Source organism: Hippopotamus amphibius, chromosome 8, assembly GCF_030028045.1.
Source record: "Hippopotamus amphibius kiboko isolate mHipAmp2 chromosome 8, mHipAmp2.hap2, whole genome shotgun sequence".
Taxonomy (NCBI): domain Eukaryota; kingdom Metazoa; phylum Chordata; class Mammalia; order Artiodactyla; family Hippopotamidae; genus Hippopotamus; species Hippopotamus amphibius.
Window position 1 is genome coordinate 136162245 of NC_080193.1, and position 72089 is coordinate 136234333.

The window sequence follows — 72089 nt, forward strand, 5'->3', positions numbered from 1 at the left end:
GGTCTTCACTGCCGCGTGGGCTTTCTCTAGTTGCGTTGCGCGGGCTTCTCAGTGCAGTGGGTTCTCTTGTTGTGGAACATGGGCTCTAGGCTCATGGGCTTCAGTAGTTGTGGCTCTCGAGCTTAGTTGTTCCGCGGCATGTGGGATCTTCCAGGGCCAGGGCTTGTCCCCTGAATTGGCAGGTAGATTCTTAACCACTGTACCACCAGGGAAGTCCCTAGGAGGCAACTTTTAATTCAGCATTAAAAGAAGTACTGAATTTCAACTGGGGGTGAAGATTGGAGGACATTTCTGATTTGAGCAAAGCATGAGCAAAGGCAAGAAAAGAGGAAAGTCCAAGTATACTTGGGGGATATTTAAGCACCTGAGTGATTGGAGTACGAGTACAAGATTGGGGCCTGTGGATTATGAAGTTGTGAGGCTAGAGCCAAGGATTTTAGAGCCTGTAGGAAATGGAGAGATCCTGAAATTAGTTTTCAAGGAGATAATGTACAGAAGATAAAAAACAATGCTCACACAGGTGATGTTGTGAGTGGTCAGCAGGATTTATTAATGAATAACTTGTCATCCAGGATCTTAACGGTCACAGAAAGCCTCTTGGTATGGAACTGGTCACTGTAGCAGGAGGAAGCATGGGATAGTTAAGAGAGAAAAAAAAAGATCTCAAACTTTGGCATCAGGCAGATCTGTGTTCAAATCCCGACTTGGCCATTTTCTAGCTGAGTGTCTTGGGCAGTTTACTTAGTTTCTCTAAGCCTGTGTTTTTTTACCTGTATAATGTGATTGATTATTCAGCTAGTTTATACTGGCATGACATAATGACTGGTTAAGTGTCCCTTAAATTAATTTGTCAGTGACAGTATTGGATTATGGTGAAGTGTTAGGAATGTCATCCCTACTCTCATGTTTGTGGTAAGGATTAAACAGTACAATGTTTGTAAAATGCTTAGCAAAGTTCCTGGCACATGGCAAATAGTCATTACACATTAGTTTTTTTTTTTTTATTTCGGTCCATTTTTCTTGGAAAATATCAAATCTCTAATATCATGAGAACTTGAATCAACAAGGAGTCTTTGAATCAGCTAATTATGTAATGACTATCTGAGGCACCGAAACAGCCCCCAACCCAGCACAGAGAGGTAGGAAGCTCCTTACTGTTCTATGAGGAGAATTAATCTTTTCAATAATGGCTCTTGCCCAAGATTTTGGATGTGAATACTGCAGGTGCCCAGTCACCCCTCCTGGACTCTTTAATGCCTCAACCAGGTGCTGATTTCTAGAACTCAGATGTGGTACCTCATTTCAGTGACTTTTTACTTTTGCAGTTGACAGAGGACAAACTCATGGCTAGACTTTGTATGGTTTACATCATTACGATACTTAACTGTTGGGAAAAAAAGTGATCACCTTCAGAAGTAACGAGTGTTCATTTCAGGCAAGAAAGAAAAAATTGAATCTGTGATAGGCCCAGGCTACAAAGAAAGCAAGAATTAGTCCTCTTAGAGCTCTTCAGTTTTACATATTAAAAGGAATCTAATAACTTTGGATTTCCAAGCATGAGGATACTTTCTGAAATATTTTTTAAAAACTGCACAGACTTCTGAATCTGTAGTATTGTAACCCTCACAGCTTTGGGTGAGAAGTGGTCCGCTGGGAATTCCAGTGGTTGGTTATGATAGGGGGATATTTATTAATATTACATAGAAAGTATCATGGCGTCCATTTTTATTAACTTGAGAGGTTTGACTATTCCTATTGCTGTGGCTTACAGAAGAATGCTACCTTCCGCAGCAGAATTTGGCAAGAACAAGATACAAATTTCGAAAGATACTGCAAAAGTGTAAGCCCCCTTTCTTGTCTCTTGCCACTCTCCCTACTCAAAACAGAGATGGAGTGAAGGACCAGGCTGTGTTACTATAAGTAGTAGAGCAGCAGCAGCCTTGGGGAGCACCATGAAATTAAGGGACAGCTCCTTTCCCTGTTTTGAGGCATTACATAAGCACCTTGGATTCTGTAATGCTGGAATGAGAGTCTCCTAAAATATGACACCTCATCCTGATGAGGGGAACTTGGTGCTAGTATTAATTTAATTTAAAGCCATATAAATTATTGGGATGCTTCTTGCTGCCAGGTACTATTGAGCAAATCCATACTCTCTACACAAGGTAAAATTTCTAGGCAATTGACACATACACTCTCTCTTTTTAGTCTCAGTATGGCTGGGCACTCCCTTCCTTTTAGCTGTAAAATTTGTGTTGAAGAGTTCTTTACAAAACATTCATTCTTTCACAGATATCTGTTTTGAGAATTCACAAACACACTTCCATTAATTCTTATTGTAGTGTTCTAACTTTGTTAGCTCTTTCTTTGGACTTCCCTTTTAAAGCCGGCTTTAAACAGCCCAAAGTTTTGTGTTAGTCTTTGTCTACTGTTCAGTAACTGGGATCATTAATTCAATAATAGCATTGGAGAGGTGCTAAAGTTTTTCAAAACTGCAGATTGACCTAATTAATGTCTTTTCTGAGTTGTGCTAATTCCCCCATTAACCACTCTGGGGCCTCTTAAAACTCCCCAGTCTCTGCCGCCATCTATTCAGAAGTGTTATGAGCTTAGAATAGGTTGTGATTGCTTTGATTATGTGTAAAAAGGCAGTTTTAAAAATGTTTGCAAAGTGTTTTCCTTCTTGACGTTTATTTCTTGGATTAATCATAACTCTCATGTATTACTTTGCCAACTTTTAATTATCCTGCATTCTGCTTTCCTATACTCACCAAAGTCTGCTCTACCACCGTCACCCAGGAGCTGCTATTTCTTGGTGATTGACAGTGAAGAGGATTAAGCATAGACCTGGGTCAGAAGTATTTTCTTAACCACACTGATTAAAGATAATTATTTCACAGTGAGGAGAGACTAGAGATTGGTGCCAGGATCATTGCATGGCCTTCATTGTTCATTACTTCAGACTGTGTACAGCAAACTGTATATAAAAATAAATTGCTGTGTCATCTCTCTGCTATATCTCATAGAGCAATAGTTACATGTGGATCCTGAGGTAGGGGGTGATGATCTGACCATGAGATTAATATTTGAGTGCAGAGTATGTAAACATTAAGTAAGCAGCTGTTCTGGCAGAATGATGACTTAAAACTTATGTCTGGCTGGATGGCTTCTATGTTACACAAGTACATAGATAATACAAGCTACCATCTCATTTTATTTTATAGTATTGGGCTTAATCACAAAGTGTGATTTAGTTTTCATATGCAAGACATTTTCTTCCTGTATGGGAGAGTTAATTCTGCACGGATGGCTAAGAACCAAAATAAAAAAAAAGCAAAAGGAAACATAAACTCAGTCCCACAAAAATTCAGATGTCCATTTCATGATTTTGCTTGGTAAATATTCTGAATTTGGTGATGGTTTTAGTTCCTCACCCTAATTTCCTATCCCCTGCCATCTTTGTTTTTCAGAGCAGTGTATTAACCATATGTTTCAGATGCTTTGACATCTGGTGCCTTGCTGACCTGGAGAGACTGTCCCTATCGGGACTAGCTGATTCCTAAATATAGGAACTGATTGGCCTGTGAAAGTACTTGTTACACGTAAGCCAACCAATCTAGAGTCCATATGCCCAACTGTCTGCTTTATACAGCTCTTACACTCTGGGACAATATTCCCACACCCTAATCATCCCAGGGCCAGGCATTTACATCTTCGGACCTGCTGAAATTATTCAAAGTAGTCAATCCTAAACTTGCTTAACCTGTCAAACCTGTTACTTCCTGCGGAAACCACGATAAGGACTCTTGCCCACATTTCCCCCTTGCTTCTCCCAATTAACCGTGGTGCTTCCCCTGTGTCCCCTCCCCACCCCCTGGTGTGGTGTGCCCCCTTCTCTTGGGACTTGTGAATATAACAATTGCCTTTTCAATGGCAATCATCCTCTGATCTGTTGACCTCACCATATATGAATAATTATAAAACCTACATTTTACAAGAAACTATTATCTTCAAAGATAATATATATTCTTTGATCATGTTCATTTTAACTGTCCAGTTCCTTCCCTCTCTGCCCTCTGTCTGCTAGAATAAATTGGAAGACAGAGATATTTTGTCTCTTTTGTTTACTGATGAAATTCCAAGGTGTTGAATGGTATCTGGAATGTAGTATGTGTTCAGTAAATATTTGTGGAAGTGAATTAATTACTTATTTAATTTATGTCATTATCTTCTTTTTAGAGCCACTTTGCAGAGACTGGCTGGGCTGCGGCTATAGGATCAGAGTGAAGGAGAAATTTCTGCCTTGTCTTGTACTCTTGACATACATGGACAAAGCAAACAAAATAACCCAAAGGGCGTCTTTTGTTCCTTTTCAGTTCACAATACATAGCTGCCCTTGCCTGTGAGTGCTATCCAATATAAGTCTAAATTCAGGGATCCCGAGAAGACACATCACCTTGTCACTTGCTTTGTTCATTTGTAAACTGAGGAGATGGACTAGATCGGCAAACATTTACTCTGCAAAATAATTTTCATGAATTTTCCCATTTAGTAATACAAAGCCAATAAACATTATCTTCATTTTAAAGATGAAGAAGCCAAGGCTCAGAGACATCACAGAAATTGCCCAAGGTCATAAAATTTGTCAATGAAAAATCAAGATTTCAACCATTTGGTGTCAGTCTATGTCTCTAAACCTGTGGTCTCACCCTCTTTTAGTTTTTTTAAAACATACGATGTGCTTAGAAAAGTACACAGTGAATTATCACAAAATGATTCCATGGGTGAAACTCATGCCAAGACTCTTGTCAAGAAACAGAAAAATCATAGAAACACTCCTCTCTTGAATGCCATCTCAACCGCTGTGCCTTCTATCTTTCCCCAAAATAATCAGTCTTAAATTCTAAAGTCACAGATTAGTTTAGCTTACTTTTGAAATTGATATAAATGGATTATGAGTTTTACTCTTTAGTGCCTGGCTCTTTTGTCCAACATAATGTTTGTGAAATTCACCAGTTTTTTGCATGCAAGTGTAGGTTGTCATTTGATATGCCATTGCATGAAATATACTCTCATATGCTTATCTGCTCTATGATTGACGAACGTTGGGGTTGTTTTCAGTTTGGGATCATTATGACTAATGCTACTGTGAATATTTTTGGTGCACAACCTTGGTGTACACGTGCAAGCAATTCATTGGAGTCCTTACCTAGAAATGAAATTGCTAGGTCCAAAGATATCTTCCGGTTTCCCGTGAGTAGTATGTGGCAGTTCTAGTTGCTTCACACATTTACAACGTTTGGTATTGTCAGCCTTTTTCCATTTTTGTCTTCTAGTGGATAGTGGTATTTAATTAGATCTGAATTTAATTTTGATGACTAATGAGATTAAGTATTTTTTCTATTTATTGGCTATTGAATATCTTCTTTTGAAGTGTGTCTTTAAGTATCTTCCCTGTTTTTCTACTGAGTTGGCTGTGTTTTTCTTACTGACTGGTAGAAATCTTGGTTAACTCTAGATACTTTTGGTTTTATGTATTGTAAATATCTTTTCCCACTGTAACAATGTTGCTCTGTCACTTGGTTGGTGACATCAGCACTGGAAATAATATCAGTGCTCCAATGTTGAGCAGACACAGATTGACAGTGTTCACCACTTTATCTTTTTGTGTGTGTCATCACTGGCATATTAAATTTCCCAGAACTCTGGGCTGATTTAATCAGGGTATTTTGGGGGGGGGGGGTGTAGCAGTTGGGAAGTAAAGATCTGTTTTCATGTTTATGGACTTTACAGAGACTGAAAATCAATTCCTGGAATTCAAATTTTGGTAAGAGGACTAAGAGAAAAGTAGGTAGGTTCAATGATCTTGAAATAAAATGTCCTTAGCTACAAATACCAATCCTTCCTCTTCCCTCACTTCACCCCTGAGCCTCATCTTCATCCTGACCCTCTCCCTGTCTCCCTTGGTTCTCACTTAATGATAGTTGGTCATATCCTTCGTCTAATGGTAAATTGAGGGTAAGGATTGTAGCATCAAGGATGAGGTGAGTGGCAGGGATAAGCATGAGGGTTTTAAAGAATGTTACATGATAATTTTAAAAACTGAAAGAGTATTTTAGGTATAATGTCAAATGTTTTGTTTTTGGGTTTCAAAATGGTGGAGGCAAGAACTCCACAGCATAGACCAGCACAGACACTATATGAAAATAGAAGGTGGTCAGTATAACACTGTCCTATTACATCCAGAGTCTGTGACATCACTCCATAAGCCTTTATTGAATGCAGCCTACCTGTACTTACATCCTCTGAAGTTCCGGTCTATTCATATAGGTGGGTGTGGCTTATTTCATGGTGGTACAGATTGGAATATATGTTAACTGAAAGCAAAATCTCTCTGTGCCCACACTGCATAAAGGCAGCTGACATAAAGAAAGGGGAAAATATCCATCTTGGTCAGTCAAGAATAGAGCTTGGGAATGTACCTAAGCCTAATATCTATAGGACATTATCTCCAGTACAAGCTGGTCAAAAACCCAAAGTTGTAGAAGGTTTTAACGTTCAAATTACCTTCGATTATCTGGTTCATGGGTTTCAAGATTCGAGAGTCTCGAAAAGGATGCTATTGCTTTATTCCTAATATTGTTTGCCCTGTGTCCTTTGCATGTGGATACATTTTTCTGGGGAGAGAATTCAGGTCTTTCATAAGATACTCATGGGGGTCTATGATTCCTCAACAGCTGCATTAACTGATCTTGTCCAACACCTTCCTTTGGGCAGATGAGGAAACTGTCTTATTTAAGATCCCGCATCTAATGTCTGGAGGAACCAGAACCATACATCACTGTTCCTGACTCCTAGAGAGACGCTTCAGCTAGAACTAAAGATGACAAGGTTAAAAGTGAGAAGCTGACCAGGGAGATATCTCACAGTCCCTGTTAAAGGGATTAGACATTTTTTAAAAATCAAAACTCACTTTCAATTATACTAAGAGGATTCAGTAGAAATCCAGGATTCAATATACCAAAAAAATTGCTTTATTGCCAAGGCATCCATTTATTTTGTAACTTGGGGGAAGCCTATAATTAGAGTTAACAGTAGTTCTGATTAATAAGTTCTATCTGCTCTCACACTGTGCTAGAGTTCCTTCGAGTGCTGGGACATGTTTTATTAACATGGAAGGGCTGTTGCAGCTCACCTCTTGTCACTTGAATCAGTTGCCTGCTGGCCCGGCACTCAGTTTCGTGTGGCAGGATCTTACTGCGTCTGCATGATAATGGGCCTTTTAAATCCTAAACAATAAACATTCATTTTACCACTCCACACAGCACAGAAATGCTCTCTAACCTCAAATCAGCCACAAATATGACTTGGAAATCAATGCATTGTATACCGGCTTCCTGCCTGATTCATGCTTTGCAGCAAAAAATTTTAGTAAAATATCCACAGAACATGTGTGTTTTAAATATGCCAAAGTTGAGATATTGCATGTAATGGGGTCTTCAACCTTCTTGTGGCATTTCTGTTTTTTATCCATAGAACACATTTTAGTGCCCAAAGCTGATTTGTATGCACTGGTAACTAGGATTAGGAAGCCCTGAGATGGGTTTCAGGGAGAAAAAAAAAAGTCCTCTGGTGATTTCCCCAAAGTTTGGGGAGAATTTTCAGCATCCCCAAATTCTCTAGTTGTTGGAAAAATTATGTTTCATGGAAAACCAATTTATTATATTTGTGCTTGTCAGATTCATTAGAAGATTCTCATGCATAAAGTATCAGTTGTTGAAGAAGCCAGGATGAGCGCCTTTGGCTCTGAAGAGAAATGTCTTGTCAGGTTGAGACAGAAGATCAAATAGTTATGTCTCAAATTCCCTTCTGCTGGGGTTTGAAGTTTGAGCCAGACCATCTTCCTCCCATCCCCTAGGCCAGAGTTCCATTATTTCATCACGCTCTGGTGCTCCTGGGAGCGTCCAATTTCTTAAAATTCATGAGAACTCAAGGCCAGGAGGGGCGAGTCTCAAATGTTTTCAGTTAAAGGACCACTCAGGGAGGTGAAGAGCCCTGTCCCAACTCTTGCTATTGTAATTGCTCCCCTTCTTCCTCCACCACCCCAGCAGTGCTGCAATTAGTGGCAAAACTGATGCTACTTTTGGGAATTTCAAGGAGCTGATGTGTGGTTTTCATTAGCATAAGAAAATTAGTAACTTATGCCAGAAACGGAAGCATTGGCTCTGTTAAACAGTAACAGAAACCTTAATATGCAGGAGACCAACCCTAAACAACATGGAGGTCCTCTTGGCCCCACTAGGATGGATGTTTTAAAACCACTGAAGAGCCACTAACCTTTTCGTGATATTCATCCCCTCGCTCTCTCTCTCTCTTTCCCGCTACACGTTTGCTTTCAGGCGAGGCTTTTTCCTAGTTCTAATCATACATTCTAATTAAAAATGGGGACCTCTCCACGTTTATTGTATGCTTTTTATTTTACGTTTCAAGAGCATCTTGGGAAAAAAAAGAGAGTGAGCGGGCACATACCAAAGCTATTGTGAGGTATGAATTCTATTTTAAAATCACTGCAGTGTGTTTGAGATAGAGGCATGATATGATGATTTTCCTTACTGCAGTTATGATTAAATATAATGAGTAGGATCAGTCTGCAAGCTTATCACTATTCTGTGTTGTAAAATTGCCCAAGAGTAAAATGCAAATACAAACAAGGAGTTTTAATGAGCCAATGTAATAAAAGATTCAGGCAACAGAAAGCTGGTGGCTGCGCCTTGGCCCCTGCCCAATGGGTGGTTTGAACCCGATTCTTTTAGAGCAAGTCTGAGTTGGGTCCAGTCAGTTTCCAAATATAAAAATGTTGCAGATTAGCTCTAAACAATGTTATTCATTAAGAAGGATTTTTTTTTTCATTTTCCTTCATGTGAGAAGGAACTTTGAACTAACCCGCAAGATATAAAAAGAAGGAAAGCCAATTTCCTTACTTTTCCCTTTGTGAGCTAGTATATATGTTTTGGGCATTTTCATTGACTGTAACTGATAATGCTGAGTTAGGAAAAAGGCTTTTTTGGACCATTAGAACTACAATAGGATTCTCTCTCTACCACCCAGACAATAAAGCTCTAATTGAGGTTTATACTAAGTTATCGTCATAAAGTTTTTGTGTGTGTGTAGTGAGAATACTTAAATCTACCTTCTCAGCAAATTTCAGTCTCTCACCCTGCTGTGCACTAGCTCTTCATCTTGCATAACTGATACTTTCTACCCGTTGACCAACATCTGCACGTTCCCACCCCTGCAACCACCCTGCCCCTGGCAACCACCATTCTGCTCTCTGCTTCTATGAAATTAAAGTTTTAATACAATACAAGTAGTATTTTAATGGTCGGACTGAAATGTATTTCAGTCATCTCTTCGCAGAACAGCAAAAGCCCTTTAGCTTCCTTCTCCTTGAATCTGCACACTTTTGCCTGCATATAAATGTTCTAAATGTGCCAAAGATGGACCACGATAAATGGAACATTCAGATTGATCCTCCATATGATGAGTTTTCCTTTCTCTTGTTTTTAATCATAAGAACTGGTTATGATTTTAGGCTTTGGCAAAATGGAAGGAGGTGGTGATGTAAGTCTGCTCACTGTAAGTTGTATCCTCAAAGGACCTTCACTGATTAAGTTTCTGTGATGGGTAAGGATGGACATTCAGTCACTGACATGGGAATGTGCTTTGCACGGCTCAAGGCCATTCTGGATATTTTGCACGGCTCAAGGCCATTCTGGATATTATGTGCTCGTAACGGCTTTGGAGGGCAGCGTTGAACATCCCCACTAGTGGGAGAGACATCCTATGGCTTTTTCTGGTGGGCTCATCAAAGAATGCTCTCATATTAGATATTTGAATTCCAGTGGGAAACTCTCAGGGAAGCTGGGACATAAGCTGTCTTCCTTCATCGTGACATTTTAACTTTTGGAAAAGAAAGTTGTTTTCTAATCTTGTTCACGATTTTTTTTTTTAACCTGGGTGCAAATCCTGGAACTTTGGGATATTAACTATATCCTGTCTTTTGTCTAAACTTTCTCTCGACAGAAACATTTAATTCAGTGATGATGCATTTCCCTCTGTGATTGCAGAGTCTCTGCCCAGGCTGACCAAGAACGCTTACCCAAAATAGATTCCAAAATGTGAAGGCAGTAAATCAAGTCACCATTTTAAGAGGTGCAACTCATCTTACTACCACACTTAGGGAACAAATATGCTGTTTAGGAGGATTTTCTACTTGTTTTGAAGCCAAGAATATAATTATCACTTGATAATTTATGGGGTGCCAGCTCTTTAATGGCATCTAGTAAGCACTAAATTGCTTTAAGGGACAGAGACATTGTGTCACCTGCAATTCATTAGAAGGTCACAGGCCTTTGTAAAAAAAACCCCAGCATGTTTGAGCTTCTGCAGTGATTTGATAATATTATGTTCTGTCTGTGAAGATGCCAGAGTTTGAGGTTTTTCTGGAGTTCCCATTTCCTGAGGGCATGATACTGGGGACCTGCTAGGAATTGGGATGTTTGAATGGAACCAAAGAGTGGCTTTTCTTTCAGAGAGATGCCCTTTAAAGCTCTGGAGGACCCAAACCAACTGGCTTTCAATATATGCTGATCTGACCTCACTGCTCACACAGTTTTGATGAACAGTCTCCTGTTTATAACTCTTGATTAAAAAAATTTCTTTTGTGTTATGAACTTTCAACCTTATGAATATGCCAGAAACTTCAAAAACATTAAAGGAATATTTTACCTGCTGCAAAAGTACATATTTTGGGGGAAGATAAAGGATTTCTAATACATCTGGAAAGAGAATAAAATCTTTGTATTACTAAAACCATCAAGTTTCTGCAAAAAAACAAACAGACAAAAACCCATTTAAATTTAGATTGGAATATATTTTCACCGGGCTTAGGTACAGATGTAAAAGTGTTGCCAGAGAAAATTTGATACACCGGTAAGGGTGGCTACTGTTACTCTTTTAGCTTCTTTCACCTTTTCTTTTGAGTCAGATTTCCCTGATGGCCCTTTTATTAGCCAAGAATCTCTCAGTTGTTCCCTCATATACACCACTGAAAGTTGTCAGGTACACACATACAGCATGCAAAGAATCACACGTTTCCTAAAATGTTGACAGGTGCTTGCAATACTCATCATTGAAGATACTGCTGAAGCTAAAGCACAATATTGAGATTGATAAAGATTGAAAGTGATGGGGGAAAAGAGACTGAGCTTAGTTCATGTAACAGCTGCAACCATTCCCAAATGTTTTTCTGCATAATCATGCAAGAAATTCATCATGCATTTCCTATTAAATATTTATGCAACTTGCTCCATAGGAGGGCTGTGGTATTTATTAATTCCCTGGTGTTGGTACGTTTTGGTACATCTACAGCCAGCAGTAAATGTGTCATGCCTAGCAAATTCAATTCTTGGCAGAAAATATTAGAAGATAATACTTACTTACCGGATATTGCAAACTTTAATTATGCCTAAATGATTTTCGAGGCTATTTTGAAATAAGCAGCAGATTCCCTTTGCTTTTAGATGAAAGGAAGGGTCAGTGGAATGGGAAGTGGATGGGTAGATAGAAGCACTTCACTTTAAGGGCCCGTCTTTGTGAGACGTGATCCACTCCTATCACATGCTAATAATTACCTCAAAAAGTAGTTCGGTCTAATGATTATCAGCAGTGGAGTCATCTGCTCCTCTACACGACTGAAAGCTCCTTATTCTAAGATTTTATTAACTGAAAGGATGAAATAGGAAAAGCTGATTATTGAAAATTGTCCCCTAAATTAGTCAACACAGAACATTAAAATCTCTAAGCTGAAATTTTACCAACATAGATTGCAAAAAAATCAAAATAAGGCTTGTTGCCTGCACTTCAGAATACTTCAACATGGGCAGACACAGGGTAAAGTGGCATTTTTTCAAAACAATGTTACTCTGTGAACACCCTAAACTGGAAACTGCAGGAAATAAAATGGAAGCAGAGGACATAGGTTTTGTCCTTGAAGTGTTAACAGTTTAGCTGGGGGAGAAAGACAGCCATCCAATGAACAGCTAGAGAAAAAAACAAATATTTGATCATGTAGAACAAACTGATTGTATTCCTAATGTACATCATGTTTACCTTTCCAAAACACTTAAATAAATACTTTTTCTCCTGACAACTGCATCAATAAGAAGAGCAGATAATATCCTCGTTTACTAGGTGGGGAAAGTTCAATGGCTGGTCTATGTTTATTCAGCAGGTTATTGAAGAGTCATGGTTACAACCAGTTATTCTGACTTGTGGATACATAAGTAAAACATCACCCAAGGAACCCCCAGTGGATCTATCTTCCAGCATCTCCTCTTCGGTTCCATAGTAAAACTTACCCAGAACCAATTTTAAAAACAATATGCATTTTTGCTTCTGTTTCTGATGAAGTGATTTGCAGCAGAGCACTCTCTAATTGGGAACAACTTAAAAAGCTAGATAAAACAAAACAAAATAAAACAATTAGTTTCAAGGTATAAGAGAACTGTTGAAACAACCAGGAATGGGGAGGGAAGGAATTTTCCAAAAATGGGGAAAACCTCAGAAATTTCAACCAGTACTCTGCATTCCCCACCCCACCCCCCGCCCCCCCGGGGTCATTTGCTGATCCTGGGTGTTTGGGAACTGACTGAGAATCAGGAATTTGCCTTTCATAAGAAGGGCTGTTGCAAGGGGACAGAAAAACCAGCAGAGATTTTTTTCAGAAGCAGGGGAGTGGCTAAGAAAAGAATGGAGTGGAAAACTGAGATTGACCTAAGGCCAGGTTTCTCCTCAATATATTTGTTAAAAATATAAACTTGTAGCTCAGAAGGCTAAGAAGGTAAGCAGAAAAACTGCAAAAAGTAGAGAAAAGTTCTCAGCAGTCTTACCATGCTGAAACATAAGGATTAGAATTTGGGACTCACCCAGAAGAGGACTCTGTCTTAGGAACTGAACTCAACCAGATATAGACTGAGGTGTACCAAAACTGTAGCCAGTCTCAGATCACTCCCTAATTGGATTAAGTTGATCAGTTCTCATTCTATCTGCTTAGCAGAAGAAAGTCAAACTCTCTCTCAGTGAAGTTAACATTATATGGAGTTCCTACTCTCTCTCTCTATGTACATATATATATATATATTCCTCATGTATATTTATTTATTTTTCTAGTATTCCATGAAAAATTACTGAGTATACACTAAGACAAAAATCATATAACTGAAACTAAGAGAAAAAATAGAAAACAGAAACAGACCTACAGATGGTGCAAGTATTGGTGATAGCACACAAGGATCTTAACAATTATTAAGATGTTAAAGAAAAAGAGAAAAGATAGAGAAAATAGAAAAGATGAAAAATTTTACCAAAGACTTGGAATCTATTTAAGAAAGAATTAAATGGGAAATTCCTGAATTGAAAAACAATTAACTCAATAGATGAGTTTCACAGCAGAAGAGATTCAGCAGAAGAGATGACCATGTTGGCTGGAAGATATGTCAACAGAAAAATATCTAAACTGTAGCACAGAGAGAAATAAGAAGGAAAAATAAAGGAAAGAGAATTATAGACATGTTCAAAACAGTAAAAAAAAAATTCTATCATATATGTCAATTGAATATATAAAGGTGAGAGCACTAGCAATATTTGAAAACACATTTGTCAAAAATTTTCCTAAACTGATAAACACACAGATTTAAAAAGTGCCTAAAATCCAAAAAGGATAAATAAGAGAAAAACAAACCAAGGCACAGACACAGTAAATACAGACCAAGGCACAAAGCAGTAAAACAAACCACAAACCAGTAAAACTGCTGAAAGTCAAAGATGATAAAAAAAAGTTTAAAGCACCAAAAAATAGGTTATCTTCAAAGAAACAACAAGAATATATCTGAGTTTTCATAGAAATGATGGAGGCCTGAAGACAACAGACTGACATCTTTAAGGTCATGAAAAATATATATCTGCAGACTTAGGATTCTATGTTCAACAAAAATACTCTTCAAAAATAAGCTGAAATAAATACATTTTTAGAGAAACACAACAAACGGAATTTTTTAGTAGTAGATATCCACTAAAAAATTAAAGGAATTTTTATGAATGAAATTTTAACTAAAAAAAGAAAACAAAACCCTCCAGATGGAAAAATAGAAATTCAAGGAGGAATGAAGAACACAGAAAGGTAAATACATGAGTAAAAATAAATAAATCCTGACTGTAAAAACCATTAATACTAATATCTACTAGGTTTATAATATATGTAAAAATAAAATGCATGATAACTATGCAAAAGGTGAGAGAGGCTGGGCTGTATAGACTTATTCTAAGTTCTTGTAAAGGGAAGTTGTAAAATTAATAATTTGATCTTATTGTACTAAGTCGATGCATGCTATAATCTCTAGGGTCACCACTGAAAGAATATTAAGAGAGGATAAATACAAGGTAACATACAGAAAAATGAAATAACAACAAATGGATTTGATTATTTTAAATGAAGACAGGAAAGGAGAGAAAAAGGAGAATAAAACAGGTAGGACAAATAGAAAACAAACAGAAAAATGGTAACTATAAACCCCAATTTATTATAATTACACTAAATAAAAAAGGGTTAAATATTACCACAAAAAGTTAAGAATTTCAGATGATAAAAAAAAATTCAGCAATATTTTTAAAAAATATTAATTTTAAAACACATGCCTTAAATGTAAGGACGCAGAAAGGTTAAAATTAAAAGGATGGAAAAAGATATATCAACACTAATCAAAAGAAAGGTATAAGTTTCAGACAAACTAGATTTTAATGCAAGGAATGTTCAAACAGATTGAAAGAAATAAATTCATAATGAAAAAGGGATAGATGCATCAGAAGATATCATAATTCTAAATCCATAGCCACCTAGTAACATAGTTTCAAAATGTATAAAGCAAAAATTGAAGTAAATAAAAGAAGAAACAGACAAATCCACAATCAGATCCATAACTCACTTCTCTTAATAGGTGATTGGGTAGACAAAATAATCAGTAGGTTATAGAAGTTCTGAACGATAAAATTAACCAACTTGGGTTAATTCATATTTATAGAACAATACACCAAACAATGTCAGAATACTCATTTTTTCAAGTGCAAATAAAACATTTGCCCAAAGTGTCCATTTGCCACATCATTAAGCAAGCTTCAATAGATTTTAAAGATTCAGTCATCTAGAATTGTTCTCTGACCATTGTGGAATTAACTTAGAAATCAATGAACTAGAAAATTCCCAACTACTTGAGAATTAAACAATGTATTTCTAAGTTGTCACACATAAAGATTAGAAAATACTGTGTACTGAATGACAAGGAATATATAACTTAACAAAACTGTATAATGCACCTAACTGTACTTACAGTCATGTATTAAGAAAGAAGATAGAAAAAAAAAAAGGTCTGTGCTTTGATTTCAAGAAACTACTGGAAAAAGAACAGTCATAAAATAAAGATAAAATAAGTGATCAGTGGAATAGAAAACAAACTTACAATAGACAACAATTTCAGCAAAGCTGGAAGTTGGTTCTTTGAAAAAAAAAAGATGAAATTGTTAAACCCTAGTAAGACTGTTCGTGAAAATAAGACACAAGTTATCAATATGAGGAATGAAAAGCAGGCATCATTAAAGTTCATGGACCTACAAAAAAATAAAACTAGGGTGGTATAGACAACTTTATGCCATAAGTTTGATAATTTAGAAGAAATCAATAAATTCCTCAAAAAATTTAACAATGAAATTTGTTATCAAGGACCTTTTTATTTTATTAAAGAAATCAGATCCATTATTAAAAGCCTCTCCACAAAGAAGATTCTATGCCCATATTATGTTGCTGATGAATTATTCTAAATATTTAAGGAAGAAATAATACCACTCTTTTCTAAACTCTTCCAGAATACAGAAAAAAAGAAAGCATTTTCCAACTTGTTTTATGAGGCCAGTATAAACCTGCTACTAAAACTTGAAAAGTTTATGATAATAAAAATTATAAGTTAATCTCTTCCATGAATTTGAAGCAAAAATTCTAAACAAAATAGCAAATCAAATCTAATAATATACAACCTGGAAAGTTCCATAAAACCAAGTAGGGTTTATTACAAGAATGTAGGTGTTCTTTAAGAAAAATGCAGGCAGCCTGAAAAAAATGGACAAAAGAATTGTACAGCCATTTCATAAAGGTAGATATTTGAATTTCCATAAATATATAGAAAGGTGCTCAACTTCATTGAACTTCAGGGAAATGCAAATTAGAACCATAATGATGTATACTATATACTCAGATGAAGTTTTGAGGTAATTGGTGGTGGGAGTGTAAATTGGTTTAATTATCTTGGAAAGTCATTTGGCAGCATCTACTAAAGATGGTCCAGCTATTCCACAGAAATACACATATATGTTCACCAAAAAATATGTATAAGATTGTTCAAAGCACACAATTCATAATAGCTCCAACCTAGAAATAAACCAAATGTCCGTCAACAGTGGACTAGATAAGTACATTGTGGTGTATTTGTAAAATGGTGTGACACAGGGCATTGGAAATGAACAAACTATTGCCACACAAACAACATGAATAAATCTCACAAACATAAAGAGCTAAAGAGACAGTCAGAGAAGAGTACACGGTACACGAATTCATCTGTATAAATTTCAGAAGTTTCATATATTAAGTTGGTGAAAATTAAGTTACCATGTCAGAAGTAAGAGAGTGGTTTTCTTTCAGAGTGAGTGACAAAAGCAGACACAACGGCTGATTCTAGTGTGGTGATGATATCCTATTTTCTTGATCTGGTGCCGGTTACACGGGTGCGTTTGCTCTGCACATTTACGGTTTCTTCAATTTTTGGCATTTGTTGTATTTTGACACAAAGTTTACTTTAAAAAACTACAGGGAAGCTCTTAGATAAATTGTTGAATGTCCTTCAACCCGAGAGCAATTCTCTCAATTGACTTAAGAGAATGTTTTCCAATAAAGGGAACAAGGGAAGATGGGTAGCGAAGCTTTTCTTCCTTTAACCACAGATACTATGCACGCACAGGTATGAGAGAATAATGTCAGTGGGAGGTGGGCGAGAAAGAACATTCCAGATAAATGGAAGGTTGGTGTTGTAGGGAAGAAAAGATTTGAGACAGAGGCCTACTGGGTGAGATGAGGGCTTTGCTTGAAGCAACTTATCTTGTTCACTGTTAGCTAGAACTATGTGACAGTAGATTATGATTCCCAGAATTGTGGCAGATGGAGACATTTCCTCAAAGCAGCCATGGAGTTGGCTGAAATCATCCACCAAGTTGGCTGAAATCATCCACCAAGTTGGCTGAAATCATCCACCAAGTTGGCTGAAATCATCCACCATAGGGCGGATGGAAGATGGGCAGATAATTCACGTCTGAACATAGATTATCTGTTCATCTCCCATCCACCTAAATCTAGGGAAATTGCACCTTCCCTAGGAAATGAAGAGCTAATTTACTTGTTATCTTGGTCTTCCAAGTACTCTTGTTTTAGCCGTAACAGAAAGTGTTAGACTGTGAAAGAAAGCCCAAATTCCACCTTGAAAAATAATAAGCTTTTGTAAATTTTAAACAGCAGTTGAGTTTTCATCAGTTGATCTTTCCCCCTAATTAGAGTTCTGATCTTTTTTTATGTGTGTGATTGTGTGTGTGTGTGTGTGTGTGTGTGTGGGAGTGTATATGTTGACATATACTCTGCTAACAGAGTAGGGTATTAATTTTCTCCTCCTTTCTTTGATCATAGAAAAAGTTCTTAGTGTATATAAGGTACAAAATCCAAGTTTCCTTGATCTCTTGGGCAATTTAAATCTTGTTTCTACTTGCATAAGTCCCCTGAAAGTCATTGTTAGCTTCTTAACAGAAACACAGAATGACGTGAATAAACTTGCTTTACTATAGGCTACAAATATAAGCTTATCTGGGTGTAAGACTAATGTTTTTATGTTGCTAATACACACTTAAATGACCTGAATGGTTATATTAGAGGAATCAATTTAAAAATATAACCAAAGATGAAAGGCAAACCCACTCAAGACAGTTTATAATTTTAGCTCTCAGAAAATTGTAAATGCTCAGCTGCATTAGATTTCAAAAAAAAAAAAAAAAAAAAAAAAATCCCTTCCATAACATTAGCTGAGAAAATAGTACATTGTAATAACGTATATACCAATTTACCACTCAGAAAGCTTATGTAAGTAAAACAATAAATTGGAGCTCAACAATAAAAAAGCCTTCCAGCAAGGTCCTCTGCGATAATAGTACAATATTTTCAGGAGCTATTAAACGCTGTACCAATGCCAGTTTGTTAATCCTTTCCTGAAAGGAAATAGGTAACAAAAGAAATAGGTAACAAATGAAATCCCCATGGATACCCATGACGGGAGAACCAGCAGGCAGCTGAACCAAGGCTTCTGGGCCCTGAGCACCTGGGGGCGGACAGTTAAAGCTGGAAGAGACCTCTAAGCATCGCCCAGGGTGCCGTACAACAAAACCACACGAACAGCAGAATCCTGGAACTCATGTGAGCAGGTTTGGGATATTGATCCAGAATCTCTGGGTGTGGGGTCTGGGAATCTGCGTTTTTGTCTGATTATTTCACCAAGCTTTCCCCGGTGACACTGAGGCTCGCTGAAGTTTGAGGCCTGCTCCCTTAGACACTATCTAGTGAACCTCCTCATTTTCAGATGAGGTGGTTGAGGCTGAGAGAGGGGAAATGACCTTCAGAAGGTCACCCAGCCATTTAGTGGCAGAGCCACATCCAGGTTTCTTACTCTTCCCAGGCCAACCTCCTTTCCACCATGCGTTGTTGCTTCTGAAGTATCAATAATTTGTTTCTTCCTTCAGTGATTGCATCCTAAGAACCGATGTTATATACTCAGAAATATAACTCTGGATAATTCTCAATTTCTCTAAACTTATACTTTTTAAATTTTTAAAAATACTGTTAAAGCCCAAAGAATATGGAATGATTAAAATTAACTCTTTCCTTTCTGCTCTTCAGAAAGTGGTAAAGCTAGGAAACCAGGACATTCTCCCTTCTACCACTCATGGACATGTGGTAGAGATGTAAATAATTTTCGCCCAGTGACAAAAGATAATTCCAAAGGTTACAGTTCATTAACCCATGTGACATTAACCAGTTTTGTATATAACCAAATAATCTTATCCTAAGATTCCATTATTACTTAAATTGCCTATAAGCACTTACACCCCCACTTCTTATTTGAGGCAGGTTTAACATCTGTGAATGAATGAACTGGTTCCTTCATTAACGAATGAGGTAAATACAGTCTTCGACATGCATTCACTATGCAGTTGGAGTGCTGTCTAAATTTTTAAAAATTGTGCTCTTCCATGAGAAATAAATCACCATAGAAGACATGGAGGAGTGAGGAGCAACTCTGTGAAGTCTTCCCTGACGTCACTGGAGTGCCTGGTGTTTCCTCTTCTCTGTTCCCAGAACACTTCACACGTGCAGAACATGCCTCTCATGTGCATTTGTCACATGGCTGCAAACGCTTCCTCAAGGCAGGCGCTGTTTGTGGGTTTCGCTTTTCCCTTCTCGTGTTTGCTTAATGGTGGACACTTTTTGTTTCAAGAATGATTAAGCTGACTGGTTCTCTTAGTGAATGACGACCCATTACAGGACTGAATGCTGAATGAGGGTCAGGACCCGATCATACTCATTTTTGCATTTCTTACCGTACATTGTTCCAAACAGACTTGCTGAAACAGGGCCAAAGTGGGGAAAATTGTGAAGAAATTGCTTTGGTTTTGGAGACCTCCTTCTTAGTGGAAATAGCAATAAGCATATACTACTATTTAACACATATTACATACTATGCAAACATAAGCACCTCTAGTTACGTATATATTTCAACCTCATAGTATCCTAGACGCTAAATAAATCTTACCCCCATTTTTCAGAGGAGGAAGCAGAAACACAGAGAGGGAACTTACTTAACAAATTTATACATCTAGTAAGAAACAGGCAGAGGATTTGAACTTGGGTATCTCTAATGACAAAGCCCAAGAGTCTATCCAGAGATCATGAATTGCTGGCTTTACACAGCGAGGCAAGTCACCCACCTTCCCTGAGCTTCCTTAGTCTATCTGTGTGCAGTTGTGATGGAGATCAGAAACCACACGTGAATATCACTACCATAGCGCCTGCCGTTGTCAGTGTCTAATTAAAGCTAACGTCACCACGATTAGCATTGTTACCCTCCTGCTCCCTTCTTCCCTCCCTCGAACTTGCCTGTCCGGTTCACTCAACCTCTCCCTCACTTTCAGCATTTGCCCCTCTCCCCCCTTTCCCCAGCTGTCGGGACTCCAAGCACCTGCACTCTACCTGGGTTTCTTCTTTGGAGAGTCTGCTTCATGCCCTAGAGCAGTGCTTCTCAGATTTAAAGCTGTGCAGGCATTGCCGGAGGCTCTTGTTAAAATGCAAGTCCTGATTCTGAGGTCTAGGGCGGAGCCCAAGGTTCTGCATCTCCGACAAGCTCTCAAGCCACTGTTCCTGCTGTCAGTCTCAGCACCACACTTGGAGAAGTAAGACCCCCACTTTCTACCACTTTCCTTCATGGCTCCCTTTTCCCTTCCCAGCCCTGGCTTGGGGTCTCATTCCCTCAAAGGCTTGCATTTGGCTGTTGCGATCACAGAAAACTATAGCCATTCATGATCTTCCCAGGTAACAAATTTACATTTTAACCATTTTCTGCAGTTTGTAGTTTCCGTCTCTCTACCGCCTCCACGCATATGAGGAAGAGTTCACTGATAATTTTAAATACCTGTGAAGAGGGAGTAATATTTATGAGTGAGGTGGGGTAAGGCAGAGGATAGGGAGGAAGCGTTTCGGACTGTCAAGTCACATATCCTAATGGCCATTTACTTGTATAGGTCTATTTATCAATTAAATTAATTCATAGTAGCTTCAAAATTCCTAAAACAGGTTAACAAATTCTCTTATGACCCTATCTTTTATCTTAAAAGTCGGTTATGGATGCCAGCACAGTCTTCCTGTTGAAATTGTTGATTAACGTTTTGTGCAATGGCGCTGTTCATAGGCAGTACTGTAGCTTTGGGAAATCTAACAAATATTGACAGAGCCCAGTGAAATGGTGTGGAGATTATTATATCCTTTCTCCCAAGACCAACTTGGGAAGGTTGTCTCCCAAGGCAACCCTCAGGCAAACTCTGCCCAATAATCGACATAATCACTTATTCTTTCTCCAAGTTTAGAAATAATTATCAGAAGGGAATTCATTTAAAAAAATATATATATATATACACCATCTTCAAATATTCTCCATTTTTATAGATGGGGACATTGAGTCATAGGGTTTAAGTACCTGGATAAGATTCTGAAGGTGTTAATTGATATCTAAGGCAAAAAATCTAAAGCCAAAACTAAAACCAAAAACAATAACCATTCAGAAATGTCTAGTTTTATTGACCATTACTTAGAAATATACTTTCCATTTTTTTGCTTGAGGTATACTTGATGTACAATATTATGTAGGTTTCAGGTAGACAACATAGTGATTCACAAGTTTTAAAGATTATACTTCATTTATAGTTATTATAAAATATTGGCTATATTCCCTGTGCTGTATAATGTATCTTTGTAGCTTATTTACTTTATACATAGTAGTTTGTACCCCTTAATCTCCTACCCCTTTTTTTCCCTCTCCCCTCCCCTCCCCCCCATGGTAAACAGTATTTTATTCTCTGTATTTGTGAGTCTGTTTCTTTTTGTTATATTCACTTGGTTGTTTTGTTTTTTAGATTCCACATATAAGTGATATCATACAGTATTTGTCTTCCTCTGACTTATTTCACTAAGCATCACACGTTCCAAATGCCAGTCGGTGTTCTGTGCATTTACAATCGCCATCAGCAGTAGCAGCATCACCTGGAAGGTGGCTATGCCTCGCTCATGTGTTACCTAAGGGTGCAACCATAGCAATGCATGCTGGTAAAGGATGTTATTGTAAGTACGAAGGCACATACTTCAAATGTTTATGTTTCAATGGAGCTTCCGTTAAAAGCAGTTAACTTTCTGCCAGTGAGACTGCTGGTTGTCCACCCACTGCACCCTGCAGCTGCTCCTGCTGCCTGCTCGGCCACCACATCTGTCTTGCTGTCAGCCTTCGACAGGCTAGAGTGAAAGACAAGAAAATCACCAATATTGCTTTCCTCCCCTACAGCTAGGAACTGAGCGTGTACCCAAATCCGATGTTAAGGGATCTGAAGGTCCTTCAACAGGGGGCTTTTGAGAATGTCTTCCTCTAAGATAAAAAGAGATGCATGGAAAATCTGTCTTTCTTCTGCCTTTCGGAGTGACTGTGTAAAGACAGAACACGCCGGAACGGAGGCAGCCATTTTGTAATCACCAGAGAAAGAGCCTGAGGAGAAACCCCCAGGTCTGAGTAAAACGGACAGAAAGATGGAAAGAACCTGGGGCCTCGGTGACTTTGTGGAGCTCTTGCTTCCGTTGCGGAACTGCCCCTGCTCCCGACTGATCGCTTTGTGAAATGATCAATGCCCCTTTTGTTTCCACTACTTTTTTTGTTTCCATCACTATGAGTTGGCTCTTCTGTTCCTTGCAGCCCAGAGCATCCCAGCTGGTATTCCGTCCTGGTCCTGGAGAGCCCTTGGGGTTGTGGCTGGGCCCTTCAAGGCAAAGTAAACTGTGCTGTCTGGGCTCTTCCTGAGGAGGCAGAGCGCATATATATGGTCAGCTGCACTTGGAAACAGGCTCTATCTAGTGGAAACCATAGGAATTTTCTCTGCCAGCCCTGATCAGGTGGCCTGATCCTGCTTTCTTTCTGTGCCAAATTCCTGGTGTCATTTGCAACAAAATCTCAATGTTGGGGCCAATGGTGGTTTTTTAGAGCTTTCAGTTTCATGGGTAGACAGATGTTTGAGGGAATTTATTTCTCTGAATATAGCCTATATAAATTATAGTCTCTTCAGTCATGTAAGTGGAATAGAATTTAAAAGGAGACTATTAGCACACTGGCCATTTATATCCTTTGCAAATGATGTCATATATAAAGGTCTTTCCTTAATAAGGCAAATTGTTTTCACCATAATAAGAATTATCTGAAATCAAGCCCATAACCTCAGACTACATCAGGATGTGTTTCTAAATGTTTACAAACAAGGTAGTAACCATGAAGTGATGCAGTACTGTTTTTGGAAACTTATAGGACCTGTTTGTGAAAAATAAATTATAAGGCATGTTGATCTTGCCTGTCTACTTTCCTTTTGGTTTTTATTACACCCAACGTTGCTTTTTGATTTAGACTGATCCCTTTTTACACAAATAACTTCTGACTTCTTAAAATCATGTTATTATCGTTACTATTACTATTTGGGTATATGACATTTAACATTCCAAAAAAAGTGAAGATTTTAGACTTAGTAATTCCTTACCACTTTGGACTTAAAACCTCATTGATTCAAGACTTTTTTAAATGGCTCCATAGATCTTACATCTTGCATTCCACTCTACCCCACCTAAATTTGATCTTTAAGCCCATTTCTGCTTGAATATCCAGGGCCACTTCTAGCCAGATGCTGGAGATGCTTTTCCAGCCCCAACCACATGGTCTGATGGCAACACCCTCCGCCAGCCTTGCTGCCATGCAATGTGTGTGAATGCTGTGCCTTTTCTAGGCACCCTGTCCTCAACATCTTTGCTGTGTTCTCTTTCTGAAGGTCACTCTCCACATTGCTGGGGCAGAATCTTACCTCAAGGAACTGTTTAAATGTCATCTCCTCTATGCACCTAGGGTAACACCTCCCGGTAGTAGCGTTGACCATTTCTTCCTTTGGACTCTTCAGAATCTTGTCTGAATTTGGATTTGGCACGTAATAAACTGAATTTTACTTACATGTAACTCTTTCCCAGTATCCAGAGTGATGACCCATAGGAAGTAGTTGGCAAATATTGTTGAATGGTTAAACGCTGATAATCAAAAAGTCTGCCTTATTCTTGGGCCTTATCTTCCTTGCCACATAACACAGTTCTTACAAATGACTTTAAGAGCAGATGATGAGTCCAGCTTTGGATATAACCAGGGGTGATATTAAACTATTTAATGAGCTGTAACATAGCATTATCCAATCAGCACAGATGCTAGTGTTAGGCTACGTGTGTGCCTATCAGCCTGGAATATTTTATGATGGGTGGAGGAAGCAAGTAGAAAAACTCACTGGAAGTTCAGAAGAGGTCATCAGCCTCAGCCAGGATCAATAAATTCCAGATAAATGTCCCTTTTGAAGTTCAACCTTCTTTTCCCTTTCCCTCTCACTAAGGGTTAAGACAGTACTTATATGCCAGTGGATAGTAGTCTTAACCTTTTTTTAGTCTCTTATCAACCCTTAAGTAGTTTGTCTTAAAATTACTCCCCCCCCCACCCCCGCCCCGGTGGAATTCCCTGGTGGTCCAGTGGTTAGGGCTCCACACTTCTACTGCAGGGGGCATAGGTTCAATCCTTGGTCTGGGAACTAAGATCTTCCATGCAGTGCCGCGCCTCACCCCACTACCCCCAAAATCACCCTTGGGCTCTTAGTTAAAGCAGTTTGTTGCTTACACCCTCATACTATTTTTCATGACTTTGTAGCAGCATGGCCAGCCCTTTCCCCTTCAGCATACAAAGGCCTTTTTCATCCTCACCAACAAGAGAGGGCTGACTGCTATGAATTTATGCAAATTCAGTTTTTAACCTGCCAGCCAAAGAATAGGGCATAGAGATTAATTCTTAAGATGTTTTTTCAGCTTTTGAATTTGATGTTCCGGGGAGGATGTTTTTGATTTTTCTTTTTGGCAGATTTGATGTAGACATAAAGATGGGAAGTTAATTGTTAGCTCTGGGCATTCATAGAAGGTGAGGATTTTTACCCACCCTGCTTAGAAAGGACATACTTACTGCCTAAGGATTTAACTCTGGATTAGTAGTGTCTGATTCAAATTGAAAATACAGTAAGTGTCAAATAACCAAATTGGTTGCTTGGGGCAGGGGTTGGGGGGGTGTCACTCATTAGAGAGAGAAGAGAATTAGCATCGCTAATGAGAAATATTTCTAGAAGGGGAAGCAAGAATGTTGGATTCTTGTCTCATTCTTGTTAGTGTCATACTGGGAACCCTGGAGTATGAGACTTTGACTTCTCCCAATTCCTTCACTTCCAGCATTGACCAAGGAGAAATACAGATTTGTTTCCCCTCTTACCTCACAGGTGTATAGGACGTTTGGGTATCTGGAAAACACTAGCTTGTGTATCTACTGGCACCTCAGGCTGATAACAAGCTTTTGTCTTTTTTTGTTTCAACTCGTCTAATGGGTATCAAGGGCACTGATAGCAGGGCTGTTTGTCAGGCAAGGCAGTTGCTTGCTTTATTCAGTGGAGACAGACTGCCACCTGGGTCTTGACTCTGCTATGAAATTTGCCAAGTGATGACATGGACACCCACTCAAACGTCTGTGAAATGTCTGTCTCTGCAGTGTTGCACCTGATCCGTTGCCCACCCCTCCCCTGACACTCGTTTCCTGCCTGACCTTGCTTCAGTCCCAGGAGTGAGCTTGCTGGCCTTGATGCTGTGCTGGCAGAATCAGCTACCTCCTCTGAATGTTCAAAAGGCCCCTCTTGGCAAACATCTCTTCCAGACGAGTAGCAGGGAGTCAGAGGCACATCGCTTCTCACTGATCTTCTTAAGAATTCACTTTACTTGGCTTTAGGCCCAGGGTTATCTGGAAGGAATGATATGTTGGTTGACTACCACATTTGCAGAGATAAGTTTAATGGATTTCTCAGTGTTTTGAGGTATGTTCTTTACAGTTAAGATTGACTTCATGAAAAAAACCTACCTATTCTCTGCCTTTTAACTATTCCTACCTTCTCACCAGGTAGGCTTTCTGTTACCTTGGACTATAAGGCTTTATGTCACCTTAGCACTACTTCATCAGCACAACCACCTTCCAAATTCCTGAACAGATAGTACGTATTTATTATTTGTGTTAATTTCTTCATCACCTGTTCTCATATTAAGCTTTTGCAGTCTGGTTTCCACTCCTACCAAACAACTGAAATAATTTTTTTTTTGTGCTTCTCTACCAGCCTTTTGTCATTTTTCTCAGTTATTACCCTCTTAAGTCTCTCTGGAGCATTTGGTATTATAGATTATCTTCTTTCCTTAAAAATTAGTTTGAGGCTCTGTCTCTGTAAAGGAATTCTTTCCTCACCTCTGCAACCCTTCTTTCCCTCCTTTGGTGACTCCCTTTTCTCCTTGTAGCCATTAACTCAAGGCTTTGTTCTTGAACCTGTGCTCATCCATTTTCAGAATTAATACTTTTATCAAAATGGTAGTGAATCCCTCCAAGGGTCCTTAACTTCTCACAAAAAATCTGTTCCATCCTTTAATCTCCCTACTAGTCATTTCCATTGGATATCCAATCTCCCCTCCCAAGTTCTCCATTCCAGGAAGCAGATGGATTGAATGGGGTTTAAATTTGGATCTAAACTTACTGGTTGCGGGACTGTGGGCCAGTTACTTTATATTGCCTCAAGTAGAGAATGGGGCAATGATGGGGAAGTCTACCTCAGTGAATTTAATAGTAGTATTTGAAGAGGGCTTAGCACAACAGCCTGGCATCACAGTAAATGCTGAAAAAGTTTATTATGGTTGTTAGTCACTGTCTACAATACTCCCTTCTCCTTAATCCTTCCATCTAATAATTCACCAAATTGTTTCTCTTCCACCTTAATTATCTATTTTCCATCTTGGCTTCATTTCCACTATCCATGGAATGAAGGTTTTCATAGCTAGAATTTCAGAGCCTCTTTGCCATGTGTTGTATCATTTATGAGGCCGTTTCCTGGTTCAAAAAAGTTTACCACTATCAATGAATTATACTCAAATTCTTCAACTAGATACCCAAGTCTCAGCATCATCGTTCCTGCTTTGGTGGTCAGTTTCATCTCCTGCTACTTAAGATATAGACATGTGCTCCAGTGAAGGAAATCAACGTTTGTCCCTGAAAATGCCATGCCCGTTTTCACTACCCGAGCATGTCCTTTAGATGGCAATACCTGCCTTGGGTGAGAATAGGTGACACGGGCCCCCTGTATTTGCCACCTTTCATAACTTCTTAACAAATACATCTTAAGTCAATCAATTTTGAAGGAAGAAGAGAATCATTTGAAAGTTTTGGAAACAGGATAAGAAGTCCTAAAAGGCACAAAAAAATCTAAAAAACTAGAAATACTTGGTTCATATTATTGGTTCTCTGAATTAGACTGGTAGTGGAAGGTATTGTTTAGTGGGTTGAACATTACAGTTTGCCAAACACTGAACAGTAAATATGACAAGCCCTGTTTTCCTCCAGTTGTCATCCAATTTTTTTTTTCTTTTCCAGCATCAACACAAAGGACTGCACGACACATTATGACCTCTAGCTCCTCTTTATAAAGAGAAAATTAGGTTCCAGATTATATAATGCCATGGGATCCGTTGACAAGTCCACTGAACTAGCATTTGAGTGGTCATTATTAAACAAATGTGGGACTTCCCTGGAGCTCCAGTGATTGAGACTCTGTGCTTCCACTGCAGGGGGTGTGGGTTCTATCCCTGGTCCAGGAACCAAAAAATGTATTTATTGAGTTCCTAAAATATTCAAGGCTCTTTTTCAGCTTGGGAACCTCAAAAAGAATAAAACATATCCCTTCACTATGCATGTTCTGACTTAGTATTTTCAGTGCTGTGTATATTTTTTCCAAATATTAATTTCTATGAAAGAAATACACATACAAAGTTAAGAATATAAAATACTATTTCAAGACTTCTGATGGAAAATGTCAGTATCCTGCTCCACCCCTCCCTGAGTTTCATTGCCCAGAGGCAACCACATTCAGGTCTTATAGGTGTTTGTTGAGCTACTTAACTCAATATTTACAAATAGTGTTAGTTGACTTTTTAATTCTTGCAAGATGAGAATTTAGCTCTCTCATTATCCCCAACCTCTGCTATTTCTCACCTTCCTCTTTTTAAAATAATTTTTGGCAAAGTAAATATTCAGGGTTTATATTGCTATATTTATATAAGCATTGTTCCCCATCCACTAATTGTATTATGATTAAAATTTCTTTCTTGTACAATTTTTTGTTTTTCTTACAACCAATAATTGCCTCACTTTGTCATTTAAAAATCATCTTTGTTTCTATCCCTAGTTTTAAGAACTATAAAATCCTTTCTGCTGTGGACAAACACATTAAATAATCTGTCAGTTTCAATCCTGACCATACTCCACCCCCAGGGACTCTCTCTTGGAATCCCAAATTTCATGTTCCTATCCAAACTGGCTGTTCTCTTAATTTCCTGAACAGCTAGCATCATGGGAACTCGCTTGATCTTTCTCTTAAGTTGGATCTCATGTTTTCCTCTTGTTTTACTCTTTTTTTTTTCTTTGAAAGGACATCCTTTATTAGCTTCCTGGGGAGAAATGCATGAGATCAATTTTTGAGATGTCTGTTTCTAGTTTCAAGCCTGAGTGATAGCTCGGCTAGGTATAGAACTCTAATTTAGAAATCATTGTTCCCCAGAATTTTGAAAGCATTGCTTCATTGTCTTCCATCTTTGAATGTTGCTGCTGTTAAGTTCAACAAGTTGTTGACATTGCTTCTCCATTGTTAACACTTCTTGCCTTTTCTTCAATTTTGTGACTTTTTAACTTTTAAAAACATATTTAACTTTAGTTTTTGTGGTGGCTGGAGATAATTACATGGGTTCAATTTTCCATCTTTATCTGGGAATCTTTAACCTCCTATTAGTTCTGAAATACTGAATTATATTATTGTGTAGAGTTTATTCTTGAGTGAAGCAGAGGGAAGTGTCTTTATATGACATATATTGATTATTTAGTGACTATCAGTCTCCCATGTTTCTTATTCCTGCCTTATGTTTGAAATTAATCCCCCCTTTCTCAGTATATCCTAATATTTTCCCCATCACTTTTAGCATATAGTTAATTATGCCACTTATGCTATTTTAAGAATGTGTTTATGTCTGATTGTTGAAAACATTTATTGAGACAATTTAAATACCATAAAATTCACCTATTTAAGTGTATAATTCAGTTTTTTAGTATATTCACAGAGTTGTGCAACCATTATTGTAACCTACTCTATCACTCCCAAATAAAACCCTCTATCCATTAGCAGAGTTTCCCCATTTTCCATTCCCTCCTGTCCCTACAACCACTAATCTAATTTCTGTCTATATATATTTATCTATTCTGGACATTTCTTGTAAATGGAATTACACAATCTGTGTTTTTTTGTGACTGGTTTCTTTCACTTAGTATGTTTTCAGTGTTTATTCATGTTGTAGTAGGTATCAGTGCTTCATTTCATTTTGTTGCCAAATTCTACTAAATTTAAGTTCTCTGAAGACAGGTTTCATCTTTGTATGCCCAACACCTAGCTTAGTATTTAGAAGCCATTACTGCCTAACATATTTATTAAATAGATATATGGATAATTCTAAGTTCATTTTCAAATCTACCCTCATAGTTTTTCTTTCAAAATTTTTTATCTAACCATGCTCCCTTCCCAAAGTTTCTATCTCAAAAACGTTTGAGAAAGGTTTGGATAAAAATTAAGGTATCCTAAATATACATTATTTTTAATTTATCTTCTCTGTAGGAATAGTGTACTAACCACAACCACCTTTTTCATACCTTATACCTTCTTTAAGGTTTTTTCGGTTTATAACTCAGGCATTTAATCAAGTCCATAGTCATAACCAGGGCAAGATTGGAGGAAATAAAAGTTTTTAAGCTTGGTTCTAGAGTCTCTTTACTTTGCTAAAGGGGATTGCCTTGGTCAATCTAATATTTTTGTGAAACTCTGTTCTAATTTAGCAGCATAGTGTTGTTTTTTTCCCCCGAGAGCACAAAGTATTTCCTTTTTCAACCTTTTCCATTTCTTTAAACCAAATGGAATTAGGTCAAGGCTGGGGCACTGGCATTCCTTCCAGTGTTCTGTCAAGAATAAGGTCAAATTTTGTGGGTTCCTTTCTTTTTATCTCTGTGTCTAGTCAACATTTGAAAACCAGAGAATTTTCTAAGACTTCTAAAATATACTGTCTTGGCTTCCCCCAAACCCTGCACCCTCAAAAGAAAACACAAATACCAGTGGTTTAGAAAACTTTTAACCTCAATATCTAAGGATAATTTAAGAAGACTTCAGTTGAAGAAAGAGGAATAGAATAAATGATTTCCTCGAACTTGGCTTTCTGTGATTCTAAAGTATTTCAAGTCCTAACATAATGATACTAAAATATGTGGAAGATAGTGGTAGGATAAGTATGACTTGAGCAGATATTAAAAGTTAACTCATATCTATTTTGTGGGCTATAGTTTCCATCTATGTTTATGATTTCAAAAACAAGGATTTAATTTTTAAAATGAGTTAAATGGCCTTGAATTGTTTTTGAACAGCTGGAAATCCTTTACAGTAACATCAAAGGTGATTACTCCTTCATGGCAAGAGATCAGGGGGTTTGTGTCTCTTGGATTGATGTTAGCTCAAACATTTTTTTTTTTCTGAACACACACACACAGTATTTTTTTTTAAATGAATCTTTTATTCTGAATTCAAGGGCTCTGAAAAAGCTTTAAATGCCCCCTGTAGGGGAGCTCAAACCCAACAATGCAAACATCTGACTTTATCCTTATGTTTCTTCCTCAAAAAGATGAGAACACAGGGGAAGGTGTGCCTATTTTTATCCATGAAACAAGGTCACCAAATATGTTATGTCAGTTAAATCAAATTCCTTTCTTTTAAAAATGTTTCTGTGTAATATGTTGTGTCTTCTTTTTGCTACAATTTAGGAGTGACATGGGTTCTGTAACTATTATTTTCCTAGTTGTTTATAAGCATCTGAATTTTTGGTTGACATTTCTGAAATAAATACAGCTACTGGAGCACTAGCATTCTGATTTAAAAATCAGAGTACATTGGAAGAAAATTAACCTTTTCAAAAAGCCACTGTTCTAAGGAATGATTTTAATCAAATGAGCTTTAAATGTTGTACCTGCAGTTAGAATTTTTAGAGGGATAGCAACTCCCCAGTGATCTATTTTTTGAAGGAGGAATAAAAATCAAATAAACTATGGGAAAAGTAACTATGAAAATTGTAAGGACGATCCCAATGAAGCTAAGTTTCTTTGACTGAAATGGTTTTTAAAGTAACATCAGGTTCAGAAATCAAAGTAGAAAGTGACTTTATTATAAGTAGCTTTGATAACTTCAAAGGAAAATATCAGGTTGTATTAGCACCCAATAAATTGTATGTTTTCTTTTGGGATCTTCCATGATACACTTGTTTATCTATTTATTTCATATTTGACAGATACTTTCACTGTGTTAAACAGTAAAACTGAGGGTGGGGCTAGGGAGCTGTTGCAGAGAAGTACCAGATCTTGTATATATAGCAGGTTGTTAAAATATTAAGTACTTCATATAGATATTAAACATTTGAGTGAAAATTATAGTGCACACGATTTTCAGTCTACAAACTTAAGTATGCAAGACATATTTTTTCTCTTCTTTTAAATTTCTTTCAACTGGCTTAATTGGATATTGAAGTCCTGATCCAACCAGTTAGCAGAAAATTTCATCTTGAGAATTCCTGGGGTTCCTTCTCACTCTGGGGTTCGATTGAGGGGTTGGGGCCTGTTATGGATTAAATTGTCTCTCCCCAAAAGATGTGTTGAAGTCCTAATCTGCAGTACCTCAGAATGTGACCTGACTTGGAAATAGGGTGATTGCAGATATAATTAAAGATGAGGTTATATTGGAGTCAGATGGGCCACTAACACGTTATGACTGATGTCCTTATGAGAAAAGGAGAAAGACACACAGGGAGAAGACAGCCATGGGATGATGGAGTGATGCAGAGACTGGAGTGAGGCAGCTATAAACCGAGGAACACCAGGGATTGCCAGTGCCACCGAAGTGAGAAGCAGCAGGGAAAGATTCTCTCCTATAGGTTTCAGAGGGAGCGTGACCCTGCCAACACCTTGATTTTGGACTTACGGCCTCTAGGACTGTAAGGCAAGTCACCTGGTATATAGTACTTTGTTAGGAATTGATACAGGGCTTTGTACCACGCAAACTGCTGATGTGGATGGCAGCACGTCTGGTTTCTGTTCCTCTGGACACTTAGATAGATGCAGAGCAGGCCACTGTTGACTCCCCAGCCCTGGTAGTCCCTGTTGTTGGTATACCATGCTTGGGATTCAGGTACTTTTAGGAGGAAGGGACGACCTCTGATATTGTTACCTGGTACTTCAAATGGCTACCATTATAGCTCTGATTCACCCTAGGGGCACTGCCCAGGGGAGTAAGATTTCCTTACTTCCTCTTTTAGTCCTGGTAGATTTTCAATATATTGGAAAGTAGCCCCCTTCTCCTGCCTCCTCTTCTAGACTACTTTGTTTCTTCTTCCAAAATTGTGTCCCCTTTACCTTTTCCTCAAGTCTTATAAATTCCTCTAAGGGATTAGGCTTTTGAAAAACATCAGAGATGGAGTTTCCTCTGTGTCCATCCCCCAAACCCCTATCCCTCCTTGGGCAATGAAACCACAAACAATGAAAGAGAGCCTGATACAGGTAGACTGGGGAAGGAAAAAGTGGAAAATATAAATAGGAAATGTTCATGAAATACTCTATCAAATTATTATCTAGCCACAAAATTATTAACAAGGCTACATTAAGTTATCCAATGGATTTTTATAGAATTTGCCCAGTCTCCTTATGTCCTGACAGTAAATTAAATTTAGCAGACTGAGGCTGAAAAAAGAGTTCAAGGGAGTAGTGTTTATTGCAATGTTTCAGTGATGGGAACAGTTAATGGGTCTTTCCAAGATTCCACTTCAGGAAATTTTTGCATGAATAATTGACCGACTCAACCATATCCATTAATGATAACCAGATGACAGGTATATTGATTTTTAAGACAGGCAAAGTAACCAGACACAACAAATTACGAGCCAGTTATCTTGGCCTTCTTAAGTCAGTGATTCCAAACCTGGTTCAGACACAGTGAGGCTCATTGTAAAAATACACTCCCAGACTTCACTCCTGGACATTGCCATCTGAAATAAGGTTGGGGAATCAGTGGTTTTTCAAAAATCCTTGGGTGATTTTGGCCAACTTGAGGGAAATGCTAACCTAAAAGATGAAGTTAATGATTATTAAACATATGTGTAGTCTAAATAAACTCATGTATTTAGTGGTTTTGGATAGTGTCTTCTGTCATCTGCATAACCTTTGCCCTAGCAGAATTAGCGCCATAGGTTACATTTCACATCTTTATTTTGAAATTTACAATTGGTATTAAAAGGAATTCATTAGCTTCCTGGACACAAATCTTTATTACTGTTCCATCGGGCTGGTAGGAAGATTTCTTACCACTTGATAAAAGGAAAAACTGAGCCTATTTCTAAGTGACACCAAAAGTTAGTCAACCACCAGGACATTCCCAAATATCTCTTAGTAGAGTAAGCTTAAATGTGTCCTTCTATATTACCCCAGGCTTTTGAATGCCTATTTTTAACCTCAGTTGACACTATCTAGTCCTCTTAATTTAACACTATTAGCATTTCTGAAACTAATAATCAAAGGAATCTAAATTAATTATGCATTTGATTGCTAATAAAAATGACTCATTTTCAATGGAAAGTTGTCTTTAAAAGACCACTACTTTTGTAATAACCTATAAGGGAAAAGAATCTGAAAAAGAATCTATATATATACACACACATATATGTGTATATATAACTGAATCACTTTTCTGTACACCTGAAACTAACACAGCAGTAAATCAACTATACTTCAGTTAAAAAAAAAAAACAAACCGCTACAATACGAGTCTCACTTGTTTCAACAAGTATTGTGGCTGTGCACGTGAATATGTGTGTGTGTCTGTGTGTAGCAAGTTGTGCTTATCACACTCCTTTTCCCATTCTTGGCTAAGATATATGCCAATTAGGAACAATAACGCACCGATGCAATGATGAAACTAGACAAGATCAGGTGAATTGCTTAACTACACGTGTCTGGTAAATTTAGAACAAACAGCTGATCTGGTAGATTTAGGAAGACATAAAGTCTATCCAGGTGCTAAAATTCACTGGATAATTCAGATAAAAATATACCTATGGAGAAGCACCTAACAAAAAGACATTGTCTGGTTAATTGTAGAACAAGAAAGAGTCTTTGTTTGTTGAGGGACTTGATACAGAGCCCAGCCCAGAAAGCCAAAGCACTGGTGGGAAAAGCTTCCAGGCAAGCAAGGAAAGGAATGTTAACCAACCTAACCTACTGGGGCTTATCACTTCTCCAGAGTTGTGGTATTTAGAACTGTTTGTGTAAGAAGTAATAAAAACCTGGCAGGCTGGTACCTGTTAAGCTGCTGACATATGTTGCCCATGCAGCTTGCGGATTGGCTCTGCGTTCCTTCATGTGGGGGCCAGAGTAGCTACACAGCCCTCGTGTTAGCAAAACAAAGTAAAGCTTGACAAAAGAACTCAACTCTGACCTCAGTGCCACCTCCTTTTTTCTCAATTCCTGCTCAAGGGTGATGTAACTTGTGTTTGGAGGTGCCTGCTGCCTTTGGGAAGACGTCAGCTTGATGCTTTGAATTACTTTGCTTGTCTCTTCTCATGGGGCTGTTTTTCTGCATGAGATTTCTAAGGACCTCCTTTGCCTTGGTTTCCTTTGCTAGACTGACCTAAATCTATGTCCTTTGTTCTTCACTGGTCCTCGAGGCTCAGCAACCGGTTACTTTGGTGTGATTCAGGAGTACACAGAGAGTGTGTGAGAGAAGGAGCGCAAAATGCACCCCTCCCCCCCCCCCCCCGCCAAAGGAATTCTGAACAGGTTGCTTAAGAGGAATATTTGCCATGGTTACTGCTTTTCGCCACGCTAACACTTCAGGGAGTATGGGATCCCAGTTTGGTTTGGAGTATGTTTAAATGTTTCCACTCAGTTTATTAGGTTTTTAATAGAAGGTTTACTCTAAAATCATCTGCTGAACAGAACGAAAACAGCAACAACCTGCTCAGTAAAAAGATTAATATATTTTCAGAAATCAGTGCCACTCATTGCGGTTTTTACTTTATAGTTTGTGAATGGGGGCTGGTGGAAATTGGAAGGCAGGTTGACAGCACTGTGGAGGTGGAACGCCTACAACCCTAGGTGTACCATTTACACAGTTGTCTGAGTAATGACAAAGTGATTCACCTTGCTCCTTGGGCAGTTTCATCTCACAGGAGGAGCTTTCCAGAATTAGATTCATACATGAGGGGAAAAAATCCTATGACAATCAGAGAAGCTGGTCCCTATTAAAATACAGTGCTGGGAAGTTATTTTCTCACGTTCGAACTGAAAGTTTCAGATAATCCTCCCCTTGACACGTTTCACATCTTATTAAATGGTACCTCCACGTGTCGCTCGTGCCAGCACCCTGGGACTTGTCTTGGATAGCTCTGTTTCTTTTGCCTTCATAGCCAACACATTACCAAATGTGGTTGCATCAACCTCTGAAGTATTAATACACTGTGAGTCTATCAAATCTTATTTCCACTGCTGCCATCTTCTGCCCAGACGAAACCGCTAACCAGCCCTCCTGATTTCACACGCCCCTTCCAATTTGTATAGAGCAGCCAACGTGATCTTTTGTGCATGTGAATTTTTATTTTCATCAGAGTTGTCCATGTGCATAGTTTAAGAAGTCATAATTCTACAATTCTTATAATAACTACCCAGAACTAACAAGGAGCTGTCTCCTCCCCATCCTCCATTCTCAGTCCCAGCAGTAACCAACTTTCAACCCTTTTAGTTGCCCTCTCTCATGTCTCTGTATTTCCTCTATATTTCTAAATTGCATGTTTATACTATTTTTCCTTGATTTTTCTGTTTTAGATGTTATTTCCTGACTTTCTGTTTACTATTGAAGATGAGAAGTTGAGCCTTCTTAAATTCTTCTCTGCCCCACCCCATCTTCCTGATAGAATGATATCATAATTTCAAGTTAGATCAAAATTCAGTGTTTATATTGCTCTGAATGTGAATTTTAGTCACAGCTGAGTCATGTGGCCTACTGTTATTACATCTCCTTTCCTGTTTGACTCGTTTCTCTCGTTAGCAATTGGTTTTTGTTGGCTTAGTTACCTATACATTGTCACTAATCCATCCCTCATTCTCCACAAAAAGTGGAGACCCCAGTACTAATACACGCTCATGTTCCAATATGGTCTGGTGAGTTTCAAGGCCTGCTACACAGCTGCCAGGTGGTTTATTTTGCCATCATCCTGAAGATTTCTGTTGCTTCTCCCTTTGTATCAGATCCTCTGTTTTCCAAGACACTAAAGTGACTAAAATGCTTTTGTTCTACCTTCATACTTGATTGAGAAAATTAATTCTAGGTTGGAAATCATTTTTGCTCAAAATTTCAACTAATTACTCCATTGTTTTCTAGCTTCCAGTATTAGCCTTGAGTGATGTAATGGTATTCTGGTTCTGGGTACTTTGTATATGTCACTCCATCTCTTTTATTCCACGAGTCCCTTTTAGGACCAGTGTGCCTTGGTGCAGGTTTCTTCTTGCTCCCTGCATTGGTTTTACTCCCTGTGTGTTTCTCTTTTTGCTATTTCTTTATTTTGGTTTTTGACTCTTGGTAGAGATTTTCCTCAATCATCTCGTGATCTCTGGCTTTCCCTTCATATTTAAACAAGCTGCTGGAAGCTTTGTGGGGAGGATTTGTACACTGGGGAACTTTACTCCAGACCAGGGTTTGGCAACCTGAGGCCTATGGGTCAAATCTGACCCACTGCTTGTTTTTGTATGGTGTTAAGGCTGGTTTTTCCAAAGTGTTAAATGCTGGAGAAAATCATGAAGATAATGATATTTTGTGATATATGAAACTTCGTCATATTTGACTTCAGTTAGCTTACCGTAGAGAACAGTGAATCCTCATAGCTGGAAGTCCGGTATGAAAGAAAGTGATCTCACATTTCACGCCAAGGCCTTGGGCTTGTATTCTTCACTTAGAACATTTCTGATCTTTTCATAGTCTGGGTACCAACTGCTAGAGAGTCCTAGCACCAATACGACCTAGACGGTTCAAGAACCATCCCCTCAAGCATACTTCCACTTGAATGGTTGGAAAAGGCAGTGCTGATAGGGCTGCCCTGGAAAGAATACTACTATGCCCAGGGTGGAATGTACTGTACCTAGATTCGCAAGTCCCAGATGGGTCCTGAGAGATATTCTGCCCCAGAGGGGAAGGACAGGAGGCAGAAACACAGCAGAGACTCATGGCAACTTGTGCACGCTCAGCATCCGAGCTTACTTGTAATGTCACGGTAAATGGAACCTCTCAAACATTGCCGTGGTTTCCCATCAGATGTAGCACCAGCTCCACGCTTTTAACCTAGAAGGCCCTGCATGCTCTGGTGTCTCCTCTCTCCACCTTCTCTCCTGCTGGTTTACCCTTGGCTCACTCTGCTCCACCCACACTCTCTCCCTCGCTGCTCCTTGATCACGCTGAGCTACCTTCCTTCTCAGAGTCTTTGCATTTGCTCTTCCCCCATCTGGGTCACTGTTTCAGCAGATCTTCAGATGACCTAATCTCTTACTTCATTCAGGTGTCTGTTCAAATACCACCTTCTCAAGGAGATCTTTCCTAACCATCCTCTCTGAAACAGTCCCCATACATCGACTGTCACTCCGAATCCTCCTTTCAGTGAGTTATGTCTGCTTCATCCCAGACCCATTTCCCACCTTCATCTGGTCTTTGTGGACTGCAGAAACTGATCCTTGCAAATTGCATCTCCCAGCCTCGTTTGCCAATGGACTTCCAGGTAAGTTTGGTCAAGACAGACACTAGTCTTTTGGGGAGAGGGTTGGGGGAGAAGGAAGGAAGGGAATGAGAATCCAGGAGATCTCTCCCCTTTTCTCTTTGAGGGTGGCATCTCCAGAAATAACTGCATCTCTTCCATGGCCCTAGGATTTCATGGTTCCTTGGTCCCTGGGCTTCAATAATACCGCTTCTTCCTTTTATTCTACAGCCCAAGGGGCAAATGCAAACCTCTGAATTGTCTCATTGTCACCTGTTTTTTCTTTAAGCATTTCCAACTTTGTCATAACTAATTCCCAAGATTAAATTCTGGACTACTGTTTATTGGACTACTGTTTTCCTGCCCTGATCCTGATTGATATATCCTGCTTTATGTTTTCCATGGCATTTATCACTCCCTGTTATCACACTATTATCATTGATTTACTTGTTTACTTTCTTTTTCCTTTATTAGAATGTAACTTCCATGAGGCCCACATGCTTGAAGACCTTTGAGTAGGCATTAGAACCTGCTGAGAAATAGAGGGCCATGTATTTCTTCCCGATCATTTATAGGTGAGCTCGGAAGAAGAACCAGCTGTGTGTTTCTCCTGGAGAGCAGCACGGAAGGAAGCAGGCATATGCAGAAAGATGGAGGATCAGGGGCTACACTGAAAGCTGTAAACGCTCTAAAAAATTCTCTATAATGTCTGCAGCTTCAGGGAAAGATGTCCAAGTTCTGGCTCCCAGAGCCCATTGAGAGAAATGGGAACTGAACCTATGGAAAGAATGGACTGTGGGAAATGTTTGAGCACATTAGGGAAAGGAATCCGTGGGCTGGCAGGGGGAGGAGGTGGCAGGACTTTCTACTAAACTGAGCAGGTAGGAACTCATGTATTAAACCAGTGACAGCTAAGGTTGGACACTGTTTCGCATCCTGTCCTAAGATTTTGCATTCTTAACTCTAATATGTATATATGGGAATAATAATGTATAAACAGTATAAAAATACATATTTGAAAATACCCAACTGTATGTGTTAAAAAACTTGGGCAATTTAGTTTGTTTTTGGATTCTTGATGTACTTTGAAACAAAACAAATCAGAGATATAAATAAATAAACTGGTAAATATTAATCCCAGACACACACCAGCATGTAAAATGAGTAAGTGTAACTGCTTTACTAAATGTGGAAACGATAGATGGGATTAAGGATGATTTCTTGTTTCCTCATGTGAAGGGCTGCATACATGTAATACGTGGGTCTCTTCGATCTACGTCATACCATTTTTAGTAGCCACTTTTATTTCCAAGGGTTATTTAAGAGTTATGGGTCTTAATTTTCATGTAGGTAAAATTGCTTGGGTTTTTTCTTATGTATGGATTATGATTCTGGAATATGGCCTATAAAATCTCTGCTCTAAAATTTTTGCTAAGGACCTCTTTTTTGTGGCCATTACATAATTGATTTTGTAACTATGCCACAGGCATGTAGGAAGAAAAAGAATATTATCTGTTTGAAGTATCTCTACTTAGATTATAATGAGTTTGCTTATGGTATTATTTAATCCCCTTTTTCTTGCTTATGGCTTCTTATTCTTACTTTTCAGCTCACTTCTAAAAGAGGTATTTAAAAATCTCCCGCTATAGTGGTTTTTTGCACTTCTAAAGATATTTTTGTTTATATGCTGTTTTGTACATACAGATCTATGAATATTATCTTCTTTGAAAGATGTGGATTTTATCTCATGACTTTGACTTTCATCATCATGTTCTGTCTTTATCTTGTCTAACACTTGGAACCTAAAATTTAACTTATTTGAAATTAATATTTCCTTTCCTATTTATTTTTGTTTGCGATTGCCTAGTATTATTTTGTTTTCGCTTTTGTATTTAGCCCTTTTAAAATAATTCCACTGTTGAAAAGTACTTTTCTTATAAACAATATATAGCTCAGGCTTAAAAAAAATTTTTTTTTAAATATTGAAATATCAGTGCCTGTCTTTAAATACAAAAATTCAATCTGGTCACATTGTGTTATAATTCATATACTTTGTTTTATCATATCTATTTTAATTAATATTTACAATTTAATTTGTTGCACCTTTATTTCTTACTTTTATAAGTTTGGTCAAGTTACTTTTCATTTTTTAATTTCTTTTGTTCAGTTTGGAAGTTCTCTTTAAGATTTCTAGTCTATCACTTGTGTATTTCCTCTTTGTCACCCTTTTGATCAAAAACATATTTAATCTATTGGATTGACCCCAAATTTTGAACTATGTAAAACCTCAAGGCCTGTGGTCAATTCATAAGTGAATGATGCTCTTCAATGATGTGGTATTTTCCTTTCCACTAATAGGGTTTCAGGAGTTTGAGCTATTAATGGGAAAAAGTAGGCATGTTCTAATGGTAGCGTGTGTGAGAAGACCAGGAAAATACAAGTGAGAGAGAGTGCACTCTTTGAGTATCAACACAGGGCTCAGAAGGTGAGCCACAGAGGCCCGAAGATGGGATTAAGAGTCATCTGCTAGAGATGCAGTGGAGGGTCAGCATGTGAGTATCACTTACGAGAAAGCCTCTGGTTCAGTGCAGCCAGGTAGGCAAAGAAATGCTGACAAGTATGGGGTTAGAAATACAAATCAGTCGATCCTTTTTTAGTGGGAAGCCTAATGATTAGTAGTAAGAAGAATGACCAAAGTTTTATACAAATGAGGAATAGCAATTAAACCTGTTACTGAGTCCTCATGTTCCTTAAGTTAAACATGACAGCAGTGAACTAACTAACATAATCCTAAAACACATCAGTATCATTAAAACTATAAACAACTTATTAGTTAGTGAATCTAGTTCTCATCTAATTACGAGGAAGTGCTGTGTTTCCCTCCAAGTCTCTAAGACAAGCTCCCCCAGGCTTCTGTGACTTTAAGTTTCTACTTCTCAAAACCATCACTGTTTTCTAATGGATAGGATATAAAGTGAGGTTTGAGTGGAGGCTGCAGGAGCCCCTCCCTCCCCACCAGACCATCTCTCTGGCTTTTCCCTCCCTATCCCACTTCTCTTTCCTATTCTGGTTTTGTTTTTTTGCTTTTGCAGTTAACCCTGGGAAGCCCATCCTGCCTGCTTTCTCCCAACATATTCGGATTTTAAATTTGGCTCAAAATTTGGTGATGCAGCTTTTTCAAGAGAATTCCATGACTAATCTTAGCCCATTTTGTAATTTTCGCTTTATGTCTCCCTTTCAACTTTAAATATATATAATATTCTCTCCCAATCTGTATAATAAGCTCTTTAAGGTTATAAAATGTGTCTTTTGCTTGGTTTTCTCCTTTTAAACTCTTACATACTTTAAAAATGTTTGTCTAATTGATGTTTGCACTGGAATTGTAGAAATTTGCAAATATAAAAATGGAATGAAGGATTTTTAAGACACCAGTAGAATAGCATTGCAAATTATTTTAGGAAGAGCTATTGAAATATCAATGAATAAGAAAAACTATTTTTAGAACTACGAGGAATCAGTGAAGTAAAATTCTAGCATTAAATGATATTATTGAAAATGATGAAAGCACCAACAACACAATAACAGTGGGTGAAAGATATAAAACCATTCACAGAGACAGAAACACAAAAGCTTCTTCTTAAACACATGAAGAGATACTCAACTTCACTTATAGTAACAGAAATTCATATTTAACTGATAGGAACTTCTGATTGTGGCCAAGACCGAGTAAGAAGGACCAGATTTAATCTTGTGCCTTAAAAAAGTAGAAAACTAGACAAAATATATGAGACAGTAATTTTCAGATATTGAACAACAAGCAGCCCAGGTCTGTGATCCCTGAGAAAAATCAAACAAACAAAACAAACAAACAAAAAATTAGACCTGTAATTACTCTAGCTTACTGTGCCTGTAGAGTTTTCAGGCTTCAGTGTAGAAAGAGGGAACTTAACAGAGCTAGGCTATCTGCTTGAGAAGAGGAGAGATATTGGGATCCAGGGAGGCTAAAGGCTAGAAACTGTGGGGCAGATACTGCAAAGAAGATACTGGCTCAAAGAGAGAGTTCTGGAGATCCGCAGTGAGGTCCCTGGAATATTTTACTCATCACTAACCTATACATGCATGAAAGGAAACCATGCTCGGTTAAAAACCAGTGGACATCAGTAGGCAGACAAATTCCAGGGTCTCACACAAGGCTGGGAATTTTTGCTTACACCAGCCAGAGTGGAAAGACCTAGTACTTGAACATTAAGTAATCTTAAGTAGTAGAGCTAAATTGGTCCTAGATTAAAGTCTAATCCAAACCTATCCTAACAAAGTTTAAATGATAACCTTAAAATAATGCAGCTGATTTCAAATTACTTAATTGTGCATAAAAGTAAAACACAATATTATTTAAAGAAATACAAGAAATCCTGCAACAAACAACATAAAATCATAATGTCAAAAAAGAACTACCAGGGATAGGATCAAGATGGTGGAGTAGGAAGACATACTCTCACTCCCTCTTGCAAGAGCACCAGAATTACAACTAACCGCTGAACAATCATCGACAGAAAGACACTGGACTCACAAAAAAGACACCCCACATCCAGAGACAAAGGAGAAGCTGCAATGAGATGGTAGGAGGGGCACAATTGTGTTAAAATCAAATCCCATAAATGCTGGGTGGGTGACTCACAAACTGGAGAACAGTTATACTACAGAAGTCTACCCACTAAAGTGAGGGTTCTGAGCCCCACGTCAGGCTTCCCAAACTGGGAGTCAAGCAACGGGAGGAGGAATCCCCAGATAGTCAGACTTTGAAAGCCAGTGGGATTTGATTGCAGAACCTCCACAGGACTGGGGGAAACAGAGACTCCACTCTTGGAGGGCACGCAAAAAAGGGTGCTCACCAGGACCCAGGGGGATGGAGCAGTGAGCCCATAGGAGACTGAACCAGACCTACCTGCTGGTGTTGGAGGGTTGCCTGCACAGGTGGGGGGCAGCTGTGGCTCGCAGAGGAGACAGGGGCTCTGGCAGCAGGGGTTCTGGGAAGTGCTCATTGGTGTGAGCCCTCCCAGAGTCCGCCATTAGCCACACCAAAGAGCCTGTGGGCTCCAGTGCTAGGCAGCCTCAGGCCAAATGACCGACAAGGTGGAAACACAGCCCCACCCATTGGCAGACAAGCAGATTAAAGTCTTACTGAGCTCTGCCACCCAGCCCTACCCACCATCAGTGCCTCCCATCAGGAAGCATCCAGGAGACTCCTAGATAGCTTCCTCCACAAGAGGGCAGACAGCAGTATCAAGCAGTATCAGCAGTATTTCATCTTGTGGAACAGAAAACCACAGCCACAGAAAGATAGAGAAAATGAAAAAGCAGAGGACTTTGTACCAGATGAAGGGACAGGAAAAAACCCCAGGAAAACAACTAAATGAAGAGGAGATAGGCACCCTTCCAGAAAAAGAATTCAGAATAATGATGGTGAAGATGATCCAGGACTTTGAAAAAAGATTGGATGCAAAGATTGAAAAGTTTACCAAAGACCTAGAAGGATTAAAGAACAAACAAAAAGAGATTTGCCTAGAAGACAGAACGGTGATAATCACTGATGTGGAAAAGAATAAAGAAGAAAGAAAGAAAAGAACTGAAGACAGCCTAAGAGACCTCTGGGACAATGTTAAACGCACCAACATTCGCATTATATGGGTCCCAGAAGGAGAAGAGAGAGAGAAAGGACCCGAGAAAATATTGGAAGAGATTATAGTTGAAAACTTCCCTCACATGGGAAAGGAAATAGCTCCCCAAGTCCAGGAAGCACAGAGAGTCCCAGGCAGGATAAACCCAAGGAGAAAAACACCAAGACATATAGTAGTCAAACTGACAAAAATTAAAGACAGAGAAAAGTTATTAAAAGCAACAAGGGAAAAATGACAAATAACATACAAGGGAACTCCCATCAGGTTAACAGCTGATTTCTCAGCAGAAACTCTGCAAGCCAGAAGGGAGTGGTGAGGTATATTTCAAGTGATGAAAGGGAAGAAACTACAACCAAGAATACTCCACCCAGCAAGGATCTCATTCAGATTTGATGGAGAAATCAAAAGCTTTCCAGACAAGCAACAGCTAAGAGAATTCAGCACCACTAAACCAGCCCTACAACAATTGCTAAAGGAACTTCTCTAAGCAGGAAACATAAGAGAAGAAAAGGACCTACAAGAACACAAACAAAACAATTAAGAAAATGGTATTAGGATCATACATATCAAGAATTACCTTGAATGTAAATGGACTAACTGCACCAACCAAAAGACACAGACTGGCTGAATGGATACAAAAACAAGACCCATATATATGCTGTCTCCAAGAGACCCACTTCAGACCTAGGGACACATACAGACTGAAAGTGAGGGGATGGAAAAAGATATTCCATGCAAATGAAAATCAAAGGAAAGCTGGGGTAGCAATACTCATATCAGATAAAATAGACCTTAAAATAAAAACTGTTACAAGAGACAAGAAAGGACATTACATAAAGATCAAGGGTTCAATCCAAGAAGAAGAGATAACAATTATAAATATATATGCACCCAATATAGGAGCACCTCAATACATAAGGCAAATGCTAACAACTATGAAAGAGGAAATTGACAGGAACACAATCATAGTGGGGGACTTTAACACCCCACTTACACCAAGAGACAGATCATCCACACAGAAAATTAATAAGGAAACCCAAGCTTTAAATGACACAATAAATCAGCTTGATTTAATAGATACCTATAGGACATTACATACAAAAATAGCAGATTACATATTCTTCTCAAGTGCACGTGGAGCATTCTCCATGATAGATCACATTTTGGGTCATAAATCAAGCCTCGGTAAATTCAAGAAAATTGAAATCACATCAAGCATCTTTTCCAACCACAACGCTATGAGATTAGAAATCAATTACTGGAAAAAAACTGTAAAAAACACAACCACATGGAGGCTAAACAATACGTTACTAAATAACCAACAGATCACTGAAGAAATCAAAGAGGAAATCAAAAAATACTTCGAGACAAATGACAATGAAAACACAATGATCCAAAATGCAGCAAAAGCAGTTCTAAGAGGAAGTTTATAGCAATACAATCCTACCTCAAGAAACAAGAAAAATCCCAAATAAACAATCTAACCTTACATCTAAAGAATCTAGAGAAAGAAGAATAAACAAAACCCAAAGTTAGTAGACAAACTGGGACATTTGTGGAGACATTGATGGACCTACAGACTGTCATACAGAGTGAAATGAGTCAGAAAGAGAAAAATAAATATCATATATTAACACATATATGTGGACTATAGAAAAATGGTATAAATCAAGTGGTTTGCAAGGCAGAAATAGAGACACAGAAGTAGAGAACAAACATATGGACACCAAGTGGGGAAACCCCAAGGGAGGGTTGAGGCGGAATGAATTGGGAGATTGGGATACCAAATTTTACACTCTAAATATGTGCTGTTTATTGTCTGTTAACTGTGTCTCAATAAAAGTTCTTAAAAAAAAAAAAAAAAAAGAACTACCAGGCATGCAAAAATGCAGACAATATGATCCATAACCAGAAAAAAATTAGTCAATACAAACGCACAGAAATGATGGAACGAACAGGCGATGTTAAACCAGCTACTATAAATATGCTTCTTGTGTTTAAGAAAGCATAAACAGTATGAGAAGAGAAATAGAAAACAACCAAAAAATTGTACTTGTATAAAGTGCTTTTTATAGTTTTCAAATAAATGAAAATTCAATATCCAAAATGGAAAATGTATTGGATGGGTTAATATCAAGTTAGTAACTGTAGAATAAAATATCAGTGAACTTGAAGACATTGCAATAGAAACTATCTGAAATGAAGCACACAGAGGAAAATACAGATTAAAAAAACCTGAGTAGCAATAACTTATAGGACACTATTAGTGGTTTAATATACATTTAATTAGAATCATTTTTAGAATCTCTTTTATGAAAGAGAGTGGGGATAGAAAAAATATTTTAAAAAGTGTTGATCAAAAAGCTTCCAAACTCATATATCCAAAAAGCTCAATGAATCCAGGAGATTAAATATACAGAAAACCAGGACAAAGCACATCATAATCAAATTGTTGCAAACCACTGACAAAGAAAAAAATCTTAAAAGCAGACAGAGAATACAGACACATTATGCACAGAGGAACAAAGATAAGAATGATAGAAGCATTCTTATCAGATGCTGTGCAAGCCGGAAGACAGTGGAGAGACATCTTTAAAGTACTAAAAGAAATCTGTCAACCTAGAATTCTTCAACCAGGCAAATGAGAAGTAATAAAAGACCTTTAGACATACAAAAGCTGAAGGAATACATCATCAGCATATCTGTACTGCTAGAAATATATATATATTTTAAATCATCAGGGAAAGGGAAAACCATACCAAAGGGAAATGTGGATCTATGCAAAGAAATGGTGAGCACTAGAAATGGGTAATATAACAGGCATATTTTTCTTACTTTTAAAATCTCTTTAAAAGCTAATTATCTGTTTAAAGCAAAAATATCAACAATGCATTATGGAGGTTAAGGAATAAATAGTAGTAAAAAGCATGACAAAACAACACAAAGGACAGAAGGGTGAAACAGAAACACATGGTTGTGAGGTTTTTTACACTTATATTTATAGAGGGTGTAATATTATTTAAAAGCAGACTGTGATAAGTTAAAGATGTAAATTGCAAACCCCAAGGCAATCACTGAAGTAATGAAACAAAGAGACAGCTAATAAGTCAATAGTGAAGATAAAATGGGGCCATAAAAAAACACTTAGTTAACCTAAAAGAAGATAGGAAATAGGCTGGTAAGGGGGAGAAGAAACAATGACTGAATCAGAAAGAAACAAGTATGAAAATAGTAGATTTAAACACAACCACATTGTTAATTATATTAAATGTAAGTAGTCTAAATGCCCCAATTAAAATATAGAGATTGTCAGACGGGATAAAAATTCAGGATCCAATGATACACTGTTTATAAGAAATCCATAAATTTAAAGACACAGGTTAAAAGTAAAAAAATGAAAAAAAATATCACGCAAACACATTAAGTAAAAAAGCTTAGGTGGCTTTATTAATATGAAATAGTAGAATTTACAACAAGGAACAATAACATGGAAAGAGGAATATTTCTTTAATGATAAGTCAGTTTACCAAGAGAACAAAACAATTCTAAATGTGCATGTACCTACTAACAGTGCTTGAAAATACATGAAGTGAAAACTGATGGAACTTAAAGGAGAAATAGATAAATTCACAATTATAGGTTCTCTCAGATCAGGAACAAGGTAAAAAATGTTCACTCCATTTTCCCCCCAACATGATATTGGAGATATTAGCTAGTACAATATGGCAAATAAAAGAAATAAAAGGCATACAGATAAAAAAAATTAAAATTCTGCAGATCTTCTCAGTAAATCCATCATAAATTGAAAATATTCTAAGTCAAAAATGCATTTAATACACCTCACCTATCAAACATCATAGATAAGTTTAGCTTACCTTAAATGTGCTCAGAACACTTACATTAGCCTACAGTTGGGCAAAAACATCTAACACAAAGCTTATTTTAAAACAGAGTGTTGAACTACTCGTGTAATTTATTGACTACAGGCATACCTCGTAGATATTGCTGGCTTGGTTTCAGACCACCACAGTAAAACAAATATTGCAATAAAGTGAATCACATGAATCTTTTTATTTCCCAGTGCATATAAAAGTTATGTTTACACTATATTGTAGTCTGTTAAGTGGGCAATAGTAGTATGTCTAAAAAAAAAAAAAAACCAATGTATATACTTTAATCAAAAAATACTTTTTTGCTAAAAAATGCCAAAACAATTACAATAGTATCATCGAAGATCACTGAACACAGATGACTGTAACAAAATAATGACACATTTGAAATATGGTGAGAATTACCAAGATGTGACACAGAGAGACAAAGCAAGTTGATGCTTCTGGAGCCAATAGACTTGCTCAATGCAGGGTAACCACAAAACTTCAATTTGTAAAACAAACAAACAAACAAACGCAACATCTGCGAAGTACAATGACGTGAAGCACAATGAAATGATGTATGCCTGTACTGTATGGAGAGTGAAAAACAGAATGGTTGTATGGGTACAGAATGGTTATAAATGTGTTGGTTGTTTACTTGTGACCTCATGGCTGGCTGGGAGATTTGGCTTGCTGCCCCTGCCAAGCATCACGAGAAAGCATGGTGCCACATACCGCTAGCCCCAGAAAAGATCAAAACTTACAACTTCAAATACGGTTTCTACTGAATGCTTGTTGCTTTTGCGCCATTGTAAAGTTGAGAGATGAAAGCTGAACCACCATAAGTCAGGGACTTGCATGTCCAGATAACAAGATCAACTACTTAGAAAATAAGTGAATTTAGCAAGGACTCATAATAAGATCATTACTACAAAATCAAATCTATTTCTATGCTATCTATGTATTTCTGTGCAATTCTATGCTAAGCAATTGAAATTAAAATAAAAATGCCATTTATAAGAGCACCAAAATATGAAATATTTAGGATTAAGTTTTGAAAAAATATTCATGGTCTGTGCAAAAATCTACAGAACAATGCTGTGAGAAAAGAAAAATCTAAATAAATGAAAAGGCCATCTTTATGGATTCGAAGAATTAACATGGGTTAGATGTCAATCTCCCTCAGACTGATAATTTCAGTGTGATCCCAATAAAAATTCCAGAAGTATTTATGAAATGGACAAGGTGATTCTACAGTGTCTGTAGAAATAAAAAATACCTAGAGTAACCAACATGCTTTTGAAGAAGAGCAAAATTACAGAACTTACACAATCTGAACTCAAGACTTACTATAAAGGTAAAGTCATTAAGATGCTGTGACATTGATATAAAGATAGACGCATAGAGCAATGGAATGGAAGAATGTCCAGAAACAAATTCTCATATAATGACTTTTGATTTTTGACCAAAGTGTCAAGGTAACTCAACAGGGAAAGTATAGTCTTTTTAACAAATGATGCTAGACCAAATGGATATCTATACGTAAAAAGATGAAACACAACCCTTTCCTCACCACATACACAAGAATTAACTCAAAATGAATAATAGAAATATAAAAGCTAAGCTAATAAACTTTTAGAAAAAAATATAGGTGAAAACCTATGTGCTTGGTAAGCAGAGATTTGTTAGCACAAATCATAAAGTCATGAGTGGTTATGCTGGACTCATTAAGATAAAAAAATTCACACCTTTTGTTCTTCAAAAGACTGTTAAAAAATGAAAGGAAAGCCATAGCTTGGAAGAAAATATTTGTAAAGTATATCTCTAATAATAGACTTTAACCAGAATATATAAGAACCCCATTTACTCTCAATAATAGGAAAGCAACTTAATAAATACTGGGCAAAATATCTGAACAGACATCTTGCCAGAGAGGATATATGGATGGCAACTAAGCACATGAAAAGAAGCTCAACATCATTAGTCATGAAGAAAAAGGAAACTAAAACCTCAATTACCATTACATATCCACTAAAATGACTACTAGCAATACTATTGCTAAATGACTACTACTATTACTGGCAATATTTTGTGTTGGTAACAATATGGTGCAAATGGAGCTTTCACACATTGCTGATGGGAATGAAAAAATGGTACAGCAATAATTTGGCAGTTTCTTGTAATGTTAAAATTACACATCATACAACTCAACAATACCACCTCTAGTAATTTATCCAAAGAAATAAAGACATTTTCATACAAACACTTACACTCAAACAGTCATGGTGGCTTTATTATTAATAGTTCCAAGTTGGAAATAACCAATATGTCCATCAACTGGTAAGCAGATAAACGTATTTTAGGTTATCCTTACAATGGAATACTACTCTGCAACAGAAAAGAGTGAAAGATTGGTACACACACATGCATGGTGCTCAGAAACATTTTGCTAAGGGAAAAAAAATACAGAAAAGGAGTATATACTACGTAAAGTTGATGTGAAATTCTATAAAAGACAAAACTGTAGTAACTGAAACCAAATTAGTGGTTGTTAGGGGCTGGGGCTGGGGGTAAGGTGTTGGCTATCAAGGGGCACGAGGGAATTTTGTGTGTGATAGAAATACTCTATATTACATTTGTGGCTGTGGTTATATGACTACATACATTTGCCAAAACTCATCAAATTGTACACTTAAAATAAATGTTATTATATGAGTCGTACCACAGTAAAGGTGATTTTTAAAAAACTATCTGTAATCAATTTGCCACCTATTAAGCTGGCAAAACCCCAAAAGTTTGATAATGTACTGCACTGATAAGACTTTAGAGAAACAGGCTGTGCCACGCATCACTTGTGTGGGTATAAAATAGTGTATTATAATTGGTAGTATCTGTCAAAATTACAAATGTATGTAGCCTTAGATCCAAAACTTCTATTTTTTAAAAGTTATTCCATTCATATACTTGCATTCGTGCAGAAAGTTTATATACAAGTATACATGCCACCTTGTTTAATAGTAAATGGCTGGAAACAACCCAAATGTCTGCAGGGGGGATCTGCTTAAATAAATTATGATACGTCATATTATGGAATGCCAGATAGCTGCTGAAAAGAATCTAGAAGACTTTTTGGAATTGACCATTCATTGTAAATTGAAAAAAGCAAGGAGCTGAAAAATATGTTAAAGAAAATGAAGAAAAGTAGGTGGAAAAAAGAAGCCATATTGGCTTGCACATCCTTAAAAATACTCAGAAAGAGTAAAGAAGAAGTTAATAAAATTGTTACCCATTGGGAAGAAAAGGGAACTGAAAAAGTGGGACAGGATATACATTTTATCCTTTTTGAGTTAGAATTCTAAAAATTAAATAATAGTTTAAAAAATAATAAAAATGAGATTTAGTAAAGCATATGTAATATAAATACGTATATAGGAGGAAAAAACAACCCCTGAAGAGAAAAAAATGTATCTAAGGGCAAAAGAAAGAACGGGGACGCCAAATAAGGACGTGGATGATGTTAATTATAATGCAAATTGATTAGACATTTAATTAATATTCTTAAATCTTTCAGACATGCATGAAAGATGAACAAATGATGTCTATAAAAGAAGTTAGGAAAATCCTGAAAACACACTCATTAAAATGTATTAAAAATATTCAACTCGGCGTACAACTTAGTAGCTATGGATGACATTATTAAGATAATTACCATCCTTATTCATGAAATAATTATAGAAAACCTACTGTGGCTATATCACTGTGACTACAGGAGCTGTGAACCAGACACAAACTTCTTGTCTTTAGAAGGCTTGGAATTCTTGATGCGGACAAAGTCCAAACACATGAAAAAAAAAATACAAGTAAAAATATGGCAGGAGCTGCCTGTATGATCAGGAAAGACTTCAGCAAGGAGATGGGGATCAAGGCAGTAAGTATGAATAAAATGGGAACAGGCATCCTTTCTAGGATGAACTGCGTTGTTTGAGCAGTGGGAAGGAGGGAGGGGAGAGAATGAGACATTATATAGAGAAGACCACAGGGAAAGACTTAGAGTGAGATTATGGGGAGATGTGGGGAAGATAAAGTAAGGGTGTAAGAGGTGGGGAGACCTTGAACACTAGACTGTGTGAACCTGTTACAGGCAGGGGACTCCAGTGGAAGCTCTGAGCCGGGATGAACCCTGCACAGCAGAGTTTTTAAATAAGGCATATCTAGCTGCAGTGGATTGCGGCACTGAGAGGCTGCAGGCAGAGACCGATTAAGAAACTGTTGTAATAAATTAGATTTGAAGTGATAACTAAGATTCCAAACAAGGGCGTGGCTGTGGAATTGCAAAGGAAGTTGTGGATACGAAAAGAGATTACTTCCCAAGAATCAGCACACTTGGTGACTGATCAGATCTGTTGGAGAAAGGGAGGCTGGGGAAGAATCAAAGACGTACCCTGGGTATGAGATTGTCTGAGAGGGAGTGATGGTGCCAGTGGCAGAAATAGGGAAATTAGGAAGAGATACTGGTGTAGAGGAGGAAGAGGGGGAGTTGGATTTTTATTTTTTTAATTTTTATTTTATATTGGACTTTAGTTGATGTACAATGCTGTAATTGATAAACAATGCGTTAGTTTTGGGTGTGCAGCCAAGTGATTCAGTTATACATATATATATCGATTATTTTTCAAATTCTTTTCCCATTTAGATTATTACAGAATATTGAGCAAAGTTCCCTGGCTGTACAGTAAGTCTTTGTTGGTTATCTAGTTTAAATATAGCAGTGTGTATATGGATTTTTAACATACTGTTTTGGAGTGGTACAGTGGGTATCAAGTGAAAATGTCCAGAGGTAATCAGGAAGGGAGATCAGACTTGGCAACTGAGATGTGGAAGTCCTCGAAGGACAAAGGATGAAGAGGGAAATTAAAAGTGGTTGAGAGGGAAGCTGATAAAGGAGAGCAGTATGAACTTGGAGTGGCTCTGATAATGGCTCACACAGCAGGGAGGCCAAAGGGAATAAGGACCGAAAACAGTCCATTGGATACAGTGCTTAGCAGGTCAACAGTTCAGGTGAAGTGGGCAGTGGAGGGTAGGATTCTGGGATGGAGGGAGAAGAGGCTCTAATGCATTGGAGACGGGGGTACTGACTACTTGCTTAAAATGGTGTCAAAGAAAGCAGGGAGAAAAAAATATAGCCAGAATACTACCAGATGGCCATATATTTTGGGAATCTGAAGAGGCCCTCCACCTGAGTCCCAAAAGCAAGTACTAGGTGCTTAATATATACAGTTGTTTTCATAAGAAACTTTGAATGGATATTGACATTTTTATCAGCGTACATATTTAGAAGAAAGCCAGTCTTCCAATAAAAGTGAAGAATACTGTGTTTCTTGGCACTCTTGAATGGAGATCTCAATCTAGAACCCCGAAGGCTGAGTCTGGCTCATACACGTGTGTTGTTTGCTTACATTTTTTTGCTAGAATGCCACAGTTCCCGGGCCTTTCTGTCACCCATGGCCAGCCTGAGCCATGCGGACATTTGCATTTGCAACTCCTGCTCTAACACTTTCTAATGCTAAACCATCCCAAAGACAGAAAAACATTAAAATAAATACTCCAATAATTCAAAGCAACGTCATCCTGACTTTGTCTGAGTATACTAATATTTTTTAACCAATTGTGTTTGGTAAGTTGGTAAGTTTTATTTCAAGTTGTTTTCTTCTGAATTATCTCAATGTACTGAGCCTGCCCCTGGCTCCACCCCCAGGGCTCCCCGCCTCCCTCCCCCTCTAAGAACTGATGCAGCTTTGAGTGCTCTCACCCTTGCCTTCGCTAGGTGCTCCTGGTTGCTTGAGTGTTCCTTTTATCCTGTTCTGTTTAATTACCATGCAAACCCTCTGTTGAGCTTTTAATTAACAAGTTATCTTCATCTGAAGACTGGAAACCCTGGGCTCTTTCAGCATATATTAGACAGCTAAAATATGAAATTAAAGAAAACAGAGTTTTAGCCAACAGAAACAAGTGACTCATTTCCTTGTGAAAACACACAAGGTTTATGTTACTCTGGCAAATGATATTCCAGAAGAGCGTCTCTCCCCTCCCCTTTTAGAGCTTTTCTGTGTTCCTGTTACAGTCTGTGTTCTGCGGTGACCTAATGGGGAACCAAGTCTCTTACTGATTCATGAGACAAGAAAACTGTGCTTTCATGCCCATAGCTCATCCTATGTCCTTTTGACTGAAGGAAGAAAAGTTTGCTTTGTACAAAGAGATGAGCTGTAAGGAGAGACAAAGAACGCTGGATTCAGTCCTGTCCTAGGGTATAAGTGTGGTCCTGCTGTGACTTTCAAAACACCACCAGTGGTTCCAGTATGTTAGAATTCTAAGTGCCTGTTTTTCTAAAGGCAGCTGATTAAATCATAGTGTGTAGCAGCCTGCCTGTGTGCCGCTCGGGGAAATGAAGATTTAGAGACTCGTTGCGCAAAGACCCCAGATGTTTTCTGGGACTCACATCATGGGCGGGAATTTCATGGTGCTTAGGGCCAAAATTTCAACCCACAGCACCACAGCTCTCCAAAGCAGAAATGTGTAGAGCAAAAATATTTGCGCTAACCCTTTTTTCTTCTACGTTTTAAGCTCTCCAAGGTACTCAAGAAGATGCAGAGAGGACCTTCATTATATTAGGTTTTGCTGCTGATGTTACTTAAAAATTAGGGTCTGGATGAAAGGAGGGCTTCAAGATTTTAAGTTTAGAGACTTCTTGTGCAGCTTTATATTTTTATTGGAAGGGCAGTGAATTTTGTAGCTATTAGAATGTAACAGGCTAAAAATTATTGGTGTTTCAGATTTTTAGTTTCTCTCTCGTACTAACAACCTGTCTGCAAAAGAGATTTTCAGCGTTGCTCAGTCATTTTTTTCCCCTCAAAGTGTCTTGCCAGTTCTCTTGGCTTTGGAGAGAGAATAAGAGAACAGGCAGAGAGACAGAGAGACACAAGGGGATAGTGGGAAGGTGTGGAACAATTTAGTGTCAATTTATATATAACATTAATTTATATAATGAGAGGCTAGGAGAGGGAAGATAAGTTGAAAATAGTTTTTAAAAAGTCATATAGGCTCAATATATTTGGGGGAAACTTGGGGGGAAGGATTGGAGGAGAAAGATCCAGGAATAATAGTTCATACATGTGATGGTGACAGAAAGGAAGGGAGAAAAAATGAAAATTATGGGAAGAATTGCTGGGACTCACGCATCCTCATCATAGTTCAGGAAATACAAGAAAAGAACCTGATTTATCTTGCAATTGAAATTCAGTTTGTTTGCAAGGATTGTATTGAGTTGGCCTAAAAGTTCATTTGGGTTTTTCTGCAACAGCTGGAAAACCCGAAACGAACTTTTTGGCCAACCCGATATATTTTTAGCCACAACACTGCTCTGGGACATGAACCATGTGGGTTATGGTACTATAAACAATAAAAAAGTATTATTATTTTAAAAATTGCTTGACAAAACTAGAAATTATTCCTACTGGAAAGATAGTCTTAACTTGAGAGAATGCTGAGTAGAAATTCTTTTCTATTTTTTCTTCCTGTGTGTGATACCCAAATATTAAGGCAGAAGGCAAAAGCCAACAACAACTTATTAGGTCAAAATATTCTCATTCCATGTTGTCATCAGGAAGGAGGCTCTGATACGAGTGACATTCCCTTCCGTTGTGACAAATGAAAAGCATTGGGAACAATTTTAAGCTCTAATCAGTTATTTTTTAGATGAGTATTTTGTTAATGAAACCATTTACAGATTTTTTTTTTTTACTGTGACTTTTCTCTTTTTTCCCCTAAACATCATCTCTGCTTCTAGGTATTTAAAAAAAAAAAAAAGTAGTCCATCTGTTGGGTGTGTATCTTGTGAAATTACAACTACAAATTCCCTATAGAAATACTGATAAAATATTTTCTTTTTCGAAATTAACAATCAAAAGTAGTTGCCAGGGGGCTTCCCTGGTGGCGCAGTGGTTAAGAATCCGCCTGCCAATGCAGGGGACGCTGGTTCGATCCCTGCTCTGGGAAGATCCCACATGCCGCAGAGCAGCTAAGCCAGTGAGCCACGGCTATTGAGCCCATGGGCTGCAACTACTGAGGCCCACGTGCCTAGAGCCCGTGCTACGCAGCGAGGGAAGCCAGGGCAATGGGGAGCCCACACACCACAACAAAGAGTAGTCCCCACCCACTGCAACTAAAAGGAAGCCCGCGCACAGCAAAAAAGACCCAACACAGCCAATAAAATAAATAAATAAATAAAAAAAAAAAAAAAAAAAAAAAGTAGTTGCCAGATATTTTCAATCTGTTCAGTAATGTAAAATTACTTGCTGCACAGGATGAAGAAAGCATGTTTCACATTTTTGAAAATTGTAATTGTCTGCCATAAAAATTAGTGGATGACATCTACAAACATAACTGTATGAGTCAAACAATTTGTATGTATTTCAAAATTGAAATATAAAATATCAATAAATTATAATTGACTGCAAGAATTGAACTTTGATAGAAATAAACACTGACTGGAACCTTGACCATTAGTCTTGGAAAAGATGTTACATGCCACAATATACTGGCTATGAAATGTCTTATCGTTAATGAACCAGTGAAATGTGTCAGATTCCCTGTTTGCTTGGCTGTTTCTTGGCTTAAATATTATTAAAGTTCATGATAATACTGCCAAACTTGATGAGTAATTTTGCTGAAGCAAATTTAGGAGAAAATTCTGGTGATTTTTATTGTATAAGTAAATATTAGCTATATCTATATAAGAGAATAAATAAAACTGGGGAAACTCTGGAATCATGAAGCCAAAAAAGGGCTGCTTCCCATTCCTCTCTCCCCCCAGCCCCTGGCAACCACCATTCTACTTTCCGTCTCTAATGAATTTGAATACTCTATGTACCTCATGTAAGTGAAATCAACCAGTGCATGTCTTTTCCTGACTGGCTTATTTCACTTAGTATAATGTCCTCAAGTTTCATCCATGTTGTATCATGTGAAATGTTTCCTTCCTTTATGAGGCTGAATGGTATCCCATTGTACGTACAGACCAGATTTTGTTTGTCCATTCATCCATCAGGAGACACTTGGGTTGCTTCCACCTCTTGGCTATTGTAAATAATGCTGCTATCAACACAGGTGTGCATATATTTCTTTGAGACTATGCTTCCAATTATTTTGCATACACACCCAGAAGTAGAATTGCTGGATCGTATGGTAGTTCTATTTTTTATTTTTTGAGGAACCACCATACTGTTTACCACAGCAGCTGCACCATTTTACTTCCATGCTGGCAAAGCACAGGGGTTACAATTTCTCTACATCCTCCCCAACACTGATTTTCTGTTTCTTTGTTTGTGTGTTTTTTAAATTGGCCATCCTAATTAGTGTGAGTGCTTGATTAAATTTAAGTAAATTCAAACATTAAAATTATTAAATAGGGTTAAGCCTGTTGTACATGTAGAAAGAGCCATAATTCAATTTTTGCTTGAATTGCTTATTCTTTTTTTAACGTTTATTTTTAAAAGTGAGATGTGTGGTATGTAATAAAACATTTTAAAATAGAATTATTTCACACTTAGGGGTCCATTTACCTGTTGGTGAGTAATAAAGCATCCCAAACTTAACGCCTTAAAATAATAATAGTAGCAATCAATAATTTAGCTCAGGAATCAATGATCTGTGCATGGCTCTGCTTTCAGTGCTAGGTGCGGCCCTATTTTCTTCCCTCTCATTTCTTTCTTCTTTCTTCCTTTTCCCGTTTTTTTTTTTTTTTCTTTCTTTCTCTTGCTCCTCTTTTCCTCTCTTTCCCTTCTGTCTTTTATTTCCTCCTTTTATTTTTCTGTTTCCTTTCTAGATCTTCCTAGCCCTTCTTTTTTCATCTTTCTAACCCTCCACCCCTCATAGTTAAATGCTGGGACTTTGTTAGACACCATTCTTTTGTGACAGCACCGTCTGCCGGGACTGACGTGGTTCTACCCCAACAGTGACCTCACTGCTTTCCTTCATCTCCATCCTGTGTCATTTCCCCACGCACCTAAGTTGGAATCTGAGCTTGCATATTGGTGCTACTGATACCCAGGCTCACAGTTTGAGTCTTTAAAACCAAGATTTATCATATAGGGGTCAATTTACTGCAAGGTGACCAATAAATGATTTGCCCTATTGACCTCCAAACATGCAGGAACAAATAACTTCTGTTAGAATTGGTGATACTTGGAAAGGATACTTGGAAAGACGGAGTCAAAGCTGTTTGTATCTTGTGAAAAACATTCCCCCTCCGTGGTTTTTAGTTTATTTAATTCGAGTACCTTACCAGATGCTTTGGGTGCAGTTCCAAGTGGTCTCTCCAAAACTAATATGACAGAATTAATTAACTCGTTATTCACCTTTTTCACCTATCCTGTTTCATGTTCTCTTTCAAGCCTCCTTTTTGGCTTGAAATATTTTGCTATCTTGTACCTAACAGTTTATTTCCTTTCCTCAGTTGAAAGGTTACTTTAGTGCCTCCTGGATTCATACAGTCCAGATGGGTGATACTAAGAGATAAGTAAACAATACTCCAATTAACTGCCTTTTATATCATTATTGCTGCTGACTCTTGTCTCTGACAAAATTTTAAGGCCAAAATACTAACACTTTTCTATACAAAAATGAACAGGTAAGACACAAGGAAGACATCATGACAAAAACTCTTCAATAGTAATTAAATGAAGAGCAGAATGTGTGTTGGTTTCAACTTTTTTGCATTTAGATTTTAAACACGGTAGAAGCTTCTGGATACTGTATTTGTATATGGCCAAGAGCTCTTAGTACACATTGGATATGCAGGATTTAAGGCACTGAAAAGTGAAAACTAAAATTGATATAAAAATGCATCTAACTGTCAACTCCTAATCCCCAAAGGTATAATATGCTTTGGGGAGCTTTGAGAAGTTAAGCATGGAAGCCATGGGCCATTACAAAATGTTTCAATTTTTCTGATGTGATCTGCCTAATGAATTCTAACTTTTGGTTATTCTTGAGAAGATATAAAAAATTTTTTTAAAAATAACACGTTTACTTTCAATTTTCAGTGTAGAAAATTTGGAAGACCACAAGAGAAAAGCATCATTAATAATTTCATAAACCAAAAATACCCTTTATTTCCATGAACATATGTTTTTTTCTTATTAAAAGTGGTATATTTTTCCTATGACAAAAATCTTTTACAGTAATATTTATAAATATTTTACAGTAATATATAAAAATATTTTATGTAACTAGCATAACCGTATGGTCACAGAATTTCAAACTATATAAGAGAGTTCAAAATAGAAAATAAAATTTGCTTCTGGAAAACATGACACAACATTGAGGATGTCTTCCAGAGGCTTCTCTCGGGAGAAAACTTTTCTTAGAAGCCCCCAGCAAACTTCCTCTTACTTTTCATTGGTCATATGTCCATTCTTAAACCAATTCTTGTCCTCAATGGCTTATTGGATCCTGAACCAGTCAAGAAATATGGGATCACCACGGTTGATTGGAACTGGGAGAGAAGACAATGGATGTGAGGGAGACAGTCTCAGTGCCCACTGTGCACTCTTCTTCATAGTCAGGGCTCCCTCCTCCATCTCTGATGCCCATGTGATAGGATCTCACCAATTCAACATCGCTTTCTTCATGTCCTCTCTCTGATTCAAGGCCTCCATGAAGGGGAGGCAGCAATTAAGCCTTGTTTCTCATTGCTCTCCAAGCTCACTACTATTCTCTGACCTTTCCCAACAAGCCATAGCTTCTGCGTCTCCTCAGTTGGATTCTCAGCACCAAAGTAGTTGTCGAGACATTCCCATTGTCTCCACAGTCTACCAAATGTTTTACCCCATTAGCACCATCCTTACTGATGTCCCCAGCTATCCCTGGGGGGTTGCCATGACAAGCCTATGCCTCTTCCTCTATGCAGACTGTAGGTTGCTAGCTAACAGGGGATATAAAATTTCAAATGTTGTTAGACATTTCCAATTGCCTCTAAAAGAGTTTGCACCAATTCACACTCTCATAAATAAGAAATGAGTGTCTGTTTCTCATCATGTTCTTGCCAACATTGTGTACTGTCAGTGTTTTGATCATTGTAAATTTTATAGGTTAAAAACTGGAAATATTAATTTTGTTAATCTCTTCGTCAAAGTATATCTTCAAGCAATTTTTTTTTTTTTGGTGAAGAGTCTCTGCATGAAATATTTTCTGAGCCACTGTGTATCTAGGAAAATCTGTTGTCTACATACATGAATGACAAACCGGAAAGTTCTAAGTTTACAGTACAATTACATCTTGTTTGTTGAAGTGTGAAGCTAGGCTGATTTTTATCTTTGCATGTAACTTGATATTGTTTTGAATCCTTGAAAATTGTGGGGTTTTTTTCCCTTTGTATCTGGACTTTTCCCCCCAGAATTTATTTAGGTATAAGTGTGTGTGTTTGCATGTGTGCATGCGTGTGTGTGTGTGAATATACCAGTTTCCCTCAAGAACATTTTTCATATTTTGTTTTTCTATTGCCACTGTCTATTAGTTCTAGTTTCTTCTTCAGGAAATCCCAGTTTTCATAAATTGTATCTTGGCTCCCTACTCCCTGTGTCTATTTGTCATTTTATATCTGGTCCACTTTTTCTTCACTAACTCTCCTAGGATAACACACACTACATTTTGCACATCTTCAAATTCATCAATAAAACATTAACACATTTTGGTTATTTATCTATTTCATCACTGAGGTGTTTAAAAATTTTGTTATTTGGAGTCATGCACTTACTAAGTTCAAAGATAAGATGCTTTCAAAGGCATTCCTTTTCCCATAAATAAATGCAGGTTTTGGACCATATAATGAGACATTACCCGAAGCCTTTCTCTGAGACAGTCTCAGTTGCACACATGATTCCTATATAAACATATCTGTGTAAAGAGTTAAAGGCCAAAATGGGTGATATTTGTTTAACTTTACATATAGTGCCAATTATGAACTTTATTTCAAGAAGATTAATTAAACATTAGATAGCCACACAATTTCTACAAACGATCATTCCCTACTTACATGCCATTGTCAACATTTATAAATAAAATACTCCCGGTTTCATGAGATTAGATAATTGGGGATGAATTGGCTGGATGAATTATGTGGAAACCACACTCAGCTGAACCTTAATGTATTGTGTAGCTGGACAACATAGAAACTGGTCTAAAACAGTAATGCTTCATCTTGGTTGCACTCTGGAACCATCTGGAGATGCGTGGATGAGCCCAAACACACCACCGCCTCCAGACACAGCGCCCACTTCAAGCGCATCAAACAGTGTGGACACCCTGACACCCTAATGTCTACTAAACATGCGATGTATAGGCCCTTTGATCCAGCAGTTACATTTCCAGGAATTTGTCTTGCAGAAATGCTTACATATATGCATAAAGATTCATTTTCAAGATGTTTCTTCATCCACCAAATATTCCTGGAGCCCATATTCAGGGCCAGAACTGTTCAAAATACTGGGGACGGTAAACTAACTGCCCAGACTCAGCGAGATTACAGCTGGTGGGAAGGGTTAGACGACAAACATGCAGAGTGATAAATTGGCAAAGTAACAGTGAGTTATAAATGCTCTGGGGAGAATTCAAATATGGTGCCCAGCAAGTTCCTCTGGAACTTCTACTTCTCACACAGGACTGGGGGAGACACTATTTTAGGCTTCTCTCTGCCTTGACTTTCCATGTTATTTCCACTCTACTGTGGAAGCCCACGATGGGGAAGAACCTCTGTGAGGTGCCTCCACTTAGAATTCCAGGAAGCAGTGGGACTATAACCTGGGAAGCACAGCAATCTTTTCTGTTTCTGTATCCTCCCAACCATATCTGTGGTTTCTTTTTCTTTTTTTTAACTTTATTTTTATTCTGGTAAAATACACATAGCATAAAACTTACCATTTTAACCATTGTAAAGTGTACAATCCTGTGATGTTAAGGACATTCACACTGTGGTGCAACCATCACCACCATCTACCTCCAGAATTTTTCATCTTCCCAAGCTGAAACTCCATACCCCTCCAACACTAACTTCCCACCCTTCTCTTTCCTAGCCCCTGGCAACCACTATTCTACTTTCTGTCTCTATGAATTTGACTATTCTAGTACCTCATAAATGTGGAATCTCCCAATATTCTTTTTTTTTTTTTGTGCCTGGCCTATTCACTTAGCATTATGTCCTCCAGGTTCATCCATGTTGTCACATGTTAGAATTTCCTTCTTTTTTTAAGGCTGAGTAATATGCTATTGTAAGTACAGACCACTTTTTGCTTATCCTTTTATCCTTCTATGGACATTGGAATTGCTTCCACCTCTTGGCTGTTAATACATGTTTTGCTGTTATGAAATTGGGAGTACAAATATGTCTCTGAGAACCTGCTTTTAGTTATTTTGGAAATATACTCAGAAGTGGGATTGCAAGTTTGTATGGTAATTCTATTTTTAATTTTTTGAGGAACTGCCACACTGTTTTCCATAGCAGCTATGCCATTTTATGTTCCCATCAACAGTGAACAGGAATTTCAATTCTCATTAACAATTATTTTGTCATTTTTTATAGCAGTTCCAAATAGGTGTGACATGATATTTTGTTGTGGCTTTAATTTGTGTTTCTCTAATGACTAGTAGTGTTGAGCATCTTTTTATATGCTTATTGTTGGCCATTTTTATATCTTTTTTGGAGAAATATCCTTTGCCCATTTTAAAAAATTGGGTTATTTGGTCTTTATTGTTGAGTTGTATGAGTTCTTTACATACTATGGGTGTTAACCAACCCCTTATCAGATATATGATCTTCAAACATTTGTCTCCCATTGTGTAGGTTGTCTTTTCACTCTGTGGATTGTGTCCTTTGATGCATAATCAGTTTACCGGTATTGATTTCTGAGGGAGGTATACAATGGTCTTTGGTATGATAGAATATTTACTAATTTCTTTTTTTTAAAGAACTTTTATTGAGATATAATTGACATACAATAAACTGCATATATTTAAAGTGAACAATTTGATTTTTTTCTTATTAGTAATGTATGTATGGCAATCCTAATCTCCCAATTCATCCCATGAATATTTACTAATCTCTTCTTCTAGTCCTATCATATTTTGTGTTATACTGCTAAAATTTTATTGCTTGCTGTGTGAAGTTTCTTGATTGACTATACCTTTTATTAATGAAAAGTGTAACTTTATTTCCGTGATCTTTAAAAACGTGTTTTTCCTAGAATTCCATTTTGTCTGGCATTGTCTGGTATTAACAATTCCACCGCTGTTTTTAAAATATAAGATTCTATATTCAAGATATTTCTTTCAGAACTTTGATAAATCTCTCCACTGTTTTCTTACCTTTGGCATTGCTGATAAGAAATCTGCTACCAATCTGATTTTTTAGATGATATTTGTTTTCTTCCCGAAAGCTTTGAAAATTTTCTCTGTAGCTTCGAAATTTCACTATAATATTTCCAGGTATTATGTTTCTGTAATTCTTCTGCTTAGCTTTCAGTGATCCCTTAAGTCTGAGAAACGAAGTCTGCTTAAGCTAAAAGCTTATTTGATTATTTTGTTGGTTACTTGCTCCAGGCTGCTCTCCATTCTCTCCATTCTCTTCCAGGATTTCCTATAAGATAGAGTCAGACTTTGGAGTCTATCATTTGCCTCTCACAAAGCTCTCGTATTTCCTCGACTTTGTCATTTTAAGCTGCACTTTGAGAGATCTTTTGGATCAAACTTCTAGATTAATAAAGATCCTTTAGCTGTGAATGTTCTCCTATTTAGACTAAATATTGTATTTTTAATATTATCAATGAAATATTTAATTTATGGGAATTTCCAATTTTTTTTCTATTTCACAGATGCATTGTCCTCTTAAATCTCTTGGACACTAATTTTATTTCAAAGTCTCCTCTTTGCTATATTAACACCTTTTTCTTGGGAATAAGTTGTTAATGGAATTTTAGACCTCTCTTTTATGACATTTATTGGCTTCCCTCAAATATTTAAGGGATTCTTGGTTGTCTGTGCTTCTTTGGGTCCGAAAATCCCTGTTTACAGCTCTGTGAATATTGTCTCTGCTTATTGTACATTAGCACTGATGATTGTGGGCGAAGAGCAGGAGAAGCTGACATGAAAGTATACTAGCAGCTTGTCTTCTTTGTAGGGGATACCTATTTCCTCATGGGGACAAGCAGTTACCTTGGGTATCTGCCCCTTTAAGTTCAGCCTTCTGAATCGCATAGGATGTATCTCAGGAGAAATTAAGTCCATCTAAATGCTGGAGGCAAGGGAGTTCTGGGAGATACAGGGAGAGAGTGAGGATGCGAGCCCACTGATGAAGAAAGTAACACCCAGAACTCCCACCAAGGGAAGGAGCGCATGGGCTCAGTCCGTGGTCCTGATTCTGCTTCTCCCTGCATCATGCTCAAGCTTCTAGTTGTTCATCCATGATCTGCAGTTTAATATAGATGATCTTTTGTATTAATCTTTATCTCACTTCACTATAAACCTGGTATAGATGGCAGCAGACTGGGCACTGAGCCCCACGCTTCAAATATGGTCCTAGACCCACATTTTTGAAGGTCTGTCTAGTGCCCAGCACTGCACATACTACCTAGTAGATGTTTACTGAATACTTGTAACTAAATGAATAAAGGGGAAACAGCTGAAAAGGATGAAAAGTAGATTTTCATAGTAAAAAAAGAAGTGCTAAATTAAGGAATAAGTAAAAATAAAAGAGATCTGAAATAAATACAAACATTTTGAAGAGCAGTTTTAGGTTCAAAACAAAATTGAGAAGAAGGTACAGAGGTTACCCGCAAACCCCTTGCCTCCACACATGTATAGCCTCCTCCATTATCAGCATTAAAATTATGCAACTTCTGCAATCATAGCTAAGAAAAAGCACATATGCATTTTGTTTCAGTTATCTATTGCTGAGTAGCAAATATCTTAAGGGTACAAAACAGCAGTCATTTTCATATGCCCACAGATTCTTCTGGCCAGGAATTAGGCAGGGTCAAGCAGGGGTGGCTTGTCTTTGCTCCACGATGTCTGGGTTCTCACTTTGGAAAACGCGAATGGCTACGAGTGACTGGCTCAAATGTGCCTGGAATTATCTGGAGTCTTCACTCAGATTCCTGGCACGTGGGCTTGAAGGACTCAAAAGGTGGGCTCAGCCAGGAAGATGAGCCACAGGTTCTATGCATGGTCTTAACATGTAGCTTGGGCTTGCTCCTGCATGGCGGCTAAGAGGGGCAACTTCTGAGAGAGCATCTGGAGGGTGAGAATTCCAAGAGAACCAGATGTGTGCTGCATGACCTGTTGTGGTCCAGCTGTAGAAGTCACGTAGCATCACTTCTGCTTCGTTCTATTGATTATCAGTGAGTCACCAAGTCTGGCCCTGATTCAAGAGAGGGCAATGGGGTTCTACCCCTTGATGAGGGAGAGGCAAGGACATGTGCAGAAGAGCAGGTGGAATGGAAGATATTGTTGCAGTCACTTTCAAATAAAGCCATTTGCCACACTTATGACCAGGGTTGGATAAGAACACGAGAAAGTGAAAACCATTTATCCGGAGAAGTTGGAATGTGTGTGCATATATCTCTTAAAAAGTTCTCTTGTGAGATGTTTTTGCAACAACATTTTTAGATGGTAAGCATGCCTCTTGGTGATGTGAACAATTGTAGTCTGCACAGTGACGTTGGCTCCACTTTCCAGTCTACTTATCATATCTTCCTGACAGAAGTGCAAACAATAGGACTTATTTCCTAAACTAAATTGAGCTTAAGAAAAAAGGCAGAGGAGAGCTGTGGTCTAAGGTACAGGCTTATTCGTCTTCAGGTTATTACTGTGACTTATTAGAAATGGTCTAAACTGTTGTTCAAATGATTTAGATCCAGAGAAGGATCTATGGTACAGTAAAGTTTGTTCAAGACTCCAATAAGTTTTCTGGAGGACCATCATGAAATCCCATTTCTTTCAACTGTCAGTCTCACGAAGGTTTGTGAAAATGTAATATACACAGAGTGAACAGGATGAATGATAGCCCGTTAGTAGGCCAGCAGATCTTCCACCTTGACCTTGGGAGGCCTAAGTTGCTTAGTGAGTGCTGCTGGACTAAATTTCCTATTCCAGAAGAGGGAAGTGGAGGGGAGGTGTTTGAACTCTGAGGTAGATTGTTCCTCTCTGTGCTTTGAGTCTAGAATGTTCCCAAATCTTGTAAAAAGGATGGTTGAGTTTTGTGGTGTCAATAAAAGGATTCCCATTGCTTCTATTTAGAAAAACATTGCCTAGATTTTACTCAAATATTAGTCTATGAGTTGAAGGTTTTTTCCCAAGTCTTAGTAATGTTTGGTGGATTTCTGCTGCTTAGTTATAGTAAGCCAAAGTAAATGTGAAATTAAATCCACAGAACTAAATAAATGTGCATGATGGATAGAACTTTGGTTTGTGTTGAGTAGCCTCACTTAGAGTACTACTGAGCTTGAAGAAACAGGGAGCAGCCGTCAATGACAACTTTGTGCTCTGCAGAAACCAGCCTATATAAATATTTTATTTAGCTGAGATAATAATGGACTCTTAGAATACCTATTTTTTTTTACTGTTGCAATCAAATGTGATTTGATCCATTAAATCTTAACTATAAATTTACTACCAATGAAGATAAGCAATTATTGACACACATCCAAAATTAATTTGGGGACTTCCCTGGTACCACAGTGGTTAAGAATCCGCCTGCCAATGCAGGGGACACAGGTTCGATCCTTGGTCCAGGAAGATCCCACATGCCATGGAGCAACTAAGCCCGTGTGCCACAACTACTGAAGCTCACGCACCTAGAGCCTGTGGTCTGGAACAAGAGAAACCACCTCAGTAAGCCCACACACCACAATGAGAGAATGCCTGTGTGCAGCAACGAAGACCCAGTGCAGCCAATAAATAAATAAATAATAAATTTAAAAAATTTAATTTTGCGTTTTAGAACAATACATAGAATCTAGTTAGGTGAGATCCATAGGCCTTTTTTATGAGAAGTAACCATTTCCCCAGTTATAGTGAATATATTTTGTACACAGTTTTTCAAAAGAGTAACTTTAGAGTTGATACATTGAGTGTAATTGTTTTTTAAAAACAATTCTTAAGAAACCAAGAAGATTACATTTTGGAAAGAAGCACTATGATTGGAGAATTTCTAAGAGTATAACATTTAAGAAATGGACTGTCATTAACATATGCTGCTACCCCCATCACTCTCCTTCATGCCCACCCGGATTTCTGGCCTCCATCTCTACTGGAGGAGAGAACAAAGGAAAACTGTTTAATCCCCAAGAAGAGAGATTATAGTTAATTACAAGGCAGAAGAGCCCATCCTTAAGAGTCGCTAAATAGCAAGTGCTGCTGCCTGGGAATATCCTTCTCATATTTTAAAGTTGGATCAGTTCCCAGGTCCAGGCTGGGAAGATGGATGCAAGCCTGTCACTCTGCTCCCAAAAGAACCATTTAAGTGCTGGAGGACTCATCAGTCAATGTTGTCCTCTCAGTCTTGGTCCCCAGACACCCAGAAATCTTTACCAAACCAAAATGACCAAAAAAAGGGTGTTGTAGAGACAGAGTTGGCTTGTTTACTGGATCCCCACCCAGCCTCAGGATTCTTGTACTGTCTTCCTGAAGATAGTGGTGCAGATGTGGAACATCAGCAATACTGATACCACGGCAGCCACAACCACAACCACAACAAAGACGGCGGAACCCACTCATGGAAATAGCATCACCTCATTCGTGAGAAGCCATGTAAAATGACGCCTTTACATTTTATTCATACTTGCTTTTAAAATAGTGTTCTATTTTGATGATTCACTGGAAACTCCTGACGTCTTTCCCTTGAGAGCTAATATTGATACCCATACTTCTTTTTTGGGAGGACAGATCCTGTAATTCAACTAGTGTTTTTTGTTTGTTTGTTTTTTATAATCACTCTTTCACTTGGGTGAGTGAGATTGATGAAAATTAATAAACATTAGTAATAGCTAACATTTTTTGAATACTGTGTGCCCAGCATTATATGTATACTTTATCTCATTAGATATTAATAGTCACCAGAAGTCTATGAAGTGGGCACTCTTATTATCATCCCATTTTACAGATGAGAACTCTGAAGCTTACAGAGATGAAGTAAATTGCTTGAAATCACAAGCCAGTAAGTGGCATAGCCAGAATTAGACACTAGCTCTGTCTGACTCCCAAACCCAGCCTGGTAACTGTCTTCCTGCTCCTGGGGTTATGAAGGATGGCAACTGACTACAGTGTCATGCTGGTGCCGCAAATTCAGAAATTGCCTGGTTCCAGTGATGGACAAAAACAGTTAGCTCAGGACAATTCTTATTCATCCAAAACTCCAATTTAAGACACACTGAAGTGATGCCAGGAGGCCAGGGACATTAATTTGACAAATGAGGAGTGTACCTTGTCCCCCTGGGTAAGGAAGTATGCTTTCAGAATAGAGTTGCCTGTCTCTCTACTAGCTTGTAAATCTCAAGCTTTCTGTATTCCAATGTTGAAGTAAAAGCCCAGTTGGGCATTACAGATTTCAGACCTAGACTGGAGCAATGACTCATGGCCCATTCAAATATTCTGCACGTTCAGCAATGGATGCACTCCCCAGGGTAGAAACGCCCCATTAAAGTCTACAACTTGTAATAGAAATAGTGTCTAAAACTTTTCATGGTCAGAAGGTAATCCTTAGCAGATATTAATTTCTCCAGAAGTTAGTTATCATAAGAGCTAGCTTTTATTGAGCAGTTACTATGTACCAGGTACCTTGCTGAGCTTTGTTATGTATAGACTCACTACATTCGCACATCAACCTTATGTGTGCAAAACTATTATTACCGTCGTTTCCAGCCGAGAAAATTTAGGCCTGGAGAGGTTGAAGAACTTGTCCAAGGTCACACGATGGCTAGAGGAGCCTACGTGTTTGATTCAAAAGCTGGTGCTCATGGTGTAATTGTTCTTATGATTCTGCTGTATAAGGAGGACATGTAAGAAGAGAGGGCGAGCTAAATTCAGAAGAGAGAGTTCCTGCCCCCTCCTTTTTCTTTATTTACGGAGATAAATCCTCCAAGGACAGCCATCAGGTTGACAGGAGTTAGACATTTCTTGGTCATTAATTTTCTCCTAGCCTACTAGTGCCTTCCTAGCTCCTCTTTCTACCTCTGCAACTAATGCCCTACATTCTATATCCTCAACTATCCTCTCCCCAGCACTGTCACTTTCCCTTTCCCTTGTTTTCTCTCAAAATCTGGCATACAAACTTCCAGTCCTGGTGAGCAGCCTTGCTGTTCTTCGAACGAAGTCACGAAAAGACCCCCGGAACTGCTAGAGAAAACTCTCCCAGCCAAGTGGTGGCCATACTTGAGTAGTACTTCAGCCAAATAGTACACACATTAATTCTCTTCCATCTCATCTCTGTATCGTTACCCCTTGCCCCATTATTCCACATCTGCCACTCAGTCCAAGAGAAGACCTCCTTTCTTCTTCACTAAGGAGCAGAAGCCACCAGGGAATCTCCTAAACCTCCACCCTACAAATTTATCTCTATCTAAGCTTGACCTTTTCTTCAGTCTCATCCCCTACCTCACCCCTGCATGGACCCATATTTCATGGGAACTTCCCGTGGGAAATTTGATGGCTGGCAGCCAAAATCTTGAGGATGAGTGAGATTGTCCCAGTATACAGTGAGACTCCAAGGGACTAAGATAGAGGCTGATGTTTATTAGATGGTCAAAGCAACAAAGATAGTGAAGGAGGGGGGAGGGAATGCCAGAGAAAGAGGGACCTAGAAGGAGGGGGTGTTAGAGAAGCCAGCAAAGGAATGGAAGGTCCACAGAGTTAAAGACTGCAGAAGGGTCGACTTAATGATTGAAAGTCTGTCAGCTGATTTCCTGGTGAGAAGTTCAGCAGGTACATTTGCCCAAGAAGATTCAGTGAAAGGACAGGAGTACAAGGTCAGATTGCTGTGGGTTGAAAAGCAAATGGTAGAAGATGCTTTGAAAGTAGCGAATGTGGAACACTTTCTGTGTTTAGGGGAGTGTTCAGGCCTCCATCATACTTTCTGTGCCTAGTCTATGCTTGCCTTCTCTGCCTAACTCCCATTCCATATGATTTACCAGTGCCCATAGGGCAAACACTAGAGCATCTTCCAAGAGACTCAGTGGTAAACAAAAGAGAAATAGGTGGAAGAGGCTAAAGATGAATGTAGGGCTGGGAAGAAGTTATTTTCATTTTTTAAGATGGGAAAGACTTGTGCATCACCAGTTAATCAGTAAGTATCTACAGAGTGTTTTAGCTGAGCTCTGTGCAAGGCAAGGCCCTGGCCTTCATGGAGTGAAAGTCCATGAGGGACAAGAGACACTAAATAATTAATTATAAACAATTATAATCAGATAAACCATGGCATATCAGGTGCTCTGGTTATGGTTATGGTCAGGGACTATAAAACAAGGATTGCCTATGGGTTTAGGGAAGGATGCATAGGAATTAGCCAAGTAAAAGGAAGAGTGGAATGAAGAAAACATTCAAGCATAGTATAAAGCCTATGCAAAGGCCCTGAGGTAGGAAGGTACATACCTGGAACCAACAGGCAGTGCAGCGTGGCTGGAGCACAGAAAGAGAGAATGAAGAATGGTTGAGGTGAGGCTGGAGGTGGGGATGGGAACCATGTTAGAACTGTGGCTCCAAGCTACAGGGAAGGAACTTACAGAGAAAGTAAGATTGGAAATAAAGAAGGGAGGGGAGAATTGCCAGAGGAAGTTTCTGGAGAAATCAGAAAGAAATGGAATTCTGACTACCTCTAGCCAATTCCACATGGGTTTTGCAGAGCTTTCTCCAACACATCAAAAATGGAATTCATCTCTTTTTGACACCCCTCTTCTGAGATTTCCTCTCTACCCTCCCCTCCCCTGCCAGCTCTTTACCCTGTATTCTCCTTCCTAGTAAATGAGATCAACCTGGACCAAGATGCCTGATTTAGAAAGTCATGAACCTGGAGGTGGGATAGTAACTTCTAGCTACTCCTAGTAACACTCATCTGCTTTATGTGATCACGTCCTAAGTCCTGAGAAGTCTAAATCCTTTCAAATCTGTTCCCTTCTCCGCATCCCCGACACTGTCCTACTTCAGTCTCTCAGCTTCTCTTGGTTGGACATTTGTAACAATCTCCCAACCCTTCTTCCTGTCTCTAATCCATCAAATGCACAGATGGAAAAGTGGCCTTTTTAATATGCACACCCATGGATGTGACTCCTTTTTACAAGAGAAAAAAATCTTTGCTACTTTCTCCGTTATCTGTCGTGTAAAATCCAAACTCCTTAGCTTAGTGTTAACGCCTGTTGGCATCTGGAATGCTTCCGCATCATTTCTTGCTCTGCTATACCTCATGCATATTTCAGAGCTACTTGCAACCTCTCCACTTATGCACATCAGCCTGGAAATCCCCGTCAGCCTGGAAATCCCCTCCGCTATGCACATCAGCCTGGAAATCCACTTCTATGTGCTAATTCAAATCATCCTCCAGGTCAAGTGTCACTTCCTCCAGAATATCTTCTCTGTTCTTTCCACCCCAGGCAGCTTACGGCCCCTCCTCATGCACTCAGAAGGCACCCACCACATCACTTTTCAAACACTGCCATGATTGTGGGTTTGCTCCCTGATCCTTCTACTTAACTGTACAGCTTGGGGCAAGGAACCGGCTGAAACTTCTTAATTGTCATGTTTCCAGAACCCAGCACGGTGCCTGGCATAGGGCGGTTACTCAACATGAATGCTGAATTGAATCTATTTCTTTGACAGCTAAATAAGACTAGGAACTATATATAAAATTTTGCTGGAGTGCCCCAAATTCTAGCAATGGAACAGTGTTTATATTTTGATTTAGAAATCAGATTAATCAGGAATTTTACTTCATACACTTGAGTTATAATTACATCATATCAGAAACTATCTGAGAAACTTTTGCAGTAGCCTATTGTAATTTGATGTATCTAATTTGTTAATATGACCCTCCAGACCCAAAGAGAATTAAGGTGGCTTATAAAGATAACATAAAATTCCAGAAGATAATGGTGTTGGTCACTGCTGGTTATGATTTTCCTACGCTTTCTGAATCAAACACTGATTTTGTCCACGTGGCCATGGGCCCAGCAAAACAAATTCATTTCCCAGTGTTCCTTCCAGCTACTGTTGGTCACATGGTAAAGTTCTGGCTAATGAAAATAAGCAGAAATGGTACATGCCTTTTGACCTTTGTATTTCTTCTTCATTTTTGGAATGAGGATTCAGTGCTGGAGTAGAATAGCCATCTTGAGGGCACAAGACAACAGTTGTGGGAAGGAAAATCTTCTCTCCTGAAGGAAAGTTTCATTTTTATATGAGCAAAATAAGACTCTACTTGTTTAAGTATCTATTTAAGGAGTTTCT